The sequence below is a fragment of the Rutidosis leptorrhynchoides genome, chromosome 11 (genome assembly GCF_046630445.1).
Source record: "Rutidosis leptorrhynchoides isolate AG116_Rl617_1_P2 chromosome 11, CSIRO_AGI_Rlap_v1, whole genome shotgun sequence".
Classification (NCBI taxonomy): Eukaryota; Viridiplantae; Streptophyta; class Magnoliopsida; order Asterales; family Asteraceae; genus Rutidosis; species Rutidosis leptorrhynchoides.
In genome coordinates, this window is record NC_092343.1 from 368,895,019 (window position 1) to 368,967,107 (window position 72,089).

Here is a 72,089-nt window from a genome sequence, read left to right on the forward strand (position 1 = left end):
TATTAAAAAGTAACATTTTTATAAAACTATCATTTTATTATTTGTATCATTATTATTAGTATTAAAAGTATCATTAATATAAAAATTATCACTTTTATTAAAATTATCATTTTTAATAGAAATATCATTTTTATTATAAAATATTATGATTATTATAATATTAGGATTATTATTAAAAATTATCATTTTTGATAGAATTATTTTATAAAATATTATTATTACTAATCTTATTACGATAATTATTATATATAGTAAATATTATTATTAAGATAAATTATATTATTTTACTAATATTAAAGTATCGATACTATCAATTATCATTTAAAATTTATCATTTTTATTAAAACTATCATTCTATTAAAAATTATTATTATTATTAAGAATTATCATTTTTATTAAGAATATAGTATTATTAAAAGTATAGAATTTAAAACTACTGTTTTGTTTAAAATTATCGTTATTATCAATTTTATTAGTATTAGTAATATCACCATTATTATTACCCTTGTTATTTATATTAAACACTTTTAATAACATTATCTTTATTAATATTATCATTATTATTGTTACAAAATAATACAACTTTTACTCATTATTATTATTATCAATATTATTTTATCAAATAAATATGTGATACAAAGATATTTTTACCACATGTAATATAATACATACCACTATATGTTTATGATTTTGAGTGAATTATATAAATTTTATTACTCGAGATATATAAAAGTATATTTTTTTATCATATATAAATTTTAATATATATTTTTATTTATTAATATATCACTTGTATTATTTACTCTAATAAAATCTGATAAATATATTTAAATATATAAAATGACTATATTTAAGGTATATGTGACGACCCGGAAATTTCCGACCAAATTTAAACTTAATCTTTATATAATTTTGACTTGATAAGCAATGAATTTTAATAAATCTTGAACCTTCGGAAAGAGTTTTACACAAGCTTTTGGTCACCCTTTTATTCCGACGATTCACGAACGTCATAACTTGATTTAATTGTTTAATTGTTTAATTATTGTGTATATATATGGATTTATATATATTTAACTTGAAAATATGATAATTAAATATCTCATTAAAGTATTATATATATATTTTCATACTACTAATTTAAAGAGTTTTCAAACAATATATATATTACTATTTAAACGACGTAATTAATTTATGTTAAAATGTATTTACATATAATGTATTACGAGTGTAAATACATCCTTACAAGTATTAAATACACTTTATAATATACCAATACATATAAAGGATAGCTATACTCATATTTTCGTTCAATTTCCTCAAAGAATTCTACTCGCATTCATACAGTATTTTTACCCGTATTATACACAGCTTCTAGAAGTATTTACTATTGGTATATACCAATAGAAATCTGCAATTATTTGTGTAATATGTCATCCATGACCTAATCAATTTAATATGTTATGCATGACTTAATACAATTTAAATTATCTTAGATATTTTCACTAAAAGCCAAAATTATAAGCTTATAAATAAGGACCATTTTAACTCATTTTTACTCCATATTTTCTTAAACTAAAAACACACACTTGAATGCTCTCATATCATACTTTAATCTCAGTAACTTTTCTCTTCATAATCAAGGTAAAATACTTCTCAAAATCCTTGTTCAATTCCTTGTATAGTTGCTATCTTATTATACTTATAAAACTTGTAAAAACTAGAACTTGTTTTGGTGAACACCAAGCTTGTTTGAAAAACTAATATAATCTTTCTAACTTAACTCTAATAACACTTATTTATATGTATTATGATGTTATATTAAGTTAATATAAGAACTTATAACTTGTACATATGAAGAACACCTTGAAACTTAACATATATCCTTTAATCTCCATTCGGTAAAAAGCAGGCTGTTTTGGGTTGGGAATTAAAAACCTATCTTAGACTTTGAGTTTGAGGCTAAGACTTTGAAAATATGTTAATATATGTAAATAAGACTTCCAGTATTTTTTTCATGATTGTAGACAAAGTAGAAGTATTTTATCAAAAATCATATATTAGGTGGATGCCGGGATTTTTCCAAATCTGTCCACGGACACAAAAAGAGGGTAAAGCTCTAAAAATTACTACTTAGGATGAACTTTTCGAATTTAATTTGTAAAATTTACTTCTTAATGAATCCATAGCAATTTGATTCACTTTAAACGGAGTTGTAATGAATATTTGGCGAGCAAAACAAAATCTGCTAAAATTAACGTTGTATGCACGAAATTTATATTATAAAAACTATATGGACAAAAGTTATCCTTGTTAACTTTTTCTATATCCTATATGTATTTGAACATGTTATCATTAGTATAACAAAATATTATAATCTTAGTTAATTCCGAGATTGTATATATATAGATACTAATCTTGGTACATTCCATGACAATAAATATACAATACGTTTTGATAATTCCTAAGATAATAAGTATACAATACGTTTTGATAAATTCTAAGACAATACGTATACAATACGTCTCTGGTTTGATGCAAAGACAATACGTATACAATACGTCGTGGGGTAATTCTAAGATTATATATATACCGATTATTGGACTGTTGGACATTTCGGACTATTTTGGATTACTAACAAAGGACTACTAACATAAAAATGTTAAAAATTAATATATAAGTATTCTATGAACTTGTTTTATTTTATTCACATGTCGTATTATTATCTGAATCATTATTATTGTTATAGGTTCGTGAATCTAAGGACGACGGCCATATTTTTAATAAGCTGAAAACTTATTATTAATATACTTTTCCTACCGTGAGTATATAGTCCCATTTTTAAACTCTACAAATATTTTGGGATGAGAATACATGTATTTTATGTTTTACGCCATAGACACAAGTACTTAAAATATATTCTACGTTGAGTTGTACCACTTTGCATATCTTCCCTAATAGCTTGGTAACTAATATTAACATGCTGTAAGAACATGTATACGCGAATCCTATTGATAGATCTATCGGGTTTGACAACCCCAACAGGGCTAGTCGCTCTAGTATCGTAAACGGTTGCATGGTACTTCGTTTTTACTACACTTGGTACAGTGTAGGGAGATTTCATAATAAAGGGAATATGCTACATTTATGGTCAAGTATGGTTACAGAAGCGCTCAACAACTTATAGAATACTTTTATACACTTGCGAGTGTATATATATTTATAACTATGAAATCTTGTGGTCTATATTTATATCAATGCTAAACCTATATATCTCAACAACCTTTGTGTTGACTGTTTAAGCATGTTTATTCTCAGGTCCTTAAGATAGTCTTCCGATGTTGCATTATCTGAGCAAGCTGTGCATGGAGTCTCATACTTTTATTTAAATAAAGTGTTGCATTTAATAAAACCTTTATCATGTATTATATTTGACTGTTACGTCATGTGTGTAGTATTTGGAAACCGATGTATTTTGGGGATTATTTCTTAAATAATCGCCCACTTGTTTAAAACATGCATTATGTATAATAATGATGTGATTTTTATGAAACGAATGCAATATTTTCTAAAACGTATCATATAGAGGTCAAATACCTCGCTATGGAACCAATGAGAACGTACTGCGTTTATAGTAATATGGACGGGTCGTTTCAGTATATAATAAATGTGTATAGATTTTGAAATTCATTTTGGGTCAAACTGATTTTTGTTAACTTTTGCATATCGGTCTCGAACATTAGGATTGTGATACACTACGACTTGACCTAAATTGTTAGACAGATATTGAGCAACATATATATATATATATACATATATATATATATATATATATATATATATATATATATATATATATATATATATATATATATATATATATATATATATATATATATATATATATATATATATATATATATATATATATATATATATATATATATACTTAATATAGGTTCGTGAATCCGAGGCCAACCCTACACTTGTTCAATGATGTCATATGTATTTTGACTACGAAATACAGTATTGTGAGTTTCATTACTCCTTTTTTAAATGCTTTTGCAATATATATTTTTGGGACTGAGAATACATGCGCTGTTTTATAAATGTTTGAAGAAATAGACACAATTATTTGAAACTACATTCTATGGTTGGATTACTATACCGAAGATTTCCCTTTAACTTGGTAACCTAAGAATTAGGGAAATGGCCCCTAATTGACGTGAATCCTAAAGGTTGATCTACGGGCACTGACCAGCCCCAGTCAGAGAATTTGAACTGCTTTAGTACTTCGATTTAAATGGTGATTGTGATTGCCAGTATATAGCATACTTGCGAGTATGCGGGGGATATTCTATATGCATTAAAGTTAATGTCGGTTACCAGGTGTTCATCATACGAATGATTTTTAAACACTTGCAAGTGTATGATTATTGAATAAATGAAATCTTGTGGTCTATTAAAATGATGGAAATGATTGATTATGATAAACTAATGAACTCACCAACCTTTTGGTTGACACTTTTAAGCATGTTTATTCTCAGGTTTGAAAGAAATCTTCTGCTGTGTATTTGCTCATATTACTTGGAGTCATTCATGGCATATTTCAAAAGACATTGCATTCGAGTCATACGAGTTCATAAAGATTGTTATTAAATAAATGACAGATTAAGTCATTTATAGTTGGAAATTGTAGTGACCCAAACTTTTCCATGTTTATATATATTAATTGAGATTGATATTTACATGATTAAATGTTTCCAACATGTTAAGCAATCAAACTTGTTAAGACTTGATTAATTGAAATATGTTTCATATAGACAATTGACCACCCAAGTTGACCGGTGATTCACGAACGTTAAAACTTGTAAAAACTATACGATGACATATATATGGTTATATATATAGTTAACATGTTTTTATTATAAGTATGTATCTCATTAGGTATTTTAACAATGAGTTATATACATAAAAATGAGACTATTAATTTAAGAAACTCGAAAACGATATATATAACGATTATCGTTATAACAACGTCTTACTAGGTGCATATGAATCATATTAAGATATTGATACACTTGGTTAATTATGTTAAATGATAAGTAAATATATTATTAAGTGTATTAACAATGAAATACATATGTAAAAATAAGACTACTAACTTAATGATTTCGAAACGAGACATATATGTAACGATTATCGTTGTAACGACATTTAACTGTATATACATCATACTGAGATATATTATATATCATAATATCATGATAATATAACAATTTAACATCTCATTTGTTATAATAAACAATGGGTTAACAACATTCAACAAGATCGTTAACCCAAAGGTTTCAAAACAACATTTACATGTAACGACTAACGATGACTTAACGACTCAGTTAAAATGTATATACATGTAGTGTTTTAATATGTATTCATACACTTTTGAAAGACTTCAATACACTTATCAAAATACTTCTACTTAACAAAAATGCTTACAATTACATCCTCGTTCAGTTTCATCAACAATTCTACTCGTATGCACCCGTATTCGTACTCGTACAATACACAGCTTTTAGATGTATGTACTATTGGTATATACACTCCAATGATCAGCTCTTAGCAGCCCATGTGAGTCACCTAACACATGTGGGAACCATCATTTGGCAACTAGCATGAAATATCTCATAAAATTACAAAAATATGAGTAATCATTCATGACTTATTTACATGAAAACAAAATTACATATCCTTTATATCTAATCCATACACCAACGACCAAAAACACCTACAAACACTTTCATTCTTCAATTTTCTTCATCTAATTGATCTCTCTCAAGTTCTATCTTCAAGTTCTAAGTGTTCTTCATATATTTTACAAGTTCTAGTTACATAAAATCAAGAATACTTTCAAGTTTGCTAGCTCACTTCCAATCTTGTAAGGTGATCATCCAACCTCAAGAAATCTTTGTTTCTTACAGTAGGCTATCATTCTAATACAAGGTAATAATCATATTCAAACTTTGGTTCAATTTCTATAACTATAACAATCTTATTTCAAGTGATGATCTTACTTGAACTTGTTTTCGTGTCATGATTCTGCTTCAAGAACTTCGAGCCATCCAAGGATCCGTTGAAGCTAGATCCATTTTTCTCTTTTCCAGTAGGTTTATCCAAGGAACTTAAGGTAGTAATGATGTTCATAACATCATTCGATTCATACATATAAAGCTATCTTATTCGAAGGTTTAAACTTGTAATCACTAGAACATAGTTTAGTTAATTCTAAACTTGTTCGCAAACAAAAGTTAATCCTTCTAACTTGACTTTTAAAATCAACTAAACACATGTTCTATATCTATATGATATGCTAACTTAATGATTTAAAACCTGGAAACACGAAAAACACCGTAAAACCGGATTTACGCCGTCGTAGTAACACCGCGGGCTGTTTTGGGTTAGTTAATTAAAAACTATGATAAACTTTGATTTAAAAGTTGTTATTCTGAGAAAATGATTTTTATTATGAACATGAAACTATATCCAAAAATTATGGTTAAACTCAAAGTGAAAGTATGTTTTCTAAAATGGTCATCTAGACGTCGTTCTTTCGACTGAAATGACTACCTTTACAAAAATGACTTGTAACTTATTTTTCCGACTATAAACCTATACATTTTCTGTTTAGATTCATAAAATAGAGTTCAATATGAAACCATAGCAATTTGATTTACTCAAAACGGATTTAAAATGAAGAAGTTATGGGTAAAACAAGATTGGATAATTTTTCTCATTTTAGCTACGTGAAAATTGGTAACAAATCTATTCCAACCATAACTTAATCAACTTGTATTGTATATTATGTAATCTTGAGATACCATAGACACGTATACAATGTTTTGACCTATCATGTCGACACATCTATATATATTTCGGAACAACCATAGACACTCTATATGTGAATGTTGGAGTTATCTATACAGGGTTGAGGTTGATTCCAAAATATATATAGTTTGAGTTGTGATCAATACTGAGATACGTATACACTGGGTCGTGGATTGATTCAAGATAATATTTATCGATTTATTTCTGTACATCTAACTGTGGACAACTAGTTGTAGGTTACTAACGAGGACAGCTGACTTAATAAACTTAAAACATCAAAATATATTAAAAGTGTTGTAAATATATTTTGAACATACTTTGATATATATGTATATATTGTTATAGGTTCGTGAATCAACCAGTGGCCAAGTCTTACTTCCCGACGAAGTAAAAATCTGTGAAAGTGAGTTATAGTCCCACTTTTAAAATCTAATATTTTTGAGATGAGAATACATGCAGGTTTTATAAATGATTTACAAAATAGACACAAGTACGTGAAACTACATTCTATGGTTGAATTATCGAAATCGAATATGCCCCTTTTTATTAAGTCTGGTAATCTAAGAATTAGGGAACAGACACCCTAATTAACGCGAATCCTAAAGATAGATCTATTGGGCCTAACAAACCCCATCCAAAGTACCGGATGCTTTAGTACTTCGAAATTTATATCATATCCGAAGGGTGTCCCGGAATGATGGGGATATTCTTATATATATGCATCTTGTTAATGTCGGTTACCAGGTGTTCACCATATGAATGATTTTTATCTCTATGTATGGGATGTGTATTGAAATATGAAATCTTGTGGTCTATTGTTACGATTTGATATATATAGGTTAAACCTATAACTCACCAACATTTTGTTGACGTTTAAAGCATGTTTATTCTCAGGTGAATACTAAGAGCTTCCGCTGTTGCATACTAAAATAAGGACAAGATTTGGAGTCCATGTTTGTATGATATTGTGTAAAAACTGCATTCCAGAAACTGATTTCGATGTAACATATTTGTATTGTAAACCATTATGTAATGGTCGTGTGTAAACAGGATATTTTAGATTATCATTATTTGATAATCTACGTAAAGCTTTTTAAACCTTTATTTATGAAATAAAGGTTATGGTTTGTTTTAAAAATGAATGCAGTCTTTGAAAAACGTCTCATATAGAGGTCAAAACCTCGCAACGAAATCAATTAATATGGAACGTTTTTAATCAATAAGAACGGGACATTTCAGTTGGTATCAGAGCGTTGGTCTTAGAGAACCAGAATTTTGCATTAGTGTGTCTTATTGAGTTTGTTAGGATGCATTAGTGAGTCTGGACTTCGACCGTGTTTACTTGAAAAATGATTGCTTAACAAATTTTGTTGGAAACTATATATTTTTAACATGTGAATATTATGTGATATATTAATCTCTTAACGTGTTTGATATTATGTGATAGATGTCTACCTCTAGAACAAGTCCCATTGACTCACCTAATAATAATGAAGAGTCAAATGTAAATTGGAATGATTCGTGGACTGATTCACAAGTTCCCGAAGAGGTACCGGAAGAAGAGTCAGAACCGGAAGAAGAATCGGAACCGGACGAAGAATCGGAACCGGATGAAGAAGTAGAACCGGTGGGGGAAATAATAAAACGGTTAAGTAAAAGAAAATCCTCAACCAACCGACCAAGGTTAATTATGGTCAATGGTGTTTCCGCCAAGGAAGCAAAATATTGGGAGGATTACCAATTCTCCGATGAATCGGATTCCGACGAGAATTCCGATGATGTTATAGAAATTACCCCAACTGAATTTAAAAAGGCAAAAGAAAATAATAAGGGAAAGGGCATAAAAATAGAGAAATCTAATTCCAACCCTGATGAACTTTATATGTATCGTCAACCCCCGAAGTCCTTAAGTTGTAACAATGACCCGGGAACCTCTAAACCACCAGGTTTTTCTAAACCGTTGTGGAAAACGACAGTTAGTATTAGGGGAACATCATATATCCCTAGAAACTTGGCAAAACGAACCAAAACCGAAGAAGAAGAAACGAGCGAGTCGGAATAAGATAGTTGTATTCGTGTGGTGTAATATATGTAATATAGTGTTCTTATGCTTTATGATATATGTAAAAATTGCTTGTATTAATAAGTATTTTTTTATGAATCTAACTCTTGTCTATTTTACAGTTTAAAAACACAAAATGGATAGACAACCCAATATTTTAAGAGACCTACCCGGAGACATGATTGATGAAATCTTGTCTAGAGTCGGCCAGAATTCCTCGGCACAACTATTTAAGGCGAGATCAGTTTGTAAGACATTCGAAGAACGTTCCAAGAATGTCTTGGTTTATAAGAGACTTTCGTTTGAAATATGGGGGATATCACATTGGGAAACCCATAAGTTACGATGTGTTTACTTTGACGCATATATTGACTCAATATATCCGAATATTGGACTTCTTGATTTAGAAAAAGCGGCTAACATGCAACATAAAGAAGCATGTTATGCTTACGGATTAGTAATGTTCGCTTCTCACCAAAGTGAGAACAAGAACATCGGGCTACAACTATTAAATAAAACGTTCCCACAAGTGACGGAGTCGGTAATTGGGGTAAGAAATGAGGTTTTTAGATTGTTACGGGACTGTTGGACATTACGTAACCCTCGTCCCTTTGACGACGTTACAACACGCTGTCTTATCAACGGCCATAACGGTTATGTTCCACAAGACCAAGGATGGGAAGTAATCCTAGTAAAACCAGAATGCATGACTTGTTTCTGGACGTATGAATTACGTGTCTTTATTGCCTTTGCTGAACGACTTGTGTACTAGCTAGAATTATCTTCACAACCATCTTGTATCAAATTTATTGTGTGCTATATTTCATGCTATATGTAAAATAAGCGGTATTGTAAGTTTGTAAAATATTGTATAAAAGTTTGAACGCGAAATATTATTATAATCAGTTTTTCATATAGAATTGTAGTAGTTGAATTGTATATTAGCTACTAAGTATGAACTTAACGGGTAGGTACTACCCAAATTTAAACTTATAAAACGCTAATATGAAGAAAAAGCTTTTATAAATGAGTTCATATTATGCTACGAAATACTATTAACTACTCTTAATATTCTGTATGATTAACTTGTTCCATTTGACTATTTTGAAGGAAATGGCACCGACTACTCGACACACCGTGAATATGAATGAAGAGGAATTTCGTACTTTTCTAGCTTCAAACATAGCCGCAGTACAGGCTGCGCTACATACCAACAATAACCTTGGATCTAGCAGTACAGGAAATCGTGTAGGATGCACCTACAAAGAATTCACTGCCTGCAAACCTTTGGAATTTGATGGAACCGAAGGACCGATCGGATTGAAACGGTGGACCGAGAAGGTCGAATCGGTGTTTGCCATAAGTAAGTGTACTGAAGAGGACAAAGTAAAGTACGCTACGCATACCTTCACAGGTTCTGCGTTAACATGGTGGAATACCTATCTAGAGCAAGTGGGACAAGACGATGCGTACGCACTACCGTGGTCAGCATTCAAGCACTTGATGAACGAGAAGTACCGTCCCAGAACCGAGGTCAATAAGCTCAAGACAGAACTTAGAGGGTTACGAACCCAAGGATTTGATATTACCACGTACGAAAGACGATTCACAGAATTGTGCCTATTGTGTCCGGGAGCATTCGAAGATGAGGAAGAGAAGATCGACGCGTTTGTGAAAGGATTACCGGAAAGAATCCAAGAAGATATAAGTTCACACGAGCCCGCCTCTATACAACAGGCATGTAGAATGGCTCACAAACTAGTGAACCAGATTGAAGAAAGAATTAAAGAACAGACTGCTGAAGAGGCCAATGTGAAGCAAGTCAAAAGAAAGTGGGAGGAAAACGGTGATAAGAATCACCAATACAACAACAACAGCAATTACAACAATAATCGCAACAATTATCCCAACAATCGTAACATCAATCGCAACTACAACAAACGGCCCAACAACAACAACAACAACAACAACAACAACAGCAACAGCAACTACAACAATCATCCCAACAACAATAATAACCGCAACAACAACAACAACAATCAGAAGCAGCTATGCCAAAGGTGTGAAAAGTATCACTCGGGGTTCTGCACCAAATTTTGCAACAAGTGTAAAAGAAATGGTCATAGCGCGGCGAAGTGTGAGGTCTACGGACCAGGGGTTAATAGAACGAAAGGAACAAATGGTGTCGGAACGAGTAATGGCGGAGCAAGCAGTGTCGGAGCAAGTTATGCCAATGTAGTTTGTTATAAATGTGGAAAACCGGGCCACATTATTAGAAATTGCCAGAACCAGGAGAACACGAATGGACAAGGCTGCGGAAGAGTTTTCAATATTAATGCGGCAGAGGCACAGGAAGACCCGGAGCTTGTTACGGGTACGTTTCTTATTGACGATAAATCTGCTTACGTTTTATTTGATTCGGGTGCGGATAGAAGCTATATGAGTAGAGATTTTTGTGCTAAATTAAGTTGTCCATTGACGCCTTTGGATAGTAAATTTTTACTCGAATTAGCAAATGGTAAATTAATTTCAGCAGATAATATATGTCGGAATCAAGAAATTAAACTGGTTAGCGAAACATTTAAGATTGATTTGATACCAGTAGAGTTAGGGAGTTTTGATGTGATAATCGGTATGGACTGGTTGAAAGAAGTGAAAGCAGAGATCGTCTGTTACAAAAATGCAATTCGCATTATACGAGAAAAAGGAAAACCCTTAATGGTGTACGGAGAAAAGGGAAACACGAAGCTACATCTTATTAGTAATTTGAAGGCACAAAAACTAATAAGAAAAGGTTGCTATGCTATTCTAGCACACGTCGAGAAAGTACAAACTGAAGAAAAGAGCATCAATGATGTTCCCATTGCAAAAGAATTTCCCGATGTATTTCCGAAAGAATTACCGGGATTACCCCCACATCGATCCGTTGAATTTCAAATAGATCTTGTACCAGGAGCTGCACCAATAGCTCGTGCTCCTTACAGACTCGCACCCAGCGAGATGAAAGAACTGCAAAGCCAATTACAAGAACTTTTAGAGCGTGGTTTCATTCGACCAAGCACATCACCGTGGGGAGCTCCTGTTTTGTTTGTCAAGAAGAAAGATGGTACATTCAGGTTGTATATCGACTACCGAGAGTTGAACAAACTTACCATCAAGAACCGCTACCCACTACCGAGAATCGACGACTTATTTGATCAACTACAAGGCTCGTCTGTTTATTCAAAGATTGACTTACGTTCCGGGTATCATTAAATGCGGGTGAAAGGAGATGATATTCCAAAGACTGCTTTCAGAACACGTTACGGTCATTACGAGTTTATGGTCATGCCGTTTGGTTTAACTAATGCACCAGCTGTGTTCATGGACCTTATGAACCGAGTGTGTGGACCATACCTTGACAAGTTTGTCATTGTTTTCATTGATGACATACTTATTTACTCAAAGAATGACCAAGAACACGGTGAACATTTGAGAAAGGTGTTAGAAGTATTGAGGAAGGAAGAATTGTACGCTAAGTTTTCAAAGTGTGCATTTTGGTTGGAAGAAGTTCAATTCCTCGGTCACATAGTGAACAAAGAAGGTATTAAGGTGGATCCGGCAAAGATAGAAACTGTTGAAAAGTGGGAAACCCCGAAAACTCCGAAACACATACGCCAGTTTTTAGGACTAGCTGGTTACTACAGAAGGTTCATCCAAGACTTTTCCAGAATAGCAAAACCCTTGACTGCATTAACGCATAAAGGGAAGAAATTTGAATGGAAGGATGAACAAGAGAAAGCGTTTCAGTTATTGAAGAAAAAGCTAACTACGGCACCTATATTGTCATTGCTTGAAGGGAATGATGATTTTGTGATTTATTGTGACGCATCAAAGCAAGGTCTCGGTTGTGTATTAATGCAACGAACGAAGGTGATTGCTTATGCCTCTAGACAATTGAAGATTCACGAGCAAAATTATACGACGCATGATTTGGAATTAGGCGCGGTTGTTTTTGCATTAAAGACTTGGAGGCACTACTTATATGGGGTCAAAAGTATTATATATACCGACCACAAAAGTCTTCAACACATATTTAATCAGAAACAACTGAATATGAGGCAACGTAGGTGGATTGAATTGTTGAATGATTACGACTTTGAGATTCGTTACCACCCGGGGAAGGCAAATGTGGTAGCCGATGCCTTGAGCAGGAAGGACAGAGAACCCATTCGAGTAAAATCTATGAATATAATGATTCATAATAACGTTACTACTCAAATAAAGGAGGCGCAACAAGGAGTTTTAAAAGAGGGAAATTTAAAGGATGAAATACCCAAAGGATCGGAGAAGCATCTTAATATTCGGGAAGACGGAACCCGGTATAGGGCTGAAAGGATTTGGGTACCAAAATTTGGAGATATGAGAGAAATGGTACTTAGAGAAGCTCATAAAACCAGATACTCAATACATCCTGGAACGGGGAAGATGTACAAGGATCTCAAGAAACATTTTTGGTGGCCGGGTATGAAAGCCGATGTTGCTAAATACGTAGGAGAATGTTTGACGTGTTCTAAGGTCAAAGCTGAGCATCAGAAACCATCAGGTCTACTTCAACAACCCGAAATCCCAGAATGGAAATGGGAAAACATTACCATGGATTTCATCACTAAATTGCCAAGGACTGCAAGTGGTTTTGATACTATTTGGGTAATAGTTGATCGTCTCACCAAATCAGCACACTTCCTGCCAATAAGAGAAGATGACAAGATGGAGAAGTTAGCACGACTGTATTTGAAGGAAGTCATCTCCAGATATGGAATACCAATCTCTATTATCTCTGATAGGGATGGCAGATTTATTTCAAGATTCTGGTAGACATTACAGCAAGCATTAGGAACTCGTCTAGACATGAGTACTGCCTATCATCCACAAACTGATGGGTAGAGCGAAAGGATGATACAAACGCTTGAAGATATGCTACGAGCATGTGTTATTGATTTCGGAAACAGTTGGGATCGACATCTGCCGTTAGCAGAATTTTCCTACAACAACAGCTACCATTCAAGCATTGAGATGGCGCCTTTTGAAGCACTTTATGGTAGAAAGTGCAGGTCTCCAATTTGTTGGAGTGAAGTGGGGGATAGACAGATTACGGGTCCGGAGATTATACAAGAAACTACCAAGAAGATCATCCAAATTCAACAACGGTTGAAAACCGCCCAAAGTCGACAAAAGAGCTATGCTGACATTAAAAGAAAAGATATAGAATTTGAAATTGGAGAGATGGTCATGCTTAAAGTTGTACCTTGGAAAGGCGTTGTTCGATTTGGTAAACGAGGGAAATTAAATCCAAGGTATATTGGACCATTCAAGATTATTGATCGTGTCGGACCAGTAGCTTACCGACTTGAGTTACCTCAACAACTCGCGGCTGTACATAACACTTTCCACGTCTCGAATTTGAAGAAATGTTTTGCTAAAGAAGATCTCACTATTCCGTTAGATGAAATCCAAATCAACGAAAAACTTCAATTCATCGAAGAACCCGTCGAAATAATGGATCGTGAGGTTAAAAGACTTAAGCAAAACAAGATACCAATTGTTAAGGTTCGATGGAATTCTCGTAGAGGACCCAAGTTCACCTGGGAGCATGAAGATCAGATGAAGAAGAAATACCCGCATCTATTTCCAGAAGATTCGTCAACACCTTCAACAGCTTAAAATTTCGGGACGAAATTTATTTAACGGGTAGGTACTGTAGTGACCCGAACTTTTCCATGTTTATATATATTAATTGAGATTGATATTTACATGATTAAATGTTTCCAACATGTTAAGCAATCAAACTTGTTAAGACTTGATTAATTGAAATATGTTTCATATAGACAATTGACCACCCAAGTTGACCGGTGATTCACGAACGTTAAAACTTGTAAAAACTATACGATGAAATATATATGGTTATATATATAGTTAACATGTTTTTATTATAAGTATGTATCTCATTAGGTATTTTAACAATGAGTTATATACATAAAAATGAGACTATTAATTTAAGAAACTCGAAAACGATATATATAACGATTATCGTTATAACAACGTCTTACTAGGTACATATGAATCATATTAAGATATTGATACACTTGGTTAATTATGTTAAATGATAAGTAAATATATTATTAAGTGTATTAACAATGAAATACATATGTAAAAATAAGACTACTAACTTAATGATTTCGAAACGAGACATATATGTAACGATTATCGTTGTAACGACATTTAACTGTATATACATCATACTGAGATATATTATATATCATAATATCATGATAATATAACAATTTAACATCTCATTTGTTATAATAAACAATGGGTTAACAACATTCAACAAGATCGTTAACCCAAAGGTTTCAAAACAACATTTACATGTAACGACTAACGATGACTTAACGACTCAGTTAAAATGTATATACATGTAGTGTTTTAATATGTATTCATACACTTTTGAAAGACTTTAAGACACTTATCAAAATACTTCTACTTAACAAAAATGCTTACAATTACATCCTCGTTCAGTTTCATCAACAATTTTACTCGTATGCACCCGTATTCGTACTCGTACAATACACAGCTTTTAGATGTATGTACTATTGGTATATACACTCCAATGATCAGCTCTTAGCAGCCCATGTGAGTCACCTAACACATGTGGGAACCATCATTTTGCAACTAGCATGAAATATCTCATAAAATTACAAAAATATGAGTAATCATTCATGACTTATTTACATGAAAACAAAATTACATATCCTTTATATCTAATCCATACACCAATGACCAAAAACACCTACAAACACTTTCATTCTTCAATTTTCTTCATCTAATTGATCTCTCTCAAGTTCTATCTTCAAGTTCTAAGTGTTCTTCATATATTTTACAAGTTCTAGTTACATAAAATCAAGAATACTTTCAAGTTTGCTAGCTCACTTCCAATCTTGTAAGGTGATCATCCAACCTCAAGAAATCTTTGTTTCTTACAGTAGGTTATCATTCTAATACAAGGTAATAATCATATTCAAACTTTGGTTCAATTTCTATAACTATAACAATCTTATTTCAAGTGATGATCTTACTTGAACTTGTTTTCGTGTCATGATTCTGCTTCAAGAACTTCGAGCCATCCAAAGATCCGTTGAAGCTAGATCCATTTTTCTCTTTTCCAGTAGGTTTATCCAAGGAACTTAAGTTAGTAATGATATTCATAACATCATTCGATTCATACATATAAAGCTATCTTATTCGAAGGTTTAAACTTTTAATCACTAGAACATAGTTTAGTTAATTCTAAACTTGTTCGCAAACAAAAGTTAATCCTTCTAACTTGACTTTTAAAATCAACTAAAAACATGTTCTATATCTATATGATATGCTAACTTAATGATTTAAAACCTGGAAACACGAAAAACACCGTAAAACCGGATTTACGCCGTCGTAGTAACACCGCGGGCTGTTTTGGGTTAGTTAATTAAATACTATGATAAACTTTGATTTAAAAGTTGTTATTCTGAGAAAATGATTTTTATTATGAACATGAAACTATATCCAAAAATTATGGTTAAACTCAAAGTGGAAGTATGTTTTCTAAAATGGTCATCTAGACGTCGTTCTTTCGACTGAAATGACTACCTTTACAAAAACGACTTGTAACTTATTTTTCCGACTATAAACCTATACTTTTTCTGTTTAGATTCATAAAATAGAGTTCAATATGAAACCATAGCAATTTGATTCACTCAAAACGAATTTAAAATGAAGAAGTTATGGGTAAAACAAGATTGGATAATTTTTCTCATTTTAGCTACGTGAAAATTGGTAACAAATCTATTCCAACCATAACTTAATCAACTTGTATTGTATATTATGTAATCTTGAGATACCATAGACACGTATACAATGTTTCGACCTATCATGTCGACACATCTATATATATTTCGGAACAACCATAGACACTCTATATGTGAATGTTGGAGTTAGCTATACAGGGTTGAGGTTGATTCCAAAATATATATAGTTTGAGTTGTGATCAATACTGAGATACGTATACACTGGGTCGTGGATTGATTCAAGATAATATTTATCGATTTATTTCTGTACATCTAACTGTGGACAACTAGTTGTAGGTTACTAACGAGGACAGCTGACTTAATAAACTTAAAACATCAAAATATATTAAAAGTGTTGTAAATATATTTTGAACATACTTTGATATATATGTATATATTGTTATAGGTTCGTGAATCAACCAGTGGCCAAGTCTTACTTCCCGACGAAGTAAAAATCTGTGAAAGTGAGTTATAGTCCCACTTTTAAAATCTAATATTTTTGGGATGAGAATACATGCAGGTTTTATAAATGATTTACAAAATAGACACAAGTACGTGAAACTACATTCTATGGTTGAATTATCGAAATCGAATATGCCCCTTTTTATTAAGTCTGGTAATCTAAGAATTAGGGAACAGACACCCTAATTGACGCGAATCCTAAAGATAGATCTATTGGGCCTAACAAACCCCATCCAAAGTACCGGATGCTTTAGTACTTCGAAATTTATATCATATCCGAAGGGTGTCCCGGAATGATGGGGATATTCTTATATATATGCATCTTGTTAATGTCGGTTACCAGGTGTTCACCATATGAATGATTTTTATCTCTATGTATGGGATGTGTATTGAAATATGAAATCTTGTGGTCTATTGTTACGATTTGATATATATAGGTTAAACCTATAACTCACCAACATTTTGTTGACGTTTAAAGCATGTTTATTCTCAGGTGAATACTAAGAGCTTCTGCTGTTGCATACTAAAATAAGGACAAGATTTGGAGTCCATGTTTGTATGATATTGTGTAAAAACTGCATTCCAGAAACTGATTTCGATGTAACATATTTGTATTGTAAACCATTATGTAATGGTCGTGTGTAAACAGGATATTTTAGATTATCATTATTTGATAATCTACGTAAAGCTTTTTAAACCTTTATTTATGAAATAAAGGTTATGGTTTGTTTTAAAAATGAATGCAGTCTTTGAAAAACGTCTCATATAGAGGTCAAAACCTCGCAACGAAATCAATTAATATGGAACGTTTTTAATCAATAAGAACGGGACATTTCAGAAATATTGTGAAATGGCATACATAATTGTCAATTATCATTGTAATGAAAGTTATCTTTTAAAAGCGAATGCAATGTTTGTAAAATGTATCATATAGAGGTCAAATACTTCGCAATGGAACCATATGTTATTGTATTCGTCCTTATGAATTAGGACAGGTCGCTTCATTTCATGCTTCAAATCACAATTTCAATGTCCAAAAAGTCAACGCGGTCAAACCCTAAAGTCATTAACCCTAATTTTAATTCCATAATGAAAGAAATAGTAAATTCAAGGGTACATGGAAATAGCATGTTGATTGACTAGCAACTTTAGACAACATCCAATTTCATCCCAAACAACCAAACTTAAAAAGCCCCAATTTTTTTAGAACCCTAGAATCACAAAGTTGAAATTTGTGCAATTAAACATGGAAAACATGGAAATCAGCAACATTGCAACCTAGAATCAACAATTATATCATCATAATCAACTTAGATCTAGCATAATCGAAAAAACATAGCACATAAAGTAAAAAGCATGAAGATTTCACAAAGAAGTGCAATTAAGTGAAATAAGTGCAAGAACCATACTTGAAACATGTTTGATGTTGATAAATTAGCAAGATCCTTGAAGAAAACTGAAGAACTTGACTTAAGAAATTAGGTTTTTAAGTGTGTAAGTCGAAAGTAAGAGAATTATATGAGTGTGAAAAGTGACTTAAATAAACCCCCAAAACACATTCAAAATGGGGCCTGGAACGTCTTTCCATTTTACGGAACGTCGCTCCAGATAACCAGGAAATATGACGTAGTTCTAAAAACTAGAACGCCGTTCTTCACAAACTACGAACGTTGTTCCCTAATAAGGAACGTCGTTCCTGAAACGACCTAGAAAGTGCTTTTGTTCAAATTTTAACCTCAGAACGTCGTTCCCTTTTATAGGCACGTCGTTCTTGACTCAAAACTGCTATTTTCCAGAATTTTACCAAATCAAGCACAATCCTTCACAAATTACAAACTGTTTTTGGTCTTTTCAGATTTCCCGAATGCAATGCAAATAAAATACAAATACAATCTACTAAAACGCAATATCATACAATTCTACATGAAATGCAAATTATCATGAACAGTTATAACACAATTGTGATCATTTTGTTCTAGGGTCTATCACTTAACCCATTTAAGCACAAGGTATCACTTTGGGTAAAGTTCGATGTCATCAAGCTCGAAAGTCTTGACTTCATCAAAATAAGGTCTCAATCGGTGCCCATTTACCTTAAAGTGTGATGACCCGGGAATTTCCGACCAAATTTAAACTTAATCTTACTATGATTCTGACACGATAAGCAAAGTCTATAATGTTGAATCTCGAGAACTTTGAAACTATGTTCATGCATTCAAATACCATTCGACCATTTTCGACAATTCACGAACAATTGTTTATATATATATATATATATATATATATATATATATATATATATATATATATATATATATATATATATATATATATATATATAAGCATATTTATATTATAACTTGAAACAATAATACATAAGTTAACTGTGAATATATTAATTATGTGGTTAAGAAAACTTGTATTGATAATTGGTACAATGATATATTGTTCAATATCATCGAATTTAACTAGAAGATTAACAATTAATGTTAGTTATTAAATAGTATTATATTGATAGTGCTGAATTGAATGCATGATATCTTAATCATGGAAAGAGTCTGTTTGCGATATATTACTTTTCTTCTTCACAGTATTACTCTTCCAGTTTTGCATCATATCCGTGAAACCACTCAGCCGCAATAATCTAAACTTTTATACAAATAACTGCCATTTCTTCATTTGAAACATTTTCTCGAATTATTATCAGTATTATATATATTATAGGATATAGTATTATATGCATAGGAGGCAACACCTGTTAATTTAATTCTCTCTTTTACTTTCACATGTTAAAATTTCAATTAAAAATCTTAACCATTGACTTGCTAATATTATAAATATACACAAATGTATGATTAAAATATCTTACTTGTTCCTATCTATTTCCTATCCCAATCAATCATCATTATTTTCAACAAATTGCAATAACATTGGTTGTAATAATACTATTAAGTTTACCATCGATATTACTACTTGACTTTATGGTATCATCTGTGATATTTGGGTTGTAAGTGGAAACAACTGTGTAACTTTATGACTTAATTAAAAGTATTAACCTACTCTTTTTGTTATCTATTCTATCCATCACTATCTACTGTACATATCTTTATATATCGATCCATCTACATAGGCAGAAGATTTTTGCATCTCTATATCAACCTTGTTCATTCTCTTTGAACCTAAACCCAACCGCTGTTTATCATTTTGTTCAACCAAACCACCAACAACATCACAAACCACCCTCATCAATCTCTCAATCACCTGTTGTCACCATACTTGGGCACCACCGCCAATTGAAACTTCACACACCATTTGATTTCTTTTCATTCAAAACATATAACAATCACCAAACTTATTTTATTTTGTTTCTTTCTTTTTTCAACCAACCTGAATATGAAAATACTTTTGCTATAAGTTTTGAAGGACAACAACACCAAAACATCATGACTTTACTTTGAGTTCTGTTCAGGTATACATCACCTTCCTTAATTATTTCAAACACCAATAACCATCATCACTCTTTGGTTTGCAACACATCGATCACTATTGTTGTTACTACTGTTTCCGTTCAAAAAACCTCATAAACCGAACCACTCAACACAATGACCACTGTTACAACTGCTACTATATATTTTTTTAGTTAAATCATCGAACCAGTCATCAACAATTGCTGCATACTTTCTGTTGCTGCAGCAGCCCTTCCTTGTCTGCCTTTTCTGTTCTGCTCGACAGCCCTCAAAAACCATCTCCCTCACTTCCAACACAAACACCATACATCACCCTTGATTTCTTTATTAACCGGCAACCACCACAATCTGCTGTATATTCTCGTGTCTGCTTCAACTAATGAGATCACTAGAACAAGCAATTTAATAACAAATTAATTATTGATCATTGCTGCTGTTAACAAACGAAATCAACAAGACAGCCTACTGTTTTCACTTCTGATTCTAGTTTGGTATAACACAAAACAATCATAGAATATCTACTTTCCTATATCATCATTTATCATTATATGATTCCTTCAAATACAGAGAAATACAGCAAGTCATCAAATAATTTAAGATTCAATTAGATTTTTATTTCATGTGCCACTCAACAAACTGTTAAGATCCTTAGGACAAACGGTTTAAAATCAAAAATTAAATCAACGACTTGTGTCGATTCCTGGGTGTTTGTTTGAGCCTCGCAAGGTATTAATCTTAATTGATTTATACTTCTAAATTCCAGATTCAAAGCCAAAAAATAACACTTTTCGGTCAACATTTCGATTCATGAAAAAATAAGTATTTCTTGAACAAAAGATTGATTACGAGTGTTCTGTATGAGATTCTAAACACCTTTCAAGAAGAAATTTATACCTGAACCGCTTAGATTTCGATTTCCGATTTTCATCTTCATCATCACCATCGTCATTATTATTAACCAAAACTTCGAGTTGTTGTCGATCCTAGCCTCGATTCCTTCACAAAACTTCATAAGCTCGGATCTAGGGCACAAATTCATTTGATCTGTGATTTGATTTGATGGAGATCGATATTGGGAAAAAAATTGGTGTTCATAGAATTAGGGTTGAACCGATCGGTAAGGATACCGAATATATTAGGGAAGTCATCGGGCTATTAAGTGGGCTTCTATTTTTGTAAGGTTCAATATATAATAGGTTGTTAAAATAATCTTATGGCCCAACACTTTGAAATTATTAAGTGCTAGCTAAATTACATCGGGCCCAAGTGCAACCAATTCTCGTCTCTCGCTCGATTTACTCCAAGGGTATAATCCTTAATCCTTTGCGTCTGATATTAATTTTAAATATTTGATGTATTTATGATTTTGTTCAGGAACTAGATAATATTAAGCAACAATTATAGTTATAGTTTCAAGTTTAAAATATATATATATATATATATATATATATATATATATATATATATATATATATATATATATATATATATATATATATATATATATATAATTATGATAACTATTATGACTTAATTAAAAATGTTGTTAAAGTTGTGATTATAATTTTACTGATTATAAAGACAAATATGCAAACGATTAACATTATTATTATTATTATTATTATTATTATTATTATTATTATTATTATTATTATTATTATTGTTATTGTTATTATTATTATTATTATTATTATTATTATTATTATTATTATTATTATTATTATTATTATTATTATTATTATTCTTATTTCCATTATTATTATTACAACAAATATTACTTACATAAAATGGAACTAACACATATATAATACCTATGTTAATATTACAAACTATTTTGTTTTCAAAATAAAATATTATTATTTATTAAATTACATACAAAATATAAATATATTTTTATATAACCATATATATAAATTTTAATATATCATATATGTTTTAATTAAAATACTTTAATAAGAATCCGATATATATAAATATTAACTATGTAATTAGAATATATAAAATAGATATAATTAATATATTTATTTAGGGTAACATATAAATCATTATTAAAACTGGTATATTAAAAATATCAACTTGTTTAAATATTGTTATATGTTTTAATATATATAAATGGTATAGGTTCGTGAATCTGAGGCCAACCCTGCATTGTTCAGTATCATCGTATGTATATTTTTACTACAAAATATCGTATTGTGAGTTTCATTTGCTCCCTTTTTAAATGCTTTTGCAATATATATTATTGGGACTGAGAATACTTGCATTGCTTTTATAAATGCTTTACGAAATAGACACAAGTACTTAAAACTACATTCTGTGGTTGGATTATCTAATCGAATATGCCCCTTTTTATTAAGTCTGGTAATCTAAGAATTAGGGAACAGACACCCTAATTGACGTGAACTCTAAAGATAGATCTATCGGGCCCAACAAGCCCCATCCAAAGTACCGGATGCTTTAGTACTTCGAAATTTATATCATGTCCGAAGGAGGATCCCGGAATGATGGGGATATTCTTATATACTGTAGTGACCCGAACTTTTCCATGTTTATATATATTAATTGAGATTGATATTTACATGATTAAATGTTTCCAACATGTTAAGCAATCAAACTTGTTAAGACTTGATTAATTGAAATAGGTTTCATATAGACAATTGACCACCCAAGTTGACCGGTGATTCACGAATGTTAAAAATTGTAAAAACTATACGATGACATATATATGGTTATATATATATAGTTAACATGATTTTATTATAAGTATGTATCTCATTAGGTATTTTAACAATGAGTTATATACATAAAAATGAGACTATTAATTTAAGAAACTCGAAAACGATATATATAACGATTATCGTTATAACAACGTCTTACTAGGTACATATGAATCATATTAAGATATTGATACACTTGGTTAATTATGTTAAATGATAAGTAAATATATTATTAAGTGTATTAACAATGAAATACATATGTAAAAATAAGACTACTAACTTAATGATTTCGAAACGAGACATATATGTAACGATTATCGTTGTAACGGAATTTAACTGTATATATATCATACTAAGATATATTATATATCATAATATCATGATAATATAACAATTTAACATCTCATTTGTTATAATAAACAATGGGTTAACAACATTCAACAAGATCGTTAACCTAAAGGTTTCAAAACAACATTTACGTGTAACGACTAACGATGACTTAACGACTCAGTTAAAATGTATATACATGTAGTGTTTTAATATGTATTCATACACTTTTGAAAGACTTCAAGATACTTATCAAAATACTTCTACTTAACAAAAATGCTTACAATTACATCCTCGTTCAGTTTCACCAACAATTCTACTCGTATGCACCCGTATTCGTACTCGTACAATACACAGCTTTTAGATGTATGTACTATTGGTATATACACTCTAATGATCAGCTCTTAGCAGCCCATGTGAGTCACCTAACACATGTGGGAACCATCATTTGGAAACTAGCATGAAATATCTCATAAAATTACAAAAATATGAGTAATCATTCATGACTTATTTACATGAAAACAAAATTACATATCCTTTATATCTAATCCATACACCAACGACCAAAAATACCTACAAACACTTTCATTCTTTAATTTTCTTCATCTAATTGATCTCTCTCAAGTTCTATCTTCAAGTTCTAAGTGTTCTTCATAAATTCCAAAAGTTCTAGTTTCATAAAATCAAGAATACTTTCAAGTTTGCTAGCTCACTTCCAATCTTGTAAGGTGATCATCCAACCTCAAGAAATCTTTGTTTCTTACAGTAGGTTATCATTCTAATACAAGGTAATAATCATATTCAAACTTTGGTTCAATTTCTATAACTATAACAATCTTATTTCAAGTGATGATCTTACTTGAACTTGTTTTCGTGTCATGATTCTGCTTCAAGAACTTCGAGCCATACAAGGATCCATTGAAGCTAGATCCATTTTTCTCTTTTCCAGTAGGTTTATCCAAGGAACTTAAGGTAGTAACGATATTCATAACATCATTCAATTCATACATATAAAGCTATCTTATTCGAAGGTTTAAACTTGTAATCACTAGAACATAGTTTAGTTAATTCTAAACTTGTTCGCAAACAAAAGTTAATCCTTCTAACTTGACTTTTAAAATCAACTAAACACATGTTCTATATCTATATGATATGCTAACTTAATGATTTAAAACCTGGAAACACGAAAAACACCGTAAAACCGGATTTACGCCGTCGTAGTAACACCGCGGGCTGTTTTGGGTTAGTTAATTAAAAACTATGATAAACTTTGATTTAAAAGTTGTTATTCTGAGAAAATGATTTTTATTATGAACATGAAACTATATCCAAAAATTATGGTTAAACTCAAAGTGGAAGTATGTTTTCTAAAATGGTCATCTAGACGTCGTTCTTTCGACTGAAATGACTACCTTTACAAAAACGACTTGTAACTTCTTTTTCTGAATATAAACCTATACTTTTTCTGTTTAGATTCATAAAATAGAGTTCAATATGAAACCATAGCAATTTGATTCACACAAAACGGATTTAAAATGAAGAAGTTATGGGTAAAACAAGATTGGATAATTTTTCTCATTTTAGCTACGTGAAAATTGGTAACAAATCTATTCCAACCATAACTTAATCAACTTGTATTGTATATTATGTAATCTTGAGATACCATAGACACGTATACAATGTTTCGACCTATCATGTCGACACATCTATATATATTTCGGAACAACCATAGACACTCTATATGTGAATGTTGGAGTTAGCTATACAGGGTTGAGGTTGATTCCAAAATATATATAGTTTAAGTTATGATCAATACTGAGATACGTATACACTGGGTCGTGGATTGATTCAAGATAATATTTATCGATTTATTTCTGTACATCTAACTGTGGACAACTAGTTGTAGGTTACTAACGAGGACAGCTGACTTAATAAACTTAAAACATCAAAATATATTAAAAGTGTTGTAAATATATTTTGAACATACTTTGGTATATATGTATATATTGTTATAGGTTCGTGAATCAATCAGTGGCCAAGTCTTACTTCCCGATGAAGTAAAAATCTGTGAAAGTGAGTTATAGTCCCACTTTTAAAATCTAATATTTTTGGGATGAGAATACATGCAGGTTTTATAAATGATTTACAAAATAGACACAAGTACGTGAAACTACATTCTATGGTTGAATTATCGAAATCGAATATGCCCCTTTTTATTAAGTCTGGTAATCTAAGAATTAGGGAACAGACACCCTAATTGTCGCGAATCCTAAAGATAGATCTATCGGGCCCAACAAGCCCCATCCAAAGTACCGGATGCTTTAGTACTTCGAAATTTATATCATATCCGAAGGGTGTCCCGGAATGATGGGGATATTCTTATATATGCATCTTGTTAATGTCGGTTACCAGGTGTTCACCATATGAATGATTTTTATCTCTATGTATGGGATGTGTATTGAAATATGAAATCTTGTGGTCTATTATTTTGATTTGATATATATAGGTTAAACCTATAACTCACCAACATTTTTGTTGACGTTTTAAGCATGTTTATTCTCAGGTGATTATTAAGAGCTTCCGCTGTCGCATACTTAAATAAGGACGAGATTTGGAGTCCATGCTTGTATGATATTGTGTAAAAACTGCATTCAAGAAACTTATTTTGTTGTAACATATTTGTATTGTAAACCATTATGTAATGGTCGTGTGTAAACAGGATATTTTAGATTATCATTATTTGATAATCTACGTAAAGCTTTTTAAACCTTTATTGATGAAATAAAGGTTATGGTTTGTTTTAAAATGAATGCAGTCTTTGAAAAATGTCTCATATAGAGGTCAAAACCTCGCAACGAAATCAATTAATATGGAACGTTTTTAATCAATAAGAACGGGACATTTCATATACAAATTGTGAATGTCGGTTACCAGGTGTTCAATCCATATGAATGATTTTTATCTCTATGTATGGGATGTGTATTGAAATATGAAATCTTGTGGTCTATTAAAATATTGAAATGATTGTTATGATAAACTAATGAAGTCACCCACCTTTTGGTTGACACTTGAAAGCATGTTTATTCTCAGGTACGAAAGAAATCTTCCGCTGTGCATTTGCTCAGTTTAGAGACATTACTTGGAGTCATTCGTGGTATATTTCAAAAAAAAAACGTTGCATTCAAGTCGTCGAGTTCATCAAGATTATTATTAAGTCAATTATAGTTGGATATATGCTGAAATGGTATGCATGTCGTCAATTTTCGTTGTAAAGAAAGATCGTCTTTTAAAATTGAATGCAATGTTTGTAAAATGTATCATATAGAGGTCAAATACCTCGCGATGAAATCGACTGTTGTGAATCATTTATAATCGATATGGACTTCGTCCAGATAGATTAGGACGGGTCCTTTCAGTTGGTATCAGAGCGGTGGTCTTAGCGAACCAGGTCTTGCATTAGCGAGTCTAACTGATAGCTGTTTAGATGCATTAGTGAGTCTGGACTTCGACCGTGTCTGCATGTCAAATGTTTTGCTTATCATTGCTAGTCGGAAATCATCTGCTTATCATTCTTAGTCTAGACACATCTTACTGCATTGATTGCATGATTAGTGTATAGACAAAAATTCATATCTTAGTGTATCTGCTAATTCATATCTTATCGTATCTGTTATTGTTACCTTTGCCTGACAGCTTCCGTAGATTCCTCCGTAACTTATGAGATTTTAGTATTATATATGCATATGTAAATTATGTATTGCAGGGTACTAATCTACATCCTATAATCTATTTCTTATCAAAAATCCTTCATCTGATCATACGAGATGCACCCCTCAACCAGTTCGAGTCCCTCGGATTTCGATAGCTATTCCGATAGTTATTCCGACAGCTATTCCGACATGATTATTCACCTAAGCTCCGAAAGTGATGTCACCAGAATGAATCAATCAATCAGCCATTCCCAATTCATCTGATACATTCGTAGTCGACTTAATCAATGGAGACGCGAAGAAACCGATCCCTTCCACCAATCGAATTCACCTCTTGACAATGAACCTGAAGCGTTTACCGGCGGACCTATCCGAAACACCATTTTCAGCCTCATTTCCAGGGTAGCTCGTCACGATTATATTCTACCTAAAATTCTAAACCTTATTCACCTGCTCGTTCCGACCGACAATCATCTTGGAATAATAGGGGAAGTCAATGAACTTCGCGCTCGAGTAATCGATCTGGAGAATATGGTACAAAATGTACCAGCTTCATTAACATCACCGGCACCAACAGTACCATCAGTAACAGCACCAGTACCATCAACAATCCATGCCGCAACATCTCATTATGTACCTCGAGTATAATCATCGTTCTACGTATCGTTCTACATCGATTATCTTCGTTCTTCATGACGATTAAGTAATCTCTAAATGTTTTAGAGATTATGTATTCTAGTTCTAGCCGTAATTCTGATGAGTTTAATATTACATTGACTCATTAAATCCATGATTACGTCTGAAGAAAATATATATGTATATATGTTTTCATAAAGATTGTAATTAAAATTTTTATCGTACAAACTGTTAATGGTGAAAATATTTTAACGGGTAGGTAATACTCGAGGAATAATTAGATTTCACATTAATAAGTTACACTGTACATTCTTTTAAATCTGATTCAACAGTCATTTACTATCCTATTTACATCCACAGATATACGAATCCGTTCACCACAGAATAACCATTTTCATTCAAATTTCATATTTGAATTTTGACTTATCAGAATCCAACAAGTGGCATAATGAAGAAAAACATTGGACAAAATAAAATTTGTTAGAAACAAACAAATTAACTATGAGAAATTTTGTTAAGAAACCACGCTAACAAAATCCTAGCTAACTGTTCCTAGCTAACTGTTAATTCCTTATTTCATTTTATTTATCGCAGTTTATTTATCGCAATTTAATTATCGCATTAAATTTATCGTCATTTAATTTCTGTTATTTATTAATTAATTCGAATATTATATATTAAACTATATATAAATTATTAGACTGTTAACTGTGGACTATCGACTGTGGACTAATAACATTGGACAATTAAAATTAATTAAAATATTGATTATAATATATGAAACTAAACAAATCTTCAAGTTTGCCACTTGATTTCATCTTAAACACCATTTGTATCTTCACGATTACATTCTGCGTTCAAACCTTTCATGATTCTTGAAAACACCTCGATCGATTGGATGAACCAACCGCACTTCATATACGGAAGAAAAGATTGATGCATATAGTTATGCATCTGAAAAACTCTCGGAAACTGAGTAAACGTTTAACACGTAGTTGTGCTAATTCCTTTAGTGTTATTATTACCCAAAATAACTTGGTAATTCCTTTCAAAGTAGCAAATTTTGTCACAGCTCCAGCAAATCAACTTCGACCTTTTGTTCGAAACAACCTTGATAACCTTGATGTATATGTATGCTCTTTTATTATTACCAGGGAACCTTTTATATTCCACCATATTACCGTCAGCGTTTAATCATCTAAAAACACAATTTTCTTGAAATCACCTCGGATCGATAACCAATGATTCAGATATGGTAGCAGTAAATGTAGAGGAATCAGCAATCAGTACTTTGAAAACTCACAGCATATTTGCACCAACAGTTATATGTATAACATTTATCTCCTAGAATAATGACCTTCCATTCTGAAATTTTGAAAAGCACCCAGTCTACAAATCAATACTCTGAATATTGAAAAAGCGAAATGAAGCAGCAGAAACCGTAGACAACCGTAAACGATCTTAACAGCCAGAAGTTTGATAATAAAGAATAGTATGATGGAAAAGCTCAGAAAAGTTGGAACTAGAAAGCGGATTGAGCTAACCATGAAGGAGACCAAGGACAAATACAAGGACCATACCCTATATTCAAAGAATCCAGGTAATTATGGATCTGTTGAAATCTTTAGAGAATATCTTGCTCCGAAGTCATGTTAAAATCTTGCGGAAAAATTTTTCCTTATCAACCATCGAACTTAGAAATTTCAAAATATCATCATCAATATCTTCGATATTTCTGAGGATATTTTCATAAATATTCTCGTCCGAAATTATATACCTCTTCGTGCTTCCTGTGTATCTTTATATTGGAAACATTTAATAGAAAATTTAGTACCGAAAAGCAGATTATGCAAAACTATGAAGAAAGCCGTGGACAAATCACAAAGAATAAGTTTGACTTTAAAGAATTCAAATGATTCAATGTCTGCTAAAGTCTTTAGTGAATATCTTGCTCCTTACTCTAAACCCTTGCAGAAAATAGTTTCTATCATCCTCGGATCTTAGATATTCTGAGATATTATCGTATCTTTCATTATAAATATCCTCCATATTTCTGGAGATATTTTTATAACTATTCTTATCTGAAATCATTAATCTCTTCGTGCTATCAGTATTACATCATATAGAAACTGTCATTTTCTATATTCTGTAAACTTTCGAGCTTAAAATATGAATGTTATTGAAGTAATGTTGGGAACTGATGCACGAGTTAGTATAATATAATGACACTTGATCAATGTGATTATATTACAGTAAGTCATGCTGAGTTTCTAAATTGAACATGATGATTCACAGATTATAAAGTCATCATGTGCCATGTTACATAACTCTTTCATTCAAATTAACTTCTGAACATATCAAGAAAATATATTCTTGATAGTTCTATTCTCTGTGATTCTGGTAATTTGACAAATCAAATCGTGCTATTACGTTCTTTCTTGCTTAGAACATTAAGATCATTCGGAACTCCATATCTACAAATTCTGGACCAATACTTGCGAAAAGAAAACAAAAGCATGAAGCTCCGAAATAGAAAGGGGGTATAAATCGCAGCAAATAAGAGAGAGCATTAACTGTAGATGACAATGATTATAGGAGACAGAAGCAGGAACACCGAAATATAAGAGAAAATCTAAAGCCCAATAACAACACGGAGATTACAAACCGTGGATATTAATACGAATAACAATATAAAGACACGGTAGAATTAAGAATAGTATCATCCCAAGGTAATAGTAGAAGTAAACAGATTTTCTTGGTAGATGAATGTAAAGAAGGATGACAGAATTGATAATTAGGAAAATATCATGGATTAGAACGGAATTAAGCATTTTCACGATCTTTTGGATGTATGAATTAAGAAAGAAAGTATTTGAATGGTGAGGATAATGGAACGGAAGAGTTTAATTTATAGTGGAAATATCAGACAGAGTAATCGAAGCAGATCACCGTATTAATTGTAGAGATCCTAATTTCCTTATTCGCCGAAGAAATCAAATCTTTTAGATTTCAAAGATTTTCTTCAAATCTCTTGAATTCCGGAATTCAACCCTCTACGTCAAAAGTTAAGACACGCCTCATTATCTAAATTCAACCATGACTACGTCAAAAGTAAAGGCAAATATCTATTACCTTAACTCAAACTTTTGGGATAGCTTCACTCATACACTTCGAGAAATCGAATCGTTTTATCCAAATTATACAATGGTGATAAAACTTTATTATCAACTCATATTCGTCATGAAAACATTTTTAGTGTTAGCCATTACCCCCTCACTCAAATTTTGGGACGAAATTTCTTTAACGGGTAGGTACTGTGATGACCCGGGAATTTCTGACCAAATTTAAACTTAATCTTACTATGATTCTGACACGATAAGGTCTATAATGTTGAATCTCGAGAACTTTGAAACTATGTTCATGCATTCAAATACCATTCGACCATTTTCGACAATTCACGAACAATTGTTTATATATATATATATATATATATATATATATATATATATATATATATATATATATATATATATATATATATAAGCATATTTATATTATAACTTGAAACAATAATACATAAGTTAACTGTGAATATATTAATTATGTGGTTAAGAAAACTTGTATTGATAATTGGTACAATGATATATTGTTCAATATCATCGAATTTAACTAGAAGATTAACAATTAATGTTAGTTATTAAATAGTATTATATTGATAGTGCTGAATTGAATGCATGATATCTTAATCATGGAAAGAGTCTGTTTGCGATATATTACTTTTCTTCTTCACAGTATTACTCTTCCAGTTTTGTATCATATCTGTGAAACCACTCAGCCGCAATAATCTAAACTTTTATACAAATAACTGCCATTTCTTCATTTGAAACATTTTCTCAAATTATTATCAGTATTATATATATTATAGGATATAGTATTATATGCATAGGAGGCAACACCTGTTAATTTAATTCTCTCTTTTACTTTCACATGTTAAAATTTCAATTAAAAATCTTAACCATTGACTTGCTAATATTATAAATATACACATATGTATGATTAAAATATCTTACTTGTTCCTATCTATTTCCTATCCCAATCAATCACCATTATTTTCAACAAATTGCAATAACATTGGTTGTAATAATACTATTAAGTTTACCATCGATATTACTACTTGACTTTATGGTATCATCTGTGATATTTGGGTTGTAAGTGGAAACAACTGTGTAACTTTATGACTTAATTAAAAGTATTAACCTACTCTTTTTGTTATCTATTCTATCCATCACTATCTACTGTACATATCTTTATATATCGATCCATCTACATAGGCAGAAGATTGTTACATCTCTATATCAACCTTGTTCATTCTCTTTGAACCTAAACCCAACCGCTGTTTATCATTTTGTTCAACCAAACCACCAACAACATCACAAACCACCCTCATCAATCTCTCAATCACCTGTTGTCACCATACTTGGGCACCACCGCCAATTGAAACTTCTCACACCATTTGATTTCTTTTCATTCAAAACATATAACAATCACCAAACTTATTTTATTTTGTTTCTTTCTTTTTTCAACCAACCTGAATATGAAAATACTTTTGCTATAAGTTTTGAAGGACAACAGCACCAAAACATCATGACTTTACTTTGAGTTCTGTTCAGGTATACATCACCTTCCTTAATTATTTCAAACACCAATAACCATCATCACTCTTTGGTTTGCAACACATCGATCACTATTGTTGTTACTACTGTTTCCGTTCGAAAAACCTCATAAACCGAACCACTCAACATAATGACCACTGTTACAACTGCTACTATATATTTTTTTAGTTAAATCATTGAACCAGTCATCAACAATTGCTGCATACTTTCTGTTGCTGCAGCAGCCCTTCCTTGTCTGCCTTTTCTGTTCTGCTCGACAGCCCTCAAAAACCATCTCCCTCACTTCCAACACAAACACCATACATCACCCTTGATTTCTTTATTAACCGGCAACCACCACAATCTGCTGTATATTCTCGTGTCTGCTTCAACTAATGAGATCACTAGAACAAGCAATTTAATAACAAATTAATTATTGATCATTGCTGCTGTTAACAAACGAAATCAACAAGACAGCCTACTGTTTTCACTTCTGATTCTAGTTTGGTATAACACAAAACAATCATAGAATATCTACTTTCCTATATCATCATTCATCATTATATGATTCCTTCAAATACAGAGAAATACAGCAAGTCATCAAATAATTTAAGATTCAATTAGATTTTTATTTCATGTGCCACTCAACAAACTGTTAAGATCCTTAGGACAAACGGTTTAAAATCAAAAATTAAATCAATGACTTGTGTCGATTCCTGGGTGTTTGTTTGAGCCTCGCAAGGTATTAATCTTAATTGATTTATACTTCTAAATTCCAGATTCAAAGCCAACAAATAACACTTTTCGGTCAACATTTTGATTCATGAAAAAATTAGTATTTCTTGAACAAAAGATTGATTACGAGTGTTCTGTATGAGATTCTAAACACCTTTCAAGAAGAAATTTATACCTGAACCGCTTAGATTTCGATTTCTGATTTTCATCTTCATCATCACCATCGTCATTATTATTAACCAAAACTTCGAGTTGTTGTCGATCCTAGCCTCGATTCCTTCACAAAACTTCATAAGCTCGGATCTAGGGAATAAATTCATTTGATCTGTGATTTGATTTGATGGAGATCGATATTGGGAAAAAAATTGGTGTTCATAGAATTAGGGTTGAACCGATCGGTAAGGATACCGAATATATTAGGGAAGTCATCGGCCTATTAAGTGGGCTTCTATTTTTGTAAGGTTCAATATATAATAGGTTGTTAAAATAATCTTATGGCCCAACACTTTGAAATTATTAAGTGCTAGCTAAATTACATCGGGCCCAAGTGCAACCAATTTTCGTCTCTCGCTCGATTTACTCCAAGGGTATAATCCTTAATCCTTTGCGTCTGATATTAATTTTAAATATTTGATGTATTTATGATTTTGTTCAGGAACTAGATAATATTAAGCAACAATTATAGTTATAGTTTCAAGTTTAAAAAATATATATATATATATATATATATATATAATAATTATGATAACTATTATGACTTAATTAAAAATGTTGTTAAAGTTGTGATTATAATTTTACTGATTATAAAGACAAATATGCAAACGATTAACATTATTATTATTATTATTATTATTATTATTATTATTATTATTATTATTATTATTATTATTATTATTATTATTATTATTATTATTATTATTATTATTATTATTATTGTTATTATTATTATTATAATTATTATTATTATTCTTATTTCCATTATTATTATTACAACAAATATTACTTACATAAAATGGAACTAACACATATATAATACCTATGTTAATATTACAAACTATTTTGTTTTCAAAATAAAATATTATTATTTATTAAATTACATACAAAATATAAATATATTTTTATATAACCATATATATAAATTTTAATATATCATATATGTTTTAATTAAAATACTTTAATAAGAATCCAATATATATAAATATTAACTATGTAATTAGAATATATAAAATAGATATAATTAATATATTTATTTAGGGTAACATATAAATCATTATTAAAACTGGTATATTAAAAATATCAACTTGTTTAAATATTGTTATATGTTTTAATATATATAAATGGTATAGGTTCGTGAATCCGAGGCCAACCCTACATTGTTCAGTATCGTCGTATGCATATTTTTACTACAAAATATCGTATTGTGAGTTTCATTTGCTCCCTTTTTAAATGCTTTTGCAATATATATTATTGGGACTGAGAATACATGCATTGCTTTTATAAATGCTTTACGAAATAGACTCAAGTACTTAAAACTACATTCTGTGGTTGGATTATCTAATCGAATATGCCCCTTTTTATTAAGTCTGGTAATCTAAGAATTAGGGAACAGACACCCTAATTGACGTGAACTCTAAAGATAGATCTATCGGGCTCAACAAGCCCCATCCAAAGTACCGGATGCTTTAGTACTTCAAAATTTATTTCATGTCCGAAGGAGGATCCCGGAATGATGGGGAAATTCTTATATACAAATTGTGAATGTCGGTTACCAGGTGTTCAATCCATATGAATGATTTTTATCTCTATGTATGGGATGTGTATTGAAATATGAAATCTTGTGGTCTATTAAAATATTGAAATGATTGTTACGATAAACTAATGAACTCACCAACCTTTTGGTTGACACTTGAAAGCATGTTTATTCTCAGGTACGAAAGAAATCTTCCGCTGTGCATTTGCTCATTTTAGAAACATTACTTGGAGTCATTCGTGGTATATTTCAAAAAAAAAAATGTTGCATTCAAGTCGTCGAGTTCATCAAGATTATTATTAAGTCAATTATAGTTGGATATATGCTGAAATGGTATACATGTCGTCAATTTTCGTTGTAAAGAAAGATCGTCTTTTAAAATTGAATGCAATGTTTGTAAAATGTATCATATAGAGGTCAAATACCTCGCGATGAAATCGACTTTTGTGAATCGTTTATAATCGATATGGACTTCGTCCGGATAGATTAGGACGGGTCCTTTCATAAAGGTATAGTTATCTCCATACAACTCTACATAACCTGTTGGGTAAGCTCTCTTGACAACATAGGGACCCGTCCATCTTGACCTTAGCTTCCCGGGTGAAAACTTAAAACGAGAATTAAACATTAGGACCTTATCGTTTGGGTGAAATTCTTTAGTTCCCTTAATTCGGGCGTTATGCCATCTTATAGTATTCTCTTTATATGTCAAAGAGTTCTCGTAAGCCCCCAACCTAAGTTCTTCTAATTCGTGTATTTGTATGACCAGTTTCTCACCCGCTTGGTCTAGGTCTAGGTTTAATTGCTTCAAAACCCAAAACGCTCTATGCTCAACCTCCACCGGGAGGTGACATGATTTTCCATAGACTAAACGAAATGGTGTTGTTCCTATGGGTGTCTTTAACGCGATCCTAAATGCCCATAAAGCATCCTCAAGTTTAGTTGACCATACTTTAGGGTTGTTGTTGACCGTCTTTTCCAAAATCCTTTTTAACGCACAGTTTTTATTCTTAACTTGACCACTCATTTGAGGGTGGTACGGGGTTAAGAATCGGTGCATTACACCATACTTTCCAACACTTTTTATAAAAGATGGTTCGCAATGTGCGTGCCTCGATCCGAGATCAAGGCCTTTGGAACTCCAAATCTAGCAAACAAAGTCTTCAAAAACTTAATCACTACCCGAGCGTCACTTGTTCGAATTCGAAAATGGGCCCATAAAGTCTAGACCCCACACATCAAGTATCTCACATTTTGGATCCCGGTTTGGGGCATTTCGTCCCTCTTTGAAATGGATCCGGACCTTTGGCAAGAATCACAATGTTTCCTCAAGTCGTGGGCGTCTTTAAATATCGAGGGCCAATTAAAACTGGAATCGAACAAATTTTTAGCGGTGTGATTAGGCCCCCTGTGGGCCCACTATGACAACTCTTCAAAATCTCTCGGGCCTCTTGCCCATATACACACCTCTGGATTACTTGATCCACCCCAATGTGAAACAAGTCCGGTTGTTCCCAAAAATAGTACCTTATATCATTGAAAAACATCTTCCTTTGTTGATACGAAAATCCCTTTGAATAATATTTGAAGCCAAATATTTGGCGAAATTTGCAAAGCATGGGACTTCGTCAACAAGATCAACCCCCATCAATAGTCCATCCAGGAAAGTGTCCTGAATTTTGGATTCATCCAAAGGTTGTAACTTAGGGTTGTCTATCCTTGATAAGTGATCGGCGGCCATATTTTTGGCCCCTGTTTTATCTTTTATCTCTATATCAAACTCTTGTAAGAGGAAGACCCACCAAATCAAGCGATGCTTTGCATCTTGTTTTTGAAAAAGGTATTTCAACGCGGAGTGAACCATGTAAACAATTGTTTTTGAGAGTACAAGATAAGAACGAAACTTCTCAAACAGGAATACTACCGCGAGAAGCTCTTTCTCGATAGTAGTATAGTTCATTTGAGCTCCATTTAACGTTTTTCTCGCATAATAAATGGGTCTAAAGTGTTGGTCAACTCTTTGACCAAGTACCGCACCAAGAGCAAAGTCACTTGCATCGCACATCAATTCAAAATCCTTATCCCAATCGGGAGATATTAGAATTGGTGCATGGGTGAGCTTCTCTTTCAACAAGTTAAAAAGCTTCGGTGCACTCATCATCAAAAAGAAATGGTTGTTCCTTCTCTAACAATTTAGTCATCAAGCGCACAATTTTTGAAAAATCCTTTATGAATCGGCGGTAAAAGCCCGCATGAACGAGAAAACTTCGTATTCCTTTTACATTGAATGGTTATGGAAGGTCTTTTATCACGCTATTTTTAGCTTTATGCACTTCAATTCCCGCTTTTGAAATTTTATGACCCAAAACTACCCCTTCGTTGACCATAAAGTGACATTTTTCCCTAATCAAAACCAAATTTGCATTTTTGCAACGGGTCAACATTTTGTCTAGGTTTTTAATACAATGGTCAAACGAGTCCCCAAATACCGAAAATTTGTCCATAAACACCTCCATCATGTCCTCTACCATATCAGAGAAGATTTCAAGCATGCATCTTTTAAATGTCCCCGGGACGTTACACAACCCAAAGGGCATTCTTCGGTAAGCAAAGGTACCATAGGGACACATGAATGTGGTCTTTTCTTAATCCTCGGGGTCTATTAGGATTCGGAAGTATCTCGAGAATCCATCAAGAAAACAATAAAAACTCTTTCCCGGCTAAACGTTCAATCATTTGGTCAATGTACGGGAGAGGGAAATGGTATTTCCTTGTGGCATCATTGAGACGCCTATATTCAATGCATACCCGCTATCCAGTGATGTTTCAGGTCGGGACAAGTTCGTTTTGGTCATTTAGAATCACCGTGGTCCCACCCTTTTTGGGCACCACTTGAACGGGACTCACCCATGGTGAGTCAGAAGTTGGGTAGATAAGGCCCGCATCTAACAACTTAATAACCTCATTTTTTGCCACCTAATTCATATTCGGGTTAATTCTACGTTGCCTTTGGACAACCGGTTAGAAATTCTCCTTCATGAGAATTTTCTGTGTAAAATAAGATGGATTAATCCCCGGGATGTCCGTGGTATTCCATGCAATAGCTTTGTGGTGAGACTTGAGAAGTGAAACAAGTCGTGTCTTTTGGTCCATGGTGAGTCTAGATGAAATTATCACTGGAAGTTGACTTGATTCCTTGAGGTAAGCATACTCAAGGTGATCGGGGAGCTCCTTTAGCTCAAGAGTAGGAGGTTCTTCCCATGAATATTTGATTCTATATCTATCTTAATTAGGATTAGCCTCAAATGACTCTTACCGAGGTGTTTCACTTTCAAGCTCACACTCTTCAACATTAACATTCATTAAATCTCTAAAGTCGGTCTCTAAATGTACAATTTCATTTTCACAATGTTGGTTGAATCCCGTGGTATCAACCTCTAAAAGCTTTTCAAGTTCTTCATTAACATAATGGTCAATAGCATAACACTCATCATCATTGGTGTTACTCGGTTGCTTCATAGCTTCCCGGATGTTAATAGTCACACGCTCTTCATCAACTCCAATGTTGAGTTGGTTGCATTGTACCAAGATGATGGTGTCGGCGGTCGCTAGAAATCATCTTACTAAGATGAGGGGAACTTGAAGGTCCTTCTTCATCTCCATTATCACAAAATCAACCAAGAACACCAAGGAGTCAATGCTAACCAAGATGTCCTCGGCGATGCCAATGGAGGTGTCAAATGAATGGTTGGCCAATCTAATTCTAATTTGGGTCAGTTTAAAAGGTCCAAGGCCAAGTCTATCATAAATTGAGTGGGTCATAAGGTTAATACTTGCTCCCAAATTGGCAAGTGCATTGAACACTTCCGAATCACCAAACTTGCAAGGGAAAACAAATTTTCCCGAATCTCCTAACTTTTTAGAAATCCTTGGCCATGATGCAAGAATTTTATTACACTCTTCCTCAATGAAGAAAGATGTATCATCATGATATTTACCCCTTTGAGAGATTAACTCTTTGATGAAGTGACCATAATTTGACATTCTCTTTAGCACATCGGTGATTGGCAAGTTGACCGTCACGTTTTTCATCATATCTTGAAACTTCTTGTATTGAGCTGCCAACTTATCCTTCCATAAAGCTTTTGGGTATGGAACCGATCTCGTAGCCTTCAAAGGCTCATTACCCTTTTTCTCACCCTTTTCATCATTACCCTTAACCTCGGTTGAGTCAACCTTTTCTTTACCCTTGTACTTAGTAACCACAATTTCCTCCTCGATAAAGCTTGGTAGTGGTTCTTGGGTGATAAAGGTTTGTGGGTTGGGATCTTCAATTCCTTCATTCAAGGTTAGATTGGTTCGAGTGGTTACGGCATTCACATTCTCATTTCGGTTTGGGAGGTTAGGGTTTTGGTTGGTGTTGATGCTCTTAATAGGGATGACCCTTGTGTTGTTGTTGTTTTGGTTTTGGTGTTGATTATTTTGGTTATTGTTGTAGTTGTTTCTAGGGTTAACTTGTGTGTTAGATGGAAAAGTGCCTTGAGGTCTCTCGGCAAATTGATTGGATAATCTCTCTATGGTGCTCTCAAGATTTTGGAATGAGGGTTTTTGATGCCTTAATTGTTGCTTTAAGAACAAATTCTCTTTTAACAAAAATGCATCGTTGTCTCCGCCTTCTTGATGTAATTTTGCATAATCTCCTCTAAACTATTTGAAGGTTGAGATGGTTGAGTGTTTTGTTGGTTTTGGTTTTGACTGTAACCTTGGTTAAGTTGTTTTTAATTATAACCTTAGTTTTGTTGGTAACTTTGATTGCTTTGACTTTGGTTGTTATAGGGTTGGTTGTTGAAAAATTGTTGGTGTTGTAATTGGTAGTTGTTTTTTCAGTTTTTGTTGTATCCTTGGTTATATCTTTGGTTTCGATTTTGGTTTGTAAATCCGGTGTGACGACCCGGGAAAATTTCGACTTATTTCGAACCAAATTCTCGATATGATTTAATATTTCCGACACGATAAGCAAAGTCTGTTGAGTTGAATCTCAAAAAATTTTGAACTATTTATATGGATTCAATTAACCTTTGACTACTCCCGACGATTCACGAACAACTGTGTGTAAATCAAAATGTAAATATATATATATATATATATATATATATATATATATATATATATATATATATATATATATATATATATATATATAAGTATATGTTATATTTTTGAATAAATAAAATACACTTTAACTAATCGAAATTAAAAATGTAAAATAATAAACAGAATAATTAAGTATTATTAAAATGAATATGTAAATATAAATATGATATTATTATCTATATAATTCCTATTAATAATTATTATTATATGATAATAAATATTAAATGTATAAATATTAAATATTCAACATATATTATCATATAATATATAATTATAATTTAAAAATATATTTGTTATAATATTATTATCATTACTTTTATTATTATTAATATCAATATCTGTAGTATTAATATTATTATATAAAAATGGAAATATGTAACTTGTTATATCTTAATTATAAATTGTATTATTGTTAGACATTATTATTACATTATCATTGACAATTATTATTATTAATATAGTTATCCTTATTATTATTATTATTATAAAGTAATACAATTTATTATTATCATTAGTAATATTATTATTATTATTATCATCATTATTATTATTAATTATTTTAAACTTATCTTTTTATTAAAACTTCCATTATTATTAATATTATCATATCAGTATTATTATTTCTCTTTATTATTTTGATATTATAATTATTATTAGTATTATTTCGATATTATTATTATTAATAATCTAATTATTGTTATTATTAGTATTAGTATTCTTATTATTAATAACATTATCAATATTATTATTATTATTTTTTAATATTACTATGAACATTTTATTAATAATTATTATTATCAGTATTATTATTATTTATTATTATTAATATTAATAGAATTATTATAATTAACATAATTATATTTATCTGTTATTAAAAATAAAACAACGAATTAGATAATTGGAATCTGTTTTAAATCACGATCATACTGTGTTTAATTTTGTTCTTTGTCTCTAAAATCGTACAAATCAAAATACAATCATAAGAATCAAACAAATTCTGTTGAATGTCGATTTCTCTTTTCTTTATTTTCTTCTGACAGAATTAAATTTGTCGAGCCAATCAAGCTATAAAACAAACGCTAATTGAGTCAATTAAGCTGTAATAATACCACTTAGCCTCTATATAATCTTCGGTTAACACAATTCGAATAAAAAACATAGAAATTCAATTGCAATTTTAAAGAAACCTGTCTACTGCCCTGTTTTTACTTCCATTTTCCAAAAGCTCGATTTCTTAACAAATTTTAAAATCTATTAATGCATTATTGTTATAAATCTTTCATTTAAACTATCTGTAAAGTTTCAAGGTCGTATTTTTCCTATCGAGTTCTAATTTTCGAGTCAAACTTAATTTTCAAAAAGTCAAACAATGTGTTCATGGTGAAATTCGAACTTGTTTTAGTGTTTTGAGTTAAATTGATGATTCAGATAGTTTATAGGGAAGATTTGCAACCTTTTCCATGTTGTAAACGAAGTCTAAAACATCCTAAAATCTCGAATTGGATTTGAAGTTCATACGTGTTTTTTATTTTCTGTTCCAGTTTTTTTTTTGTTTTAATTAATTCTATCAACCACTAAACGTTTCTGTATAAACTTTAAATCATAAAATTAATTAAGTAACTCATTGTTACTTAGATTTGGTCCTTGGTCGATTAGAAAGTGATGAAGAAGGAGAAGAAATTAAACTATAATATATACGGGTTATATTTATTTGGGTGGTTTTAATTCCAAGAAAATAGAAACGGTTTGATGGTTTGATGGGTTGTCGGGTGAGCGAGAGGTCACGGGTTCGAGCCTGGCTTGGGGCATTTTTTTTAAAAAGGGCTTTTAAAGGTAGTTTTATTCTTTTAAAAATTATTATTATTATTATTATTATTATTATTATTATTATTATTATTATTATTATTATTATTATAAATTATTATTATTATGTTATTATGTTATATATAATTATTACTAATATTAGAAATAAAATTATTGTTATTACTACTACTAACATTAGTATTAGAATTAACATTATTATCATTAATATTAGTATTATTATCATAGCTATAAGTATTATAATAATAATAATTATTATTATTATAAGTATTATTAATGTTATTATTATTAATTTATCATTTCTGTATTATTATCATTATTATGATTATGGTTATTATTATTATTATTATTATTATTATTATTATTATTATTATTATTATTATTATTATTAATTATTATTATTATTATTATTATTATTATGAAAATAATAAAATTTATTATTATTTTCATAAATATTAGTATTAACATGACTTTATAATTATTAGTATTATCACTATGTATTATTATTATTATTATCATTATTTTAGTATTATTATAACTATTATTTTAAAACAAATACTATTATGTAAAAATATACTTAATACATATAATATAACTATATTAATGAAACATATAAGTTATAAAATGATATCACTAATAATATATAAATTGTTCGATTACAATTATATGTGTTAATATATATAAATGATATAGGTTCGTGAATTCGAGGCCAACCCTGCATTGTTCAGTTCCGTCGTATGCATATTTTTACTACAAAATATCGTATCGTGAGTTCATTTGATCACTTTTTATGAAATGCTTTTTGCAATATATATATTTTTGGGACTGAGAATACATGAAATGCTTTTAAATGTTTGACGAGATAGACACAAGCAAAACATTCCTCAAATGAATTATTATACAGACGAGAAGTTCTGTAGGTTATTATACCGAATATTTCCCCTGTTTATTATAGCTTGTTAACCTAAGAATTAGGGAAATGGCCCCTAATTGTAGCGAATCCTAAAGGTAGATCTACGGGCATTGACACACCCCATTCTGGAAAATGGAATGCTTTAGTACTTCGTGGTTTATATTAAACAGACGGAATGATTCTGTATTTACCATACTGATTGCTTTATGCATGTATGTTTTGGGGATATTCTTTATGCGCATTTTATGTTAAGGTCGGTTACCAAGCAAGGTTATATATAGAGAGAATGATTTTTATACATAGGTTATGTGCATGATATTTTGTACACAAGATATGTGTATGGTTATTAAGAATTTTGAAAAATGATTTCATACATGAGATAGGTGTAATGTATTTAAAAGAAATTGCATGGACATTACAGGTGGGTATAGGATACGGACTCATTTGTGCCAAGCATATTTAAATCTTGTGGTCTATCAAAATTACTGAGTTTTATTGTTTATGATAAACCTATGAACTCACCAACCTTTTGGTTGACACTTTTAAACATATTTATTCTCAGGTATTAAAGAAATATTTCCCTATGCATTTGCTCATTTTAAAGATATTACTTGGAGTCGTTCATGGCATATTTTAAAAGACATTGCATTCAAGTCGTTTGAGTTCAAAAAGACTGTTATTAAGTCAATAACAGATTAGTCATTCATATTATGGGAAATGTATATCATTTGTATTGAAAGGTTGTATTTTGAAAAGAGTTTGTCTTTTAAAAGAATGCAATGTTTGTAAAACGTCTCATATAGAGGTCAGTACCTCGCAATGAAATCAACTATTGTGAATCATTTATAATCGGTATGAACGGGTCCTTTCATCTGGGTGGTGGGTTGTTTTGGGTGTTGAAAGAGACTTGTCTTGGGTTTTGGTTGAAGCAACCTTTATTTCCTTGGTAAGAGTTGTTGCCTTGGTTTGATGAACCGCCCCTTTGGTAATTTTGATTACTCACATAGTTGACATGAGCATCTTAATTCATGGGGATATCATCCAAATCAATGTGATTTCATTGGTTGATTTGGGGACAATTCTTTATGAGGTGAGGTCCATCACACCTTTAACACCCGACTTGTATTACAACGATGGATTGTTGTATCTTTTTCAACTCCTTCCCGTATGATTGAAATTGGTTATTTAAGCTAACAAATGTGATTTGACCGTTGTCACTCTCCACTTGAGCTATACTCTTCCTTGGCACATCTCTAGGTGAAGGATTCCGCTCATAATTATTAATCGAGATGTCTTCCAACAATGTTTCGATCGAATTTCGTGACTTATACATAAACACTCCTCCCACGGAGGCATCAAGAACTTGTCTAGTCAATTAATTCGTACCCCGATAGAAAGTATTGATGTACTCCCTTTTAGTTAACCCATGTGGTAAACACGACCTTAACATTTTCTTAAAACGAATCCATGCATCATATAAAGATTCATCACTCTGTTGAGAGAATGCATTGATCTCCATCCTAAGTATCTCCGCCTTCGATGGTGGAAAGAAGTGATTGAGGAAGGTGTCACTCAAATTTTGAAAAGTTCTAATCGAGTCGGAAGGTATATTTCTTAACCAAACTTTAGCATCACCTTGAAGAGAAAAGGGGAATGCCCTTAACTTATATGCATCTTCAGTAACATCCTTATGCTTGTAAAGATCACAAATATCATTGAATTTTTGAAGGTGCTCAAAAGAATTTTCTCCCATTAACCCGTGAAATCGCACATTCTTAATCATAGTGAAGAAATTACCCTCAACTTTCCAATTGTCGGCCCCGATGGGCGGTTTAGTAATAGCGGATGGCACCACCGCAAGTGCAACCAACCTAGTGCTCCACATTGGCGTGTCATTTGGATCAACTTGTTGTTCTTGATTAACAAGTGGCGGATTGTCCGGTAGACCATGACCAATTGGATTACCCTCATCACCACCTTCCATATCATCAACACAAAATGGCAAAAGCTCAAAATTCTTCCTTGATACCTTTTCTTCCCTTTTCTTATAAACCCCGTGAACATGCCTCTCCGGATCAGAAAACGGATGTTCAAACTCTTGATCCTTTTGGGATCTCCTTTTCATACACCGTGGTACCTAACCTTTGATCACAACACAAACAAAATCAAATTTCTCCAAACACAATAATATAATTAAAAAAAAGAAAAGTAACTTTTACAAGGATAAATCCTTACAAAAGGATCGAACAATTAAAAGCTTGGCTCAAAGATCCAACAAGCTAACCGCTCCCCGACAGCGGCGCCAGAAAGTTTGATGATGCTCTTACATACATACTTAATTTCTTTTATATTTATATTCAAACGTTGACTCGACTATGTGACAAGCATACGAGAAACAATAACTCAATAGTTATAATTATCAAGATTTCCATTTAAGGTTTGTCCCAAGAGAGCGATAGTTGCTAGTTGAATATATGAAAACTCATAATCATTCAAAAGTTTGTTTGATTGGCGGTTTTGTATTTTGAGATATTAAGAAAACAATTACAATTTAAACTAAAAACTAGAAACGATTAAGTAATCATTAATAATAAGAGCATGCACACTTGCTTAATCCACTTGAAGCATTTGGATTGTTCTTTTGTTCACTTAAGATCTAATTGTGTACAAACTTTGTACTAGTATCCTTACTAGATGTTCTCGTGATCAAATCAACGCTTACAAATTCCCATAAGCTTATATTAATTAGATCTAGTTGAATCATGCAGTTATCATTAGTACTTAGCTTGAGTTGAAGTCCCTTAAAACTCTTTGGTGATCAAAATCCCTTAAGAAAACTAACTTCACTACTTTGACTAAGGACCAATTGAAAATCAATCCAAACCAAGACCCCAATCCCTTAAAAGTCCTAATTTGATTGTCTAGATCACCTAAGTGTTGAAGTACAAGTTGCTTCACTAATCAAATCCCTAAGAGAAGCTACACAACGCATATAATCAAAGTAAAGTCCAAAACAAAGATAGCACATGATCATTTAGATAATTCTAATAGCAAATCACAATCACCAACTCATAGATTCATCCAAACACAATCATAAACATAGATATGAACAATCCTTAACTATCAAGCTTCATAAACAAATGTACATCAAAAATTCTAGCCAATCATGGCTAGAACAAGAACAATACAAGTAATAGAAGTAGAATCAAACATCATTATGCAGTAAATAAGATAAGATTGTACCAAACTTATTAAAATTACAAAGTAGCTAGCTGAAGAAGATGAAGATAATGAAGAACAAGCCCTAGATCTTGATCCAATCTTTAATCCTTGATGAAAGTGAATGAAAACTTGATGAAAACCATAATAATATAGCTATCAAACCCTAATCTCCTCAACCACCAACTCTAATTACTGCTCTATATGATGATGTTAAGTGTAATTGCAAAAACCCTTATCTCATTCTATTTATACCAAGTTTCAAAACTGCCCAGAATTCCCAGTGGAACGTCGTTCCACGATGTGGAACATTGTTCTGGTGCCCGTTCATTTGGAACATCGTTCTGGTAAATAGGAACGTCGTTCCTGATTCGGTCTCTAAATACCCAAAATTTGTGTTTCCATATCCTTTGTAATGGGACGTCGTTCTTGGCTTGGAACGTCCTTTTTATTTAGGTGGAACGTCGTTCCACGATTTGTAATTCAAACGTTGTTTTTAGTGACAGGAACGTCGTTCTTGAGCCAATTTCAGCACTTTACAGTTTTCTTGATATTTTTCATAAACTTTGGTCAATATTACACCAAATACATAACCAAAACAGCAGTAGCACTCAAAACGCGACTAATCCCAATTTGATAACTTTTAGAGCACAATGGACATAAAAACCGAGTAAAACGAGGTAGATATTGCGTGAGGAACATAGTGTATTTGAGAAATATCACATGCTAAAGGGTCAACATAATGGTTGGTGAGTTATAGGTTTAGTTGCACAATAGTATTAAAGATATATCATAAAAGTTTCGTAGTTCAAAAATTTGTAGACAGCAGAATGTCAAAGTTTAAATCACTATAGACACTAACTATGTCAAAGTTCTAATCTTTTGTAGACTGTAAATATGTCAAAATTCAAATCATTGCAGACAATAACTATGTCAAAGGTCCAAACTTTTGTAGACAGTAAATGTGTCAAATTCAAATCCTTGCAGACAATAACTATGTCAAAGTTCCAATATTTTGTAGACAGTAAATGTGTCAAAATTCAAACCAATGTATAAGTAGTTTCAAAGACCACGATATTTAATCCAAAATTAGTTATCAAAAGTGTATGCATTCCTGAGCACTCAAATTATGAAGCTTAACTCTTGCGAATAGTTTAGAACTACGTGACTTCCTTTACCATATCTTAGTATACATTGACCAAATGTACAGTTTACGAAGTAATAAGCACCACAGTATGTGGCAGTTAGGCTGTCAAACCTAACAGATCTATCCCTTTGATTCATGCTTACAAAGTATTTAACATATTCGAGCTAATGACTTTTTGGTCTGAACCCATGCATTAAGTACTTGAAATTATCATGTCTCGTTGTAAAAATATGTTTCAAACTGTGTGTATTTACATACCGAGTATAAACAATAAAAGTTTAAAAGAATGTAGGACTGTGAACTCTCGTATAATAAAATTTTGGAAAAAATTATCAAGCATTTATTCTCACCCTAAAAAACAGAAGAGAAAAAGGAGGCTATAACTCACCTTTAGCGCAGCTACAAATAGCCCATATAGATAACCAAGATGTAGGTCCTTGACCCGTAGACTCAACCTAAATAAATAAGTTGGTCAATATGTGTCTACTTAGCTAGGTCGGTCCATAATGTGCACATAGTCCTAATGCTCAAGTCTGACTCAAAATACGGTAAAAGTCAACAATCAGATAACAAAAGTCAAAGCAATTCAAGCAAAGGCAAACTCGATCAATATGGCCAACCAAAGTCAAACACATCAGTAGGTTATGCTATCTTGGTCAATAAGTCAAGTTGGGTTCAATTGACCACTTTCAGTTTTGTTTCAAAGTCTTAACATTTTCCATTTACGTGTAGTATATTTAGTCTGTTAATGACCAAATAGAGTTCCATAAAACATAAAGCAAGTAATGTATGCATATGGTGCTTTACATGTCAGTAGCTAGGTTTCATATCATTCAAAAAAACCTAGGCCATATGGTCTATACATTTGTAGAAACACATTTACAATCACACATGGGCATAGCCCAACGGTTCTCTCTATGTACTTTATGTCATGGGATAGGGAGAGGTCATGAGTTCGATCCTTAGGGATGACATGATTTTCTTTAAACCAATTGAACACCAATAATGGTGGTATATATTAACCCTATAAGGAGGTTTTACCGGATTCATTCACGGACCTCTACCTAGAACCACTGCCCGAATGGATGTGTTCCCGGGTACCGTCGATCGGGTTCAGGTTTCCGCCCGAACATGTGTGTTACGTGCATATGTTGAGTGTCGTTGAAATAAATGATCTATTGATGCCAAAAATCGCCGTTAAAAAACAGTTTTAGCATGCGCATCAGTTTTGTAAACTCTACCATTTATTATAGAAAAATGAAAAAACACATAGGACCAGTGGGAGGTGCCTCAGAATTCTAGTGTACTGATTTGGACAGATTCTACACTTAGCATGTTGTGAACCTTATAGCTCCTATTGTATCAAGTTTCAATAGTTGGCATACAATAACAAGATGATTCTAAACATGCAATTACTCATTTTCCAGAAGGGAAAGTCTCAATACAACATACAATTCACATTATGACATTTTTTGTGGACTCGGGATAGATTCTGTCCAAGTTCGAGTCTCCGTTTTCGCATGCGATTATCTAAAAGAGTATAAACTTTCAAAGCACATATTCCCCTTGAAAAGTTATGTACTAAACATGAATTTTCCAGATTTCAAAAGCTTAAGTTCCTGAAGTCATTTTAAATTGCTTATTAGATTGTTTTCAGTTGCATTCAACAATAGTCATTACAAATTATCAATCAAGTATAACGAGTGTTCTACATATCCAATTCTGGCAATATCTAAGTGTAATTTGCATAGTTTTTCACAAGCTACATGTTTATGAAAACTTCACAATTCAATTCACAAGTCAAAAAATCCACAAAACTTTTTTACACATATAATCTTACCGAATTTGTTTTAATCCTAACTTTCGAACCAAACAAACATATTATGGTCAGTAAAGCATCATATTATGGTCAGTCCAAAACACCTTTGTAACATCCTAAGACAGGGCTTAGATGTAAGATGACTATTTTTCCCTTAGGCATAATTGTGTAGTTAATTATGCTTTTATTTTATTTAAATATGTTATGTTATTTTATTTTTTAGTTAAGACCAGTTTGTGACAAAGGTCACAGAACATATTTGTTTATTTAATTTGGACTCCGTTAGGGAAGTCAAATTAAGTACGAAAGTTATCAGATAACTGGTAAATACCCGTGTGTGATGGAGTATGGTATTTAACCCACATATATAAGCTTGCTTCAGCTCATTTCCTTCATTTTCTGGAAATTTCTCAAACACCCCGTACCTAAAATCTTACCACTTGAAAACCCTAATTTCTTAATATTGTTTTTGGATTAACAATTGTGTTATCAAGATTGTTACTACTGATTTCGTGATCATTTCAAGGTAACAACTCGTGATTTTTCAGCTCCAAATTACTAGATTTGTGTGGTTTTAAGTTAGGTTTTGTCAAAAGTGGATTTTGAGTCAAATTTAGCCAAATTGGTGTTGTTAATGCTTAAAACTAGAGGCTTTAAGTCCCTAAACGTTTTCCTAACATGTTTTGTGTGGATTTTGGGTCAAAACTATGTCTGGAAACAGGATTGGGTGATTTTGCTTCGAAAACCCGTCATTTCTGCTGCTACTGCTCGATAAACACAACCGTACGGTTGCATCCTGCAACCGCACGGGTACATGGTGCAACCGTACGGGTGCATGTGCAACCGTACAGATGCAGTGGTGTTGGTACAACTGGGCAGTATGTGTGCAACCGTATGGATGCATGATGCAACCGTACGGATGGACTTGCAACTGTACAGATGCATGTGCAACCGTACGGATGTAGATCAGCGTGCATTGTTGTATAATTTGGTTGTTTTTCTAGCCGTTATGCTGCCCGCGTGACTTATGATGATCAGGATGTAAATTCTAAAAATGCATAAGTGTTGAGCAGAGTTTTTAGCGGTGCTTTTTTATACTAATTTACTGTATTGTGCTATTTTGTGTTAACGAATAGAAACTAACTTGATTTGCCTTATGTTCAGGTGATAAGGATAAGGAAGCCGCTCAGTGATAGATTATCTGAGCTAGTTGCTAGTATTCGGTGAGTGGGTCTATCTTCGGATAGAGTATTAAGTATCTGACACGCTACTTGTTCAGACTCTTTACTATTATCTTTATGCTTAGTATGAATACCAAATGTAGTTAGATATTGCCATGCTAGTTAGGACGATTGCATGACTGATTATATGTAACCTTATGTGCGCACTGTTAGTTGGACACCAACCGAGGCGGCAAGGTTGGGAACCCACCGAGGCGGAAAGGTAGGGTTGGTGTGAGGTCGACCGTGGTAGCCTGGTCGGGTCATGATGTTACGGATTGTTCAGTATAGCATAGAAAGACGCATGTTTGCGTCTGAACGATTATGCAATGGAATCGGTAAAGCGGACTATCGGTAGACTGTAGCCTGATCACCTAAGTCGTGTGCTCGTACAAGCCGCCAATCATCATATTGTCAGTTGTTGGTGTATGCTAGTTCAGGACGTTAGCATATATGTGACCCTTGCATGTTCAGTTGCTTATGCTTGGTCTGTTAGATAGTATCCATTCACTTAGCTAGTTGTGCTAATTCCCCCTCATTTTCACCCCTTGCAGGTTTAGGTACTGCTGGTTAGGATAGTTGTTGCGGATGGATTAGAAGACATGTTTGACTATGAATTGACTCTGATGTTTTCTGGTTTGTAATGTTTTTATGTAACACCGACATTTTGAAAGGTTGTAACAATGTTAACTAAGATGATTTAATAATTATGGTTTGTAAACGTTAACCAGGGTTATTTTGGTAACAGTATGTACTTCCACTGTGTTTAAAAAAAAATCTAAGTGTTACAACCTTTGTCATTTATATATACATTATACATTATGTTGTTTTAGTAAAATTTATATATGCTCATTATATTGATTGTTTTGCTATATCGAGATTACCGATTCTGTATTTCACTCTAAATAAAAGATATAATTGGTGCAATATGATCGTGACTGAACAAATAAAAATATGATAATGGCCAGACCTTCTCGGTTTGAACCTGGAACAACCTTCTCGGTTGAAATAACAAACCTTCACGGTTTAGTTTTATTCACGATAATAAAAACTTAACAATAATCACTGAGATCTTTTTGCAAATATAATCCCCATATAAATACTAAACAAGAAAGCGATAAATAAGAATAAATAAATAATGATAAGGAAAGTGAATCCTTATCAAACAAACAGCGTTTATCCTTGACCCTTCCTAGAATTTATTGCTTTGGGCCCAAGTCTTCCAAAGTAATCTCCTAAGGTAACTGGCTGCAGAGCACACGTCAAGCCCAATTTCAGACCTTGGCCCGTACCGCGATCTTGGCCCAATTGTCCCAATTATGCATCATCCTCCCCTTCTTAGAGAAGACTCGACCTCGAGTCTACATCATCCACATCTTTCCCACGATAAGGTGAAAGATCAACAACGTTAAATGTAGCCGACATGTTGTAGTGGCTGGGAAGTTTGACTGTATAGGTATTGTCATTAATCTTCTGTAAAACACGAAATGGACCTTCTATACGAGAGTTAAGCTTACCAAACCGCCCTCCAGAAAAACGTTCCTTCTAAAAATATATCCAAACAAGGTCCCCTGCTTCAAATATTATGTGTCTGATGCGCACATTAGCCCCCCCTTTTATACTCAGCGTTTTGACTCATAACTTGTTTGTTAACTTGCTAATGCTGTTGTTGTATCTGTTCCACATGATGTACTCCATCACGAGGACCCTCAGTCTTTGTAGGTTGTGGTAGTAATTCAAGCACTACATGACTTGCTCTAGCGTTTAGACACAACATTTTCACAACTTCCACCATTGATAGCCATTGAACACACCTTACTGGTTACTGTACCTTTGGTTCTAAAAAATATTGTTACGCATCTGTTTGAATGTTTGAACTGTTAAGAGATCTACAGATTACCAATGCCTCTCCTTTGTCAGCATAAACAACTTCCTCCTGCTCAATATTTTTTGTGTTCTGCGTATACCTTTTATCATCATCATAATCATAATGGGGCGCATCAGTTTCGTCCCATATGGTAATCGTGTGTTTAGTCGAGCATTCACATGCATAATGACCTTTGCCTTGACATGTATAACATGTAGGAGGTCTATTAGATGGCGTGGGCTGTGGTGTTGAGATATACACATCCCTTTTTCCCTTCTCAGTAGGCGAAAAAATGGACTTTAGTAGGGTTGTGTGTCGCACCAAAGGAACATCACCCTTTCCTTTACGCTGTTGTTTCTCTACCTTCAAAGAAAGCCTACAAACATTAGTATAAGTCCAATAGGGTTGTAAACATACCACATCAGTGATTTCAGGTTTAAGGGCGTCGAAAAAGCGTGCAATAATCTATTCTTCCTTAATCACAACGCATGCGTAGTCTATCAAATTCTTGAATGAGCTCCTCTACGCTCATAGATCTTTGTTGTATGTTATAATAATCAATAAAAGCCTCATGTCGAAAATTCTTAGTTAAAAAATTTTCCTTCATGAGCTTTTTCATCTTCTTCCATGTTGCTACTTTGAATTTGCAGGCAAATGCCCGTTGATTCTTAATATGGTCCCACCAAAGTGATGCATGTTTCTGGTGTTTGATGGCTACAAGTTTTACCTTCAAATGCTCCAGGATATCCTTGATATCAAACACCCTCTCGACAGTACTCAACCAATCCAAAAGGTCGTCTGGGTGCATAGTCCCCGTGAATTCAGGAATCCCTACCTTCATCTCGATACTACCTAAAGGATCTTGGCGTTCCCTATGATATTTAGGATGAGGCTGACTAAACAGATTCGCATGCTCGATGGACTGATCCGAATAACTGTCCATAAAATCATGGTCTCGATTGAATTCTAGTTCATCGATCTGTCTCTATAGGCGTTTGATTTCTGCATCTCTTTGGTCGCTGCCATTAGTTCTAGTGTGTCTGTTGTGACTGTTGCTGCCCGGGAAACGACCACCACAAATTCGTTCAGCCATACTTGTGCTCTAGATACCAAATAGCGTAATACAATTGTGACTGAACAAATAAGGATAAGATAATGGCCAGACCTTCTCGGTTTGATTCTAGAACAACCTTCTCGGTTGAAATAACAAACCTTCACGATTTAGTTTTATTCACGAAAATAAAAACTTAACAATAATCACGAAGTTCTTTTTACAAATATAATCCCCATATAAATACTAAACAAGAAAGCGATAAATAAGAAATAAACAAACAATGATAAGAATAGTGAATCCTTATCAAACAAACAACGTTTATCCTTGACCCTTCCTAGAATTTCTTGCTTTGGGCTCAAGTCTTCCAAAGTAATCTCCTAAGGTAACAGGCTGCAGAGCACACGTCAAGCCCAATTTTAGACCTTGGCCCATACCGCGATCTTGACCCAATTGTCCTAATTCTGCATCAATAATTCTTTTGTAGATTGGATCCTAAAAAAGGATGGTAAAAATAGAGAACCAAATGAAGGTGAGGCTAATGAATTGCAGGTGGCTCATTTTAATTCAATTAACCCTTTTTGCAACTTAATAAAAATAGTTAAGTTCAAACAAATTCAACGAGGAAACATTGTTGGACCAAAAGAAGGTATATGCTGTGTTTTACCCTTAGTCTATACTAATCTTTGCATTAACTTCCAGATTTGTTCGAAAATTATAAAAAAAGAATCTTGCACTTAAATATAAGGAACATACTGCATGTCATCTACAGGTTTAGATTTGTTCGTTGGTAGTTGTAAATTGTTTAAGCTCTAACTTTATGTATGTGGAAATAGTTGGTTAGTGTTGTAGGGGAAAAATTGTCAAGACCCGTCCTAATCCATCCGGATGAAGTCCATATTGATTATAAATGATTCATAATAGTTGATTACATCGTGAGGTACTTGACCTCTAAATGATACATCTTATAAACATTGTATTCGTTTTTAAAAAACAATCTTTCATTTCATTGAAAGTTGACAGGTATGCATACCATTTCGTAATATTCAAACTATAAATGACCTAATCTGTCATTTACTTAATAATAATCTCTATAGAACTTCAACGACTTGAATGCAACGTCTTTTGAAATATGTCATGAATGACTCCAAGTAATATCTTTAAAATGAGCTAATGCACAGCGGAAGATTTCTTTCAAACCTGAGAATAAACATGCTTTCAAGTGTCAACCAAAAGGTTGGTGAGTTCATTAGTTTAACATAAATAATCATTTCATAATTTTAATAGACCACAAGATTTCATATTTCTATTTCTCATAAACATACGTCCCATACATAGAGACAAAAATTATTCATATGGATTGAACACCCGGTAACCGACATTCACAATATGCATATAAGAATGTCCCCATCATTCCGGGATCCTCCTTCGGACATGATATAAATTTCGAAGTACTAAAGCATCCGGTACTTTGGATGGGGCTTGTTGGGCCCGATAGATAGTTCGCGTCAATTAGGGTGTCTGTTCCCTAATTCTTAGATTACCAGACTTAATAAAAAGGGGCATATTCGATTTCTATAATTCAATCATAGAATGTAGTTTCACGTACTTGTGTCTATTTCGTAAAACATTTATAAAAATTGTGCATGTATTCTCAGCCCAAAAATATAAAGAGTAAAAGAGAGCAAATGAAACTCACCTAATGTATTTTGTAGTAAAAATACATATGGCTATATTGAACAATGCAGGGTTGGCCTTGGATTCACGAACCTATATCATTTGTATATTCATTAATACATATAATTGTAATTGATTAAGTGTGTATATATATATATATATATATATATATATATATATATATATATATATATATATATATATATATATATATATATAATTGTTGATAGAGTTAAGTTAAATATATTTTTATATGGGGATCACTTGTTTGTAATTAATAATTATGATAATACTAATATTAGCAATAATATTGATACTTTATAAAAATGAAGAAAGTGATAATAATAATAATAATAATAATGTTAATAATGATATTAGTAATGATAATAATATTAACTTGTATTAAAGTAACTATAATAATATTTATTATAATAATTCTTTTAAAACATACATTAATTAAGATCTTAAAAAATTTTCATAATAATATTTATATCTAAAATTTCTATATTTTTAATCTTAACAATATTATTAAACTTGTATATTCATAGTTATAATAATCATACCTTTCGTGTTTAATTTATAAATTAATGACTATAGTTTCTTTTAATATTACTTTGTATTCATAATCATAATTTACATGTGTTCATATAATTATAATAAATCTCCTAATCTTTATCATAACACTTTTTATCATAAAATAACATGTTTAGTATTCTCGAAATCCTAATATTATTACTAGCAAAAAATAACACAAATAATACTATAAATAATAATATTATTGATGATAATACCAAATGATGGTACTAATATAGTTAGTAAATATGATTAACTTAATAATACTAATGATACACATGTATTAAGGTTAATAATAATAATAAGTTACTTATTATAATAAATACATAATAATAATAATAATAATAATAATAATAATAATAATAATAATAATAATAATAATAATTAGTAATAGCGAAAATAATAATAATAATAATAATAATAATAATAATAATAATAATAATAATAATAATAATAATAATAATAATAATAATAATAATAATAATAATAATTATAATAATGTTAATAATAAAAGAGTTCAACCTTGAAGAAAGGCTCAAAAAGAATGTCAACGCCAGGACTCGAACTCGCGACCTCCCGCTTCCCCGGCATGCACTTAACCAGCTGGGCTGTGCCCAATTTCCGAAATATTACAGAACCCAATTTAATTTAACCCGTATTCTTTTTCCTTAATCTATCATCTTCTTCATCAAAAATATTCCAACAATCATCCATTGATTCATACATGCTACTTAATTAATTAAACCACTTTAGGACTTATATACAAAGTATAATTCGTCCATTTTGATCTTGAATTAAACGAGAAAAAAAATAAAAAAAATAAAAGCATAAAAGCCATCACTGTTATGTATAAAAAAAATAGATTTTGCAATTTAGTATGTTATAGATCATGAAACCTAAATGAAATATCTTTTAAATCATTTACAGAAACCTAAGAAATTATCAATTTAATCAGAAACATCAAAACCATTTCGAATTTTAAGATGAACAACAGCTTTGACTTTTTAAATTTGATACTTTGACTCGAAAATTCGAAGTCATTACCTCGAATTGGGACCTGGAACTTTACAGAAAGTTTAGCCACATGAATCCTAACAGAACTGCTATTTTAGATTTTGGAAATTCATTATATTTTGAGCTTTTGGTGATATGAGTCACGAACAGAGTTTAAAAAAAAAGGATTCTGGTTTTTCTTGTTTTCAATCTTTGAATTACAGTTAATAATACCATTAAATATAGATTGTAATCATATAATTGATGTCTAGTATAGAGAATTTAATCAGTTTTGTATTGTAGCACTAATGGTCGACATAGAATGCTGGATTAGAATAAAAAGGACGATGTAAAAATAAAAAAAAAACAGAAACTGAATAAGATAGATAACAGATTCAATTCCCATTGTCTTGTATTGTTAATCTGGGTCGACAGAAACAAAAATTTGAACAGTAAAGAAAGAAAACAAGTTAAAGTAGGTATATGGTACAAATAACTATTACACATTCATCATCAGAACATTATTTATATCTGTATCTTATATAATTGGATTTATTTAATTATCTATTATTATTGTTGATGTTTTAGCAGAGTAGTATATAAAATAGCTTATATTTTTACAGGAAATACTATTAAATACGATACAATTTTGCACAAGATATTTATTTATTTATTGAATGGATATACTTAAACCTTGCTACAACACTTATAGGCAGTGTACCTAATCGTACAGTAGTGTAGTTTTTAGTAAGTCCGGTTCGTTCCACAGGGAAATCTTTAAACAAAGCTTAACGCTATATTAGTTTACTTTTATGAAAATACAAATATATATATAAGTAATATTATTATTATAAAGGGGGGTTCTTACCGTTTAATGACCGGTTTGTCGATTTTAAAACTTTAGTCACAGTTAAAACCAAATGTAAAATATTAAAAATAAATACAAGACTTAAATTAAAGCGTAAAGTAAATAACGATAATGAAATTGCGAATAATAAAAGTGCGATAAAATAAACTTGCGATAATTAAAAAGTACGATGATTAAAAGTGCAATTAAATACAATAACAATAAAAATGCGATAATTAGAAGTGCAATTAAATATAAAATAAAGAAAATTAAATATGAAATAAAAGAATTATGCTTATTTAAACTTCCGTAATCATGATGTTTGACGTGTTGATTTTAGTTTTATGCCCATGGGTTAATTGTCCTTTGTCCTGGATTATTTAATATGTCCATACGGATTTGTCCATAATAGTCCATCAGTCATAAATATAAAGAGCGAAAGCCTTCGTCAAATTATTCTTATTCCCGAAGTCAAATATTCCAACTAATTGGGGATTCGAATTGTAACAAGGTTTTAATACTTTGTTTAATGAATACACCAGGTTATCGACTGCGTATAAACCAAGGTTTTACTACTTTGTTAACAATTACACCAATTACCCTTGAATGTAATTCACCCCTGTTTTAACAAGTCTATTAACTATTAATCCAGTTCCGTATCCGGTAAAATGAATAATTATTTGTATTTATAGATATCCCGCCCACCGTACCCAGTCAAGCGTATGTGGTTATATATAAATACGTCGAATTATAAGTTTGTATATTAAATTAACAAGGTATTGTTTAATTAATATAAAACCCATTAATAACCCATAGTCTAATTTCTACAAGTGTCGTTCTTTTATCCAAACCCCAATTATGGTACAAAGCCCAATTACCCAATTTTAGTAATTAGCCCAACATCATGATTACTTCGTTTAAATAAGCATAATAATAACTTAGCTACGAGACATTAATGTAAAAAGGTTGAACATAACTTACAATGATTAAAAATAGCGTAGCGTTACACGGACAGAATTTTGACTTACACCCTTACAACATTCGCTAACATACCCTTATTATTAGAATTAAAATTAAAATTAAAATTAAAATTATAATATATATATATAATACGTTTATGAGAGAAGAAGAAAAAAGGATGATTTTTACGATCAGAATGCGCGAGCTTTATAGGGAGTTTCAGAATTTGGGGCTCCGCGACTCGCGGCATTTTTTGCCTTCAAACTCCGCGAGTCGCGGAGTTTGCTTTTACAGCTCACACAAGTTTGGCTCTTTGTTTACCGACGGATTTATAAATAAATATAATATATTAAATAATTATAAGAATTATTTAAATATTATATTATATTTATGTGCATAGTTGACTTGTAATTTTTAGTCCGTTGCGTCGAGCGTTGAGAGTTGACTCCTGTCCCGGTTTCCGGATTTTTGAACGTCCTTGCGTACAATTTAATATCTTGTACTTTGCGTTTTGAATCTTGTACTCTTGTAATTTCGAGACGTTTCTTATCAATAATTGGAACCTCTTTGATTGTATTTTGTACTTTTGAGCTTTTTGGTCGTTTGCGTCTTCAATTCGTCGAATCTGTCTTTTGTCTTCACCTTTTATTATTTAAACGAATATCACTTTTAAATAGAACAATTGCAACTAAAAGCTTGTCTTTCTTGAGGAATAATGCTATGAAATATATGTTCGTTTTTAGCATTATCAAATATTCCCACACTTGAGCGTTGCTTGTCCTCAAGCAGTATCGTCTTGAAATACTAGAATCACTTCTTTATTCTTCACACTTTGTACATCAGTGATTTCTATACGGCAATATAAACAATGGTAGTAACGATATGGTTTACAGTCCCACATGACTATAAAAATTTAGATCCATTAAGGAAATTGGATCTTTATGAAAACATTTGATCTTTTGAAAATTAAATCTAGTTTTTACCCTAGATAAGTTTTCCGGAATAACCCTTTACCGGTGTTTGCAAATTATTTTTGTGGGTTTGGTGGGTTTCAGATTTGAAAATTTTAGCTCAAAACTTGCGGTTTTGTGTCACCCACTTGCTAACCTTGTATTGGGAAAGCAACACGTCCAGTTTACTTGTCCCGTATATTACCTTTCGATAAACTACCGTCCGGTTGTAAAGGAAAGCGTTGAACAAGCAACTGTTAAGGCAATGTCCCCTGACATGCTTTTAATTATGGTCTATAACGTGTCGGACGCAATTACTATCCTTGGTAAGAGCAATAGTAAAGCTCACCCTTATGATTTTTCGGTCTGGCACAAGGTCCTGTCTTTGACCACTATGCAACCACCGTTCTTACGGTTGACACCCGATTTAGTTCAGGTGACCTAATGAATTCCAGGTGAATTCCTAGGATTTTACGTTCAATGGTAATGAACGCATTGAAAATAGGGTTTTCAGAAAACAAATCGGTTTATAATTTTGATCAAAATATTTTCTCGTTCAAGCTCGAGTTTAGATATCATTGAATTCCATGAGTTTGTAATTCTCAATCTTTAAGGTCAATCTCAAGGATTGAGTTATATCAGGCTTAAAAGCTGATTTTTGATCTTTTAAGGAGATTATCCTTTCTGGGGATCTGATTCATTAGTCTTATCAAGCTAATTTGCATGGTGCCCCCCCATTGTACGAGATAAATCCTTCTCATGGTTAGGATAAATCTGACCACTTGACGACCCTGTTTAATGCTGAGGTCCGTGGATTTCCTGCTGATTTTAGTGATGACTTTTCTAGATTTTTCGTCAACCTACAGCTGGTCTGGACGACAACTTCATGACCTAAATCAAGAAGTGCGTTTCTTTTTCGGAAGACTTTACTTCCTTTTAATAATGGAATTGATTCATCGTGTAGATCCATCTTTCTTACAGTAAATCAGGTAAAACTTTTTAGTTTAATCCAAAGCAAAAGTATTTTCAGTTATTTGTACAAAAATATGTGATATATGTTTTGGATAACTTGGTAAATTTTCCCACACTTGGCTTTTATTTTCCTTTTTATCGTCCTCTATCCCATTTTAAATGAATTTTAACATTTCGGTTTGTTTCTCAATTTATGTCCTTTCTGAGGTAACAATAATTTCGGTGTTAAAACCTAATTTTATCGTTCATAAATATGTATAAACGTGATTTTGAGTTCATTTAATTGAAAATTTTGAAAAATTTTACTAGAATTGGGTAGTCAGTATATAAGACTAGGGCTGTTCTTTATTATCAGAGAGCACTAGATTCTAATACAACTACTACTTTACTAGTATTTCTAATGGTAACCAAGTGTATAAAGTAAAAATTTTAAAATCCGAAAGAATTTAACCCCTTCCCACACTTAAGATCTTGCAATGCCCTCATTTGCAAGAAATCAGTAACAATTTAAATTATTGAAGGTGATTTGTGTGAAAATGATTAAATTTTACCAAAGTTTCCAAATATATTGGCGTTTGTTTGCTGAATGATAAATGGTGCACATCATTTGTTCATTCTGTCTTGTTGTTATTTCACATATATTTTGCATCTTGTCATCAAAATTAGTTGCTTTTGCTGAACTTAATGCCAGTCTTTGAAAATGCGTTGTTTTACCCTGTTGTGTACATAAGATAAACTGCAAACATATATACATATTTTTGAAGTTTGGTATATTACCCCACATTCAAAAATTATTAAAATCTAAGAATAAAAGTTAGAAAATTATAAAAACTATTACAATATTAACATAAGTATTAAACGTATCAACATTACAAATTACAAAATAAATAAAACTAAGTAGACTAGGGATGATACTGATACCAATAGGGGTTCCATGCATAACCATAGGTGCTATAGAATGCTTCGGCAGGGTTATACGTAGGATACGGTGGTTGCATCTCTATAGACCAGGGAGGGAATATGGGTTTTGGTGTAGGAATATAGTTTCTACCTATATGTTGGCAATGAGCTATGATTTGGTTCTGATGAACTTGCCAATCTTCAAATGCTCTCTGTCTAGCATTTTCGTACTCCTGTGAAGCTATAAACCTTTGCATTTCTTGCATCTCATTTCCCCCTCCTACATTACATTGCTGTTGGTTTCTCTCAACCTGTGGATGTCTATCATGGTATTGTACTGCAGCGTTATTTCGCCTCTTCAAAACTTTCGCACCATGGTATACATTTAAACCTATAGTATCGCGGGGTTCTGGTTCTTCGACTAATAATCCCCCCCGACTTATATCCACACCGAGATATTCAGCAATCAAAGTAATAAAAATACCACCTCCTATTATGCTATGCGGTCTCATCCCCCTAACCATAGCTGATAAATAATAACCCACACAATAAGGTATACTTACAGCGCTTTGTGGGTCTCGAATACACATATGGTAAAACAAATCATGTTCATTTACCTTTTCCTTGTTCTTACCTCTTTGTGTAATCGAATTAGCTAAAAACCTATGAATCACTCTTAATTCAGCTCTATCTATATCCAAATAAGAGTAATTTCTCCCTTTGAATCGGTGATGGCTTGTCATTTGACTCCATACACCGTGTGTATCAAAATTTTCATCTATCTTTCTACCATTTAGTATCAACCCTCTACAATCGGCAGATGCTAACTCCTCAGGCGTATATATACGTAAAGCCTGTGCCATGTCTAGTAAAGACATGTGGCGCATCGAACCTCCTAACAAAAATCTAATAAAAGATCGATCGGTTAAACTAGCTACCCGATCATTTAATTCTATACTACACAACAATTCTTCACACCATACTTTATATACAGGTCTACGCATGGTGAATAAACGTACCCAGTCATTAAAAGTAGAATTACCATACCTCTGTGCAAGTAATTCCCTAATTGGCCCGGCCAATTCTACAGCTTCTAAGGGTCCCCATTCTATGACCCTAGGTACCTCAACAACTTTAGAATGAAGAGTATGCAAACCCCTTTGATACTTTGGATAATCTATCCAAAGTCTGTCAAATCTCAGGTTCGAATGCAAATCTTCCAAGTGCATATCAGAAAATGTCATGACTGGATGAGGTATATCTTGCTTGTAGTAGTTATCCACCTCCTGTTGTTCCGCATTCTCAGCAGGAGCATTGCGAGCTTGGGATGAAGATTCACCCCTTTCAGTCTGCAAAACACATCAAACACAATTTTTGTGCATCCAAATATGCATTAGTGTAGGCAAAATCATCAATCAAAATAATTACAATGACATGATCAATTTATATCAAACTTAAGCTCATTTTCATATTTTTATCAAATCTACACTTTTTCAAATAAGCATATACGAAAATGTTCACCAAGTTCATAAGCATTCAACTCAAATAACATGTCAAAATAATCATTACTAGCAATTAAACAAGTTTCAAATGGCATTATCTCTCAAAAATCAAGTTCATGAATTTTTAGACTCGAAAAAGTCCACTTTAATTCTCAAAATCATGTTTAGGCTCAAAGTTTGGATCATTTAATTATAATAACATGTTACACTACTTAATTTAGCAACAATTCATGACAAAAATCGGCCATAACCTGTTTATATCAAAAAGCCCCAAATTTGCTCAAGAACACAAACCCTAGATTACTCAAAATTTGAAGTTTAAGGCTTCTAATCATGTTAAATAACATCAATCTAGGTTATACAAGCATAATACATAAACAATTTAAGCATAATTACACTAAAAAGCATCAAAATCAAATTGGGTATAAAATTGCTCAAGAACACTAATTTTCGGATTAAATGGTGTTTAGGTGTAGAAATTTACCATTTTTCTTGAGTAATTCCTTGATAGCATCCTTCTCAACATGATTTTAGTAAAAGATTTGATGATTAACGGTTAAAAATTGTGATTTTGGGGGTGTATTTTCGAGTTTTTTCAGAGTGTTTTCGCAGTGTTTTCTGTTTTTGTGGGTTGGGACTGAGCTGTTCGATCAGTATATTTTTTTTCTGGTTTTTTCATCCTCCGCGAGTCGCGGGGTTTAAGGCTTCAAACTCCGCGAGTCGCGGAGTTTGTTTTTTGTTTTTTTTGTTTTTTTTTATATCTTATACTAATTAAAACAATTATGTAATTAATTTTAAAATTTTGTTTCCCTTGTTATTTAGGACGAGGTCGTTTCGGATCGATGTCCTAGTCTGTCCCTCGACAAAATTTTAAAATTTTTCTTTTTGTTGCTATTGTTTTAAAAGCTAAGATTTTTGGTTTTTTAATGTTTTTGGCATACCTTAATTCAATAAGATTAAAAATAATGATAATAAAAGTTCTCGTCCCTCCCTTGGGTAAAGCAATTTCGGTTCAAAAACCTAGTTTTCAACTTACGACGAATTTTAAAAATCATATTTTTAACTTAATGAGATAAAGTAAATTTTTGTTTTTAAATTCACACAACTTAAATATAAAATTCAAAATTAATATTAAAAATTCACACCAAACTTTAAAATTTGAAATGCATAAAATTAAAAATTCATATATTTTTTTTTAAAAATTAAAGATTCACACCAAACTTAATTTAAAAATTCATATTATAAATTCACACCAAACTTATATTAATTTTTTCAAATATTTACAATTTTAAATATATTGATTTTACAAAGTTTACAATATTAATTTAAGATTTAAATATTAATTTTAAAAACATGGTAAAAATAAAATTAAAAATCTTTTTGGCTTTTTATCTCACTTTTATCAATCAAATATTATCAAAAATATGCGCCCCTCTTTTCGGTAAAGTAATTTCGGTTCCAAGACCTAATTTAACTCATGACGAATTTTTGAAATATTTTGGGTTGATTGATTAAAGATATTTATACCTTAAGAATAAACGTTAAATTTGGCAGTGATGTAATAAATTTTTGAATGATATCAATAATTTCGGTCGCCAAACCTAATTTTATTCAATACCAATTTAATACTTTATAGCGAACAAATTATCGTTTATTATCAAAAGGTTAAAAATAAAAAAAATAAAATAAAAACTGTACAAACATACCTGTGAAATAGATTTCTTAGTTATATGATCTATCTCATTCATAAGATAGTCGGTTTAATTGGTTTTCCATAGCTATATAGGCGTAACCTCGAGCATTCAGTGTCTTTTCTTCTAAACATATGAATGGTCCGTCTCTGCATAAAGTAACAAATTCGGTGTTTGAATAGGTTTGATTATTTGAATATTTACCTCCATGTGACCATTTTCCGCATTTGTGACATCTTTCTAGGTGTCGTGCTCTTCTTTTCGCTGCGGATTTTGATTTTCCTTTACCAAATTGTAACTTATTATCTTCGCATCTGGATTCTTTTCTAACTCCGTCCATTCTTTCTCTGATTACTGATACTATTTCACTTGGACGTGTGTCATTATTACGTTTAGTGATCAAAGCGTGTAGCATTAGACCATGGTTTAGTTCACAGGCAGTCTTCATTTCGTAAAAACCTAAAAAATAAAAATTCAGAATGGGGGGAGAAGACTAGTTCTTTAGGGTCTGCTAGGGAAAGACCATTCGGGTTCCATTTTCGAGAACTACACGAAAACAGACAATCTAACTCTAACAGAAATACATAAACCCCCTATACTTAGTTGAAATTGTGATTAACATTATTTTCAATTGAATCATCAACAACTTGTATATCTTTGACTTTTACTTCAATCCATTTGTTGATTTCCTCCGTAACTTTCACAAATTCAACTAACACTGCCTTTTCTTTTGACGATAAATTGGATATTAATCGGTTATATAGCTTAAAGTTTTCTTTAATTTTAGCATCGTGAATCCGTTTATAAAGTTTCTTCATTGAACTGTTAAAAATGGGTTCATCTAATTTCGTATCATCAACGGCATTCTTTGTGATTGGATCATCATTAAGTGTTTCTTCATCTTCCCCACCCTTATGCGTTTTTATTGGTCTAACAGTTTTGGTTTGTGGAGATCTAAACTTTCGGTTCACAAAGGTGATCGATGTATCACCATCCCTAAGTGTCATTCTACCTTCTCTTACATCAATGAATGCCTCGGTGGTTGCTAAAAATGGGCGACCTAGAATTAGAGGAACATCAAGGTTTTCCTCCATATTAATCACTATGAAGTTTGCAACAAAGGTCAAACTTCCCACGTTAACAAGTAAATTATTTGCTATTCCAACCGGGTGTTTAATGGTTTGGTCAAATGATTGAACACCTATTTTGGTTGGTTTTAATTTACCCATGCCTAATCTTTCGTATAAGGAAAGAGGCATAATATTTGCACTTGCTCCTAAATCTGCGAGTCCATTATATACAGCACCATCATTAAGTAAGCAAGAAATGATAAATTCACCCGGGTCTCCTGCTTTAGTAAGTCGAGTTGGTTTGTAAACTTTTTTCGGGTGTTCTTTCCTTGATTCTTTCATTTCTATGTGAATTTCTTGTTCACATTTTTCTTCGTTTCTTGGAATGGGAGGTTTGTATAGGAATTCTTCTTCATCACTCAAATTTGAATCCTCCCTATATTCCAATTTTGATTTTTCATATGTTGTTGATAACATATTTATGTTTTCATTTTGAAGGTTTCCTTGGGTGGTGAAATTATGATTAACTTCATTGTCAACTTCCATCAGACCATGTATGTAATGTTTAACTCTGTGACCATTAACTTTAAATTCAATCCTATTTGAATTTATTAATTCTATCGTTCCGTATGGGAAAACTCTTTTGACAATGAATGGTCCAGACCATCTTTATTTCAATTTTCCAGGAAATAGCTTGAATCGTGAATTGAAAAGAAGAACTCTGTCTCCTTCTTTAAATTCTTTTGAACTTCTGATTCTTTTATCATGCCATTTCTTCGTTCTTTCTTTATAGATTAACGAATTATCGTATGCTTCATGTCTTAATTCTTCTAATTCGTTTAGTTGACTTAACCGTAGACGTCCAGCTTCATGTATATCAAGATTACATGTCTTCAAAGCCCAAAATGCTTTGTGTTCAATTTCTACTAGAAGATGACATGCTTTTTCATAAATAAGTCTAAAAGGTGTGGTTCCAATTGGAGTTTTGTAGGCTGTTCTAAAAGCCCAGAGTGCATCCTCCAATTTAATGGACCATTCCTTCGGATTTGTTCCTACGATTTTCTCTAGAATACGTTTTAAAGCTCGGCTGGTATTTTCAACTTGTCCACTTGTTTGTGGATGATATGCGTTGGAGATTTTATAAGTTACTCCATATCTTTTAAGAACTTTCTCAAGTTGATTATTACAGAAATGAGTACCCCGATCACTTATTAAAGCTTTCGGTGTTCCAAACCTTGCAAAAAGATGTTTTAAAAAGTTGACTACAACTCGTGCATCGTTAGTTGGGAGAGCTTGTGCTTCCGCCTCTTTAGATACATAATCAATGGCTACGAGTATATATAGATTATTATGAGATTTTGGAAATGGACCCATAAAGTCAATACCCCAAATGTCAAATACTTCACATACTTGGATGACATTTTGTGGCATTTCATCACGTTGACTTATTTTTCCGGCCCTTTGAAAAGCATCACAGGATTTGCAAAGAAGGTGTGCGTCTTTGTAAATTGTAGGCCAATAGAATCCAGCATCATAAACTTTTCTTGCTGTTAGTTGAGGCCCATAATGCCCTCCTGTTGGTCCTATGTGACAATGATTTAATATTTTACTAGCTTCATCTCCAAATACACATCGGCGTATTATTCCATCTGGACAACTTTTAAACAGATGTGGATCTTCCCAAAAATAGTGTTTTATATCACTGAAGAATTTCTTTCGTCTTTGGTACGATAATCCTTTTTCAAGGAATCTACAAACTAAGTAGTTTGCACAGTCTGCAAACCATGGGATTTCTTTATAATCTATCTTCAATAGATATTCATCAGGAAAGTTGTCTTGTATGGCCGATTCATTTAGAACTTCTAACTCAGGATTTTCAAGACGAGAAAGATGATCAGCGGCGAGATTTTCTGCTCCTCTTTTATCTCGGATTTCAATATCAAACTCTTGTAAGAGTAAGATCCAACGGATTAATCTTGGTTTAGCATCTTGTTTTGAAAATAGATATCTAAGAGCAGAATGGTCGGTATAGACCACCGTTTTTGCTAGAACGAGATATGATCGAAATTTGTCAAAAGTAAAGACAATAGCAAGGAGTTCTTTTTCAGTAGTTGTATAGTTCGTTTGTGCTCCTTGTAACGTCTTACTAGCATAATATATAGGTTGAAATCGTTTTTCAATCCTTTGTCCTAAAACGGATCCCATTGCAAAATCACTTGCATCGCACATTAGTTCAAATGGTAGATTCCAATTTGATGTTATCATGATCGGCACATTAGTGAGTTTCTCTTTAAGAATATTAAAAGATTTGATACACTCATCTGAAAAGATGAATGGAGCATCTTTTTCTAGGAGTTTATTCATAGGAGTGGCGATTTTAGAAAAATCTTTTATGAAACGTCGGTAAAAACCGGCATGCCCTAGAAAACTCCTAACTCCTCTAACATTGGTGGGATGTGGAAGTTTAGCAATTACATCTACTTTAGCTCTATCCACTTCAATTCCTTATTTTGAAATTTTATGTCCAAGAACGATGCCTTCTTTAACCATGAAATGGCATTTCTCCCAATTAAGTACTAGATTTGATTGTTCGCATCTAATAAGCATTCGTTCCAGATTAACTAGACATGATTCAAATGTATCACCGAAGACTGAAAAGTCATCCATGAAAACTTCCATGCATTCTTCTATCATGTCATGAAAAATCGCCATCATACACCTTTGAAAGGTTGCAGGGGCGTTGCAAAGTCCAAATGGCATGCGTTTGTAAGCAAAAGTACCATAAGGGCACGTGAATGTGGTTTTCTCTTGGTCTTCGGGTGCTATTGGAATTTGAAAATATCCGGAAAATCCATCTAGAAAACAATAGTAACTATTTCCGGCTAATCTTTTCAACATTTGAATAATGAAAGGTAAGGGAAAGTGATCTTTTCTGGTGGCGTCATTTAATTTTCTATAATCAATACATACACGCCATCCTGTTACAGTCCTAGTAGGAATAAGCTCATTTTTTTCATTTGTAATGACAGTCATGCCACCCTTCTTAGGTACGCATTGAACTCGGCTTACCCATGGACTATCAGAAATTGGATAAATTGAACCTGCATCTAGCAGTTTAATAATCTCTTTCTTAACTACATCTTGCATATTAGGATTTAGTCTTCGTTGGCGTTGCACATACGTTTTATGACCTTCTTCCATAAGGATTTTATGTGTGCAATACGAAGGACTTATTCCTTTAATATCATGAATCTTCCATGCAATGGCTGGTTTATGAGCTTTCAGCACAGAAATGAGTTGTGATTTCTCATTTTCAGTAAGAGAAGACGATATTATTACAGGTAATTCAGATTCACCATGTAAATAAGCGTATTCCAAATGGTTTGGAAATGGCTTTAACTCTAATTTCAGAGGTTCTTCTATCGATGATTTATATCGATATCTGTCTTCTTCTTTTAGCATTTGAATTTCTTCTGTTGTTGGTTCATATCCATTAGCTATAAGTGTAGCTAACATTTCAGCTTCATCAATTGGTTCATTACCTTCTCCTAAAGAACATTCTCCTGTTCCTTGTAATTCTGGAAATTCTTCTAACAATTCTGCATGTGCATCTATAGTTTGAATATAATAACATGTATCATCTGCAGATTGTGGTTGTTGCATTGCTCTATCAACTAAAAAGGTAACACTCTCATCCTCTATACTTAGGGTCAATTTCTTACCGAACACGTCTATAATTGCTTTAGCCGTGTTTAAGAATGGTCTTCCTAATATGAGAGGAACTTGAGAATCTTCTTCCATGTCCAGAACAACAAAATCTACTGGAAATACTAAAGTACCAACTTTAACTAGCATGTTCTCCATTATCCCTCTAGGATATTTTATTGATCTATCGGCTAGTTGTATGCTTATTCTTGTTGGTTTCAATTCTCCAAGGTCTAGTTTAGTGTATAGTGAATACGGCATTAGATTTATACTAGCACCTAAGTCTGCCAATGCTTCTATTGAACTAAGACTACCCAGAAAACATGGAATTGTGAAACTTCCTGGATCAGATAGTTTTTCTGGTATCTTATTCAACAGCACTGCTGAACAATTAGCATTCATAGTAACAGCCGAGAGTTCTTCCATTTTCTTTCTATTTGAGATTAGATCTTTCAAGAATTTAGCATATCTAGGCATTCCTGAAATCACATCAATGAAAGGAAGATTTACATTTATCTGTTTAAACATATCCAAGAATTTGGATTGCTCGGCTTCAAGTTTCTCTTTCTTCATTTTACTCGGGTAAGGAAGTGGTGGTTGGTATGGTTTAACATAAGGTTTAGCCTTAACTGTGTTATCTTCATTAACCTTTTCAACTACCGGTTCTTTTTCCTTATCTTGATCAGGTTGTGGTTCTTGTGGAGTAGGAATAGCTTCATCAGAAGTTACAGGTATTTCAGGTGGTTTAAGTGTTGTACCACTTCTTGTGGTAATGGCTTTAGCTGTTTCATTCCGGGGGTTAGCATTTGTATCACTAGGTAGACTTCCCGATTTTCTTTCAACTATTAACCTTACTAGGTTACTTACTTCTTGTTCCAGATTTTGAATAGAAGCTTGTTGATTTCTAAATGCTTGAGCATTTTGTTCATTAGTTTGTTTCTGAGATGTGAAAAACTGCGTTTGAGTTTCAACTAGCTTCGTCATCATATCTTCTAAATTCGGCTTTTTATCATCAGTTTGTTGTGGTGGTTTGTTTTGAAAATTAGGTCTTTGCTGATTGTAAGTATTATTGGATACTTGTTGATTGCTAGGACCTTGTTGGTTGTTGTATGGAATATTTCGGTTATAATTCTGGTTTTGATTGTAAATCGGTCTTGGCGGTTGATAATTATTCTGATAATTATTTCCAGGCCTTTGGTTTATGTATGAAATATTCTCTCTTTGTTCCATTGTTAATTCAATACTGAGACAATCTTTTGTCAAATGTGGTCCTCCACACTGCTCACAACTAATTCGTATTGAGTGAATATCTTTAGTCATCTTTTCCATTCGTCTCTCCACAGCATCTATCTTTGCGGAAATGGAATCTAAGTCATGGCTAGAATCGGCTCTAGCTGCTTTAGATGATCTAACGATATCTTTTTCTTGGTGCCACTCATGTGAGTGGGAAGCAGTGTTATCAATAATTTTGTAAGCATCAGTTTCGGTTTTCTTCATAATAGAACCACCAGCTGCTATATCTATGTCTTTCCTTGTAGTGATGTCGCATCCTTGGTAGAATATTTGTACTATTTGACAGGTGTCTAAACCATGTTGCGGACATCCTCTTAATAACTTTCCAAATCTTGTCCACGCCTCATATAGAGTTTCATTCGGTTTCTTTGTGAACGTAACAATTTCTGCTTGAAGTCTTACGGCTTTAGATGCCGGAAAGAATTGTTTAAGAAATTTTTCAACTAAAACGTCCCATGTATCGATCGCCCCTTCAGGTAACGATTCCAACCAATCTTTGGCTTCTCCCTTTAAAGTCCAGGGAAATAAGATGAGATATATCTGTTCATCCTCCACTTCTCGGATTTTAAATAGTGTGCAGATCCTATTAAAGGTACGTAGATGTTCATTTGGATCTTCCTTCGGCGCACCACTAAATTGGCATTGATTAGTCACCATGTGTAGAATTTGTCCTTTGATTTCATAATCTGGCGCATTAATGTCTGGATTAGTAATTGCGTGACCTTGGCCAGTGCGTTTAGCTCTCATTCGGTCTTCGATACTTAAAGGTTCCAGATTCTCCATAATTGAATTTGTTGAATCGGAATCACTAGAGGATTCTGATTTAATGGTTCGTTCCTCAACAATCTCTGTTTGAATGATTGGTGGTTCCGGAGGAAAGTTTAGTGGTTCAGGATCTACGAACCGTTCCTGAATATTCTCCGGATTCTCAATTGTGAGGTTGGGTTCAAAAAATGGATTATTGGAAATTTGAACTAAAGTACTTGGTCGACTGGATGACGATTCTAAAGAAAAATCAACGGTGGTAATATTTGCTAAATGTCTTGATCTAGTTACAGGTGGTGAACGTACAAAAGGTGGTGAACGTCTTGCTCGGTGCATTCACTGAATATCCTATTAGTTTTTAAAAGGAAAGAAAAATTATAATAAGTTATCCAATCAATAGACTTTTCTGATTTTGCCCACGTTTCGAATAGCCAAAAGATGCAGCAGAGGGGCAGGATTCGTTTGGTCTCAATATAATTAAGGACTGTTTGGCTCCAATAACCCGGTCCACGTACAAATCCAACTATTACTACGAACCAGAAAATTTTGATGTCTATCAATTTAACCACTTAAAATAAATTTTCGTAATTTAAAGAAATTTAGATAAGAAGTAGAATAAAAATCTACGTCCTAAAACTAGAATAGCGAGAAATAAGAAAGAAAAAGAGTTCGTCGGAAAAAGATCGAAAAAGAAAAATAAGAAAGAAAAATAGAA

General features: G+C 32.2%; 1 non-coding gene across 1 annotated transcript; it reads left to right on the forward strand.

Moving 5' to 3' along the window:
* Positions 1–44,574: 44,574 nt before the first annotated feature.
* Positions 44,575–44,681, forward strand: LOC139878936 (small nucleolar RNA R71). Its single transcript, XR_011769797.1, has one exon. It is a non-coding gene; the product is annotated as a small nucleolar RNA R71 (small nucleolar RNA).
* Positions 44,682–72,089: the final 27,408 nt, after the last annotated feature.